This window comes from Ambystoma mexicanum, chromosome 5q (assembly GCF_040938575.1).
Source record: "Ambystoma mexicanum isolate Mex_15411 chromosome 5q, UKY_AmexF1_1, whole genome shotgun sequence".
Lineage (NCBI taxonomy): Eukaryota > Metazoa > Chordata > Amphibia > Caudata > Ambystomatidae > Ambystoma > Ambystoma mexicanum.
The window spans coordinates 1,217,951,855-1,218,023,943 of record NC_090933.1 but is presented as its reverse complement, the minus strand read 5'-3'; positions in this window follow the sequence as shown (position 1 = coordinate 1,218,023,943).

Sequence of the window (72,089 nt, the reverse complement as noted above, 5' to 3'; positions counted from 1 at the left end):
ACCTTGGTAGACTCAGAAGAAGTTGCCAGAGCTACTCTGATGCCCACTAAGTTGGCTGACGGCCCACCTCGCATGTTCCCAGTAATACCTGTAAATCTTACTTTGAATGGTACAGCAGTCAGGATTCCAGTGAGCATTCAGAGAAACGTCCCAGGAAATGTCTTGTTAGGCAATGATCTCAGAGCTTTAGGGCTCGTAGGAGACACTGCCGAAAGACCCTGCACACGGTCTCAAACATGGGCAGGATTGGCAAAGACCAATACGCCGCCCCCGCCGAAGGGGAAACCCAAGGCGAAAGGAGTAAATAAGTCAAGACGAGGGAAAGAGAACATTCCCCCGAGCTCGCCTACCACTGTGGTGCAGGAAGTTGGTTAATCGCCTGGGCCTGACGAGGAGGTGGTGATGCCTGAAGTATTTGACCCCAACGACCATCCGGAACTAAAAGAAATGTTAGTAGAAGGTGGTCCTGACAGGGAAGAATTCAGTAAAGGCCAACGTGAGTGCCCTTCTCTGGAAGGCCTAAGGAGACAGGCCTGTTCCCAGCTTGAGGGTGAACCTCCTGGGACGCACCGGATTTATTGGGAAGGTGGACTCTTGTATAGTGAGCCCACAGAGTCTACAGAAGGAGACCATAGGAGGTTGGTGGTTCCCCTTGCTGTAAGACACTTCCTCCTGCAGCTGGCGCATGAAGTTCCCCTTGCTGGTCACCTTGGTATTAAGAGGACCAAGCAAAGGTTATCCATGCACTTCTACTGGCCCAAGATGGGGGTGCAAGTAGAAAGTCACTGCAGGAGTTGTGCCTCCTGCCAGTTATCTGGTAAGGTTGGCTCGACAATCCAAGCTCCATTGGTACCACTCCCAGTTGTGGAGTACCATTCGAAAGGGTAGGGATTGACATTGTTGGTCCCCTTGACCCGCAAACATCCTCAGGCAATAGGTTTATCCTGGTGCTGGTCGACCATGCAACCAGATATCCTGAGGCCATCCCATTGAAAACTGTAACTGCCAAGTCAGTAGCAAAAGCGTTACTTGGCATATTTACTAGGGTTGGCTTCCCTAAAGAAGTTGTGTCGGATCGTGGCAGCAACTTTATGTCGAAGTATATGCAGGCTATGTGGAAAGAATGTGGGGTCACCTACAAGTTCTCTTCTGCCTACCACCCCCAGACCAATGGTCTGGTGGAACGTTTCAACAGAACGTTAAAAAGCATGATTGGGGCTCTGGAAGAACCTCAGAGAAGGAAATGGGATCTTCTTTTACCATGCTTACTGTTTGCCTACCGAGAGGTACCACAGGAGGGTGTTGGCTTCAGCCCCTTCGAACTTTTGTTCGGTCTTCCTGTACGGGGACCCTTAGTCATAGTCAAAGAGGGATGGGAGATGCCCACTCCCCCTGTTACTACCAACGTAGTAGATTATGTGCTGGGGCTCAGAAAACGGATGGTACTCCTGATGGGCTTGGCTAGTGATAAATTGAAGGCAGGACAAGTGCTGGTGAAACATTGGTACGAAAAGAAAGCTACCCTCATCAACTTTACACCTGGTCAGCAAGTCCTGATCATGAATCCCATAAGGCCTCGAGCTTTACAGGACAAATGGTCAGGCCCTTACACAGCGGTGGAACCCCTGGGTGAGGTTAACTATTTAGTGGACCTTGGATGGCCTGGACAGGTTCCAAAAGTGTTCCACATAAATAGGCTGAAGGCTTTCATCCCAAGAGTCGAAATCGCAGCACTGCTACTGGCTTCAGATGTTGAGGAAGAGGAGTCTGAACCTCTCCCCGACCTGGTCCAAAGCGGTCCTTCAGATAGCTCCTTTGAGGGTGTCCGAGTGGCCCCTCACCTGACTTCTAATCAGCAGGCTGAGGTGAAAAGTTTGCTTAGGCAGTTTTCCCCCCTGTTTTCACAGTCGCCTGGTTTGACACCTTGGTGCAAACATAACATAGACACAGGAGACAGTGTACCTACCAAAAGTAGGGGATACAGGATGTCAGACAAAGTACGGTCTTCCATTAAGACCGAGGTCAACAAGATGTTAGACCTTGGGGTGATTGAACCCTCTAGTAGTCCTTGGTCCAGCCCTGTGGTTCTGGTTCCAAAGGCAGGCACTTCTGAATTGAGGTTCTGCGTGGATTACAGGGCTCTGAATGCTGTCACCAAGACAGATGCACACCCCTTGCCTCGAACAGATGAGCTGGTGGATACTTTGGGTGCCTCCAAGTACCTCAGCACGTTTGACCTCACTTCGGGCTATTGGCAAATAGCTTTAGCAGAACATGACAAGGAGAAGACAGCGTTTTCTACTGCAGACGGCCTTTACCAATTCAGGGTAATGCCGTTCGGGTTGAAACATGCACCTGCCACTTTCCAGAGGCTTGTGAATCATGTGTTGAATGGGCTGGACTTATTCTGTCTTGCATATCTGGACGATATAGCAGTTTTCAGTGCCACCTGGGAAGACCATGTGAAACACCTCAGGATTGTGCTCCAGGCTCTTCAGAAAGCACACTTGACCATAAAGGCTAGTAAATGCCAGATTGGACAAGGCTCAGTGGTTTACCTTGGACGTGAAGTAGGTGGAGGGAGGATACAGCCTCTTCCCAGTAAAGTACAAGCAGTACAAGACTGGCCTACCCCCACTACACAGACCCAAGTGAGAGCCTTCTTAGGACTCACAGGGTATTACCGCAACTTCATGGCAGACTATGGCACCATAGCTACCCCTCTGACTGCCCTCACCACTCCGAAGAAACCCAAGAAGGTAACTTGGACCGACGAGTGTGAGGAGGCCTTCAATGGCTTAAAAGACTCCTTGTGCCAGGCCCCTGTCCTCAGGGCCCCTGATTATCAAAGACCTTTTATTGTGCAGACGGACGCCTCTGACACTGGGATAGGAGCTGTACTATCGCAAGTAGATGAGAAGGGTAAGGAACACCCTATTGGTTTTATTAGTCGCCAGCTTAAGGACAGAGAGCTCAGATGGTCCACAGTGGAAAAAGAATGTTTCTCTGTTGTGTGGGCCCTACGGAAGCTGAGGCCCTACCTCTATGGGACCCACTTCACTGTGCAAACTGACTATAAGCCCTTAAAGTGGCTAATGAACATGAAGGGAGAGAATCCAAAGTTGCTTAGGTGGTCCATAAGTCTACAAGGCTTCGACTTCACTATTGTCACGCTCACCTGATTCCCACGGAGGCGCAGGTCTGGCTTCGAGTGCTGATGCTTCTTCAATGGTGAAGCGCAGGACTCTGAAGATGGACAGGAAGGGCCCCTCTACTCTGGCTTTTCTGGCTCGCAGGAATATTCCCCTGTGCGTGAAAAGGGAGTATTACCTACTGACGGAATAATGCTCAAGCCTCCCACTCCCTTCCAACCCTCCACGATACCCTTCCACGATTCCCCGTGAAGTCTCTCCTTAGGGTCTGGAAGGATGAGTTCTCCATCCTACTTCTGATGCAGGGGCGCGTTGAAACCCAGTTACTTCACTGGATTGAAGTTTGATGGGGGTTTAAAATAAGCTTGACTATTCAGGTGAGGGGCTGTAAGAGTTCTGTTGCAAGTTCAAAGGTTCAAGCTTAATAATAATGTTCATTGTCTTATTGCAGCAAGCGCTAATGCTTATGTCTTTTTCCCCTTAGGGGCCGGGGTTCGGAATGCCGGAGATATGGCGCCGACCCGAAGTGAAACGTGCAGTTCCAGTAAATGACAGGTAAGTTCTGGATGAGCGTTCAGGTCATGTCTTTGCTTTCGCTCATTCAATGTCTTTGTCTTTTTTCCCCATAGGGGCCGGGGTCCGGAATGCCAGGAAGCGGCAGGACCCGAAATGAAATGGGAATGACCCAACAGATAAGTCTTAGAAGGAAACTGAGCTTTTCCTATTTCCCTTCCTTCTCTCACCTTGTTTTCCTGTCTTTCTCTCTAGGCTCTGTGAAGTGGGTGCGGATCCGGATGATCGCTGCTGAAGATGGAGGCGCCCAGGAAAGGTGAGTGAAATGCAGCGCTGCAGCGATCGAAGCAAAATGCTTTTAAAATGATGTCTTCCCTTTCAGGATCGTCGGTGTGATGTCTCCGTGATGCAGCTTTAGCAGGTAAGGTCTTCTTTCTCTCCAATTTTCTCTTATCTCCCTTTGCAGGCGACCCAGGATGCTGACAGGCGTGGCTGAAGTCCAGATGCAGGAGCTGACACGGTGAGCGTCCAGCTGCGAGGAGCAGAACAACGTGAAGCGTGAGTTGCTGATCGGGCGTGGTTTAAATAGCTTTGGTAAAAAGTTCCAGGTATGTATCCTTCCACCGATAAGGTATGTATCCTTACCCGACCACACCCAGGTGGAAAGTAGTCCCACAGGTAAAGTAGTTCCATTCAGGCCTCAAGAGGGCCTGGATGTAGCAGCATGGCCTGCATGAGGTAAGTGCACATTAAAACACTTGAACACATGTCTAGCTTTATGAGCCTGGCGCCTAAGGCGCCAGGACAGGGGTCCAACATGAGCCTGGCGCCTAAGGCGCCAGGACTGTGTCCAAAGGGCCCCAGCTTGGGCCCGCTGGCACTTCCCTGGGGGGAATGATGCCTGCCTCTGGGGTTGCTGGGTCGGACCTGGCTCCTTGGAGGTAGGCATCATGACACTATTGAGCATAGGCCAGGTGTCCAACATAGCAATGCTGATGGGTTGTCCAGAATGTTTAACCGACCTGAACAAGAGACTCATCCAGGGGTGGATTAGTTCCCCCTGTCCATAGTCTGGGAGGGGCGAGTGTTAGGAAAGATTTCTTAATTGTGGGTAATTTTCCTTCCATGTGGCAACCCCTAAACTTTTTGCTGTTGTTTTCACCATGATCTAGACTTTGCCAGAGAAGTGCAGCCTTCTGCCGCACTCCTCTGTGCTTTTGCTCCATTCTTACGGGGAAACTGACATGCCCTTAAGATAGTCAGTACCGGGAAACGTTGTTTTCCGTAGTTTCTTTGTCATGTTGCAGCTTTCGCGCAACATGGCACAAGAGGGCACTGTAAGCTAAGTTACTGCTCTCTTGGGTCTCTAGTCTTCTACAGGCCCTAGATACTCTCTTTGGATTGTAAATGAACGGTGCAAGTGAATCACGGACAGGATTGGTGGCAGCGATCGTTTCTTGTGTTTTTGAGCTCCTTTTGGCGTTTTAAGCGCGTTTCTCACGCTTAGCCCAAAATGGTGGCCTGGCTCCCAAAATGGCCAGACCACGAGGCTCTTTGTCCTGTCCGCTGACCGTCTTGCCCCCTTCACCTCCTCCAGGTCGAGCCGACCCGGGGCCTTCCTTATTTGGGCATGTACTTTCCCGCAAAACACAGATGCTTTCGCGGGCTTCTACAGGCCTGTGTGTGCCTCCAGGATGGGGGCTGGGATGTCTGGTCCCAATAGACATCCTGGGCGCCAGAGAGTCTAGGGTGGTGTGAATGCCTGGGACCCGTGTGGTCCGTGATGAGGTCCACAGATGGTGTGAGTGTTTTATGAGCGGATCTCCCATTGGGTCCCCTCCGTTTTGGCACGAAGGGAACCGTGGATAAGAGGGGGCTGGAAACGCCACTACCAGGTCGATCTCCTGAGTTCTCACGAACAAAGGGATACAGGAGCCAAGTATCCTGCAGCTACGAGGCTGAACCGAGGAATCGCTGGTGACCCGCTGAAGGACTGCTCCTCTGCACTGCTGTCGCTCTGTGAAACTCTTTCTACCTTGGATCGAACGAGAAGGCCTATACTGGTACTTCGGCCTATTGGAATAGTGGGAACAACTATTCTCGGTATCTTCACCATCTCCTGCAAGTAAGCCTTCGGAAGCGTCCCTGGGCCATCCAGTGGACTGACCAGCCTACACAGGAGTCTTGCTCTGTTACCGCCGTCAGGTTGTGTTGTATTCCGAGTCCGCGACACTCTCACCCACTTCGTACACTTGGCGTTCCCAGGTCTGAAGTGAGAGTGTGCACTGGGCTGAAATACACACGGCCGCATCGTTGCCCTGCTGAGGTAACAATCTGTGCGGGTTCACTTCGTTTGGGACATCTTTAACTCAACGTCTGCTGCCGCAGAATCTACATGACGCCGAGAGTCCCCTGCTCGCATCTGAATCTGCCAGCACTGAAACTGACACGGAGTAGCCTGGGTCTGCCTGCATCAGGGACCAGTGAGTAGCATCGCTAGGAACTGGTCACCCTCCTGCAGTACCCTGTAGCTTTCTCCTCGCTGTGTTAAGCAGCACGCCTTGTCCGCACTCGCGCTCTGCTTCTGCCCACAGTGGAGGATGCGCTTGAGTCGCAGATCTTTGTCCTTCTTCATTTGTTCACCGATCTGAACTGCCTGACGTCCTCGCAGAGACTTCCTTTTGCCCATTGGCACCCGCGTGTGCAGGTACTTTTGAGCACAAGGCTCCACTCTTCGTAGGGCTCGGACTTCCTTCTAGTTAGGTGCCTCTGAAGGCGGACTGGGTCTAACTTGTATTCGCACTGCCTGTTTTCCTCCCCATCTAGGTGGTCTGCATATTTTGTGCGTCTCTCTCGTTAGACTCTTTGGTATTGTATATATATTGTATTGAGTGTGATGCATTGGTTTACTTGAGTTTTATCGTGATTATTCGCTATGGTCAATGTTACAAAGGCCTTGTAATAAATGTGTCTATATTTTTAATATAACACCTGTTTGGAGTAATTTGTAAGTGTCCTTTCTTTGTGTGCTCATTGCGGGCTTTCAGTCACCCTCACCCCTCTTGAGACCTAGTCTTGACCGCCGCGATCGCTACCCTGATTGGTTTGGCTTGTCCAGAGGTTACCCTGTTCCAAGAAACTAGGCTGGCCTTCTGAACCTCTGCGCCTCCAGGACAGAGTTCAGAAATCCGTCTTAACACCATCTACGGGGGTACTCGTTGTTAAGATTCTTTTCACTTGTCACACCTGCCGAATTTCATGGGTTTTGTTGCAATAAATCAGTCTATCTTAACTCTGTCTCAACTAAAGTTTTTTCATAAATACTCATGTGTGTGTCTGTGCATGTGCAAGATAGCTCAGTGGGTTTGTACATTAGCCAGGGCGTTAATTTTATCAGTTAGACTACTGCAATATACTACTGCTGGGCACCTCTAACGCCAACCTAGCCAAACTTCAACTAATGTAAAATAAAGCTCCGCGAGCCGCCATGGGACTAAACAAATCAGACCGTATCTCCAATATCAGAAGGGATGCTCATTGGCTACCCATCAAGGCCAGAATTATACTTAAAACACTGTGTGTCACCCATAACTGACTTGCTAAGAAATCAACCATTTACATTAAAAACTCAATAAGAAAAAAAGAATCCAACAGATCTCTCAGATCTAATAATAACTCATCCCTTGAGACCCCACGGTTCAAAAACTCCATAGCAGTGTGAAGCAGCTTCCCAGTCATGGCCCCCAAACATTGGAACTCCCTCCCTCTAAATATCAAAAATGAAGAATCCCTCTAGTGTTTCAAAAAACTTCTAAAAACATGGCTATTCAACCAATACTAGGCATCTCACATTTGTAAATAACGCTAGCAATCTGTGTAAATGTATGCCTTTGTAACGTTGGAATTTTACGTGCCTTTTTTATAGACATGTACTGTTAACTGAATGCTACCAATATACTATTAAGATGACTACTACACCGTGATACCTCAGGGTCGGGGCGTACAACACATGCAAATAAATAAAATAAATAAATAAACAAATATAGCTATGCATAGCTGGAGATAGTGATGCCATGTTGGTGTAAAATCTGCTTTTTCGACAGCATAACTTTGCGTATTCTGCATGCCCCGTATGTTCGTTCATATATTATCTGCGGTGCATAGCATTTGTTCGTGGAACCGCAGTTGTATACAGTCGCTAACTTTCCTATTGTCTCTTTTCCTAATTTGTCAGCGTTTCATTAACTTCAATCACCCACTGCTCTTTGGGAACCGTAATGCTATTTTTCTGGATTGATATGAATGGAGAGCATCAAAAAATGTATGTCTTAATTGTATATGATGCATTAGGATTGCCTTATCTGCTGCTTCAGTTGTCAACCCTGCGATCACATTTCTGTTAATTGTCAAAAAACGAAGTTAGATTTGCAAAACAATTATGTAAAATTACAGTCAAATTGCTTTATTAGTCTTAATGATTTTTTATAAATGGGCCCTGCTGCCACATGACACTTAGAGGCGTTCACCACCGCAGAAGGATGCATTGTGAAATGCGCTGGGGGTATTTCAAGACTGGTACACTGTCTTTTAATGCCTCATGCAAATGGGTGTTCCAGATTTAACAGCGTGGCAACTAACGCTTGATGAAAGTTAAGGCGCTAGAGCCAGGCCTAAGCACTGCTCCCTGGCTCCAAGGTGATATGAGAAAGCAACATGTTTTCAATAGGGAGGAGAGAAACACAGGGCAGGCCGATGTAAGAATTCTATGTCAAGACGGAGGCGAGCATTAAGCTTCTTCTTTTATTTTCTCTCTCCAGCAGTTTCAACAAATACTATACATTTTGTAAACTTTTCTTTTTAAATAACTTTTTTTTTTTTAAAGAAAAACTTCAAGTCCCATCATTTATGTAGTCCTTTAGTCTCTGGCCATGTGACCTAGTCCTTCCTCTTCCTCTGTCCTTCCTCTTCTTTTCCTGCTCTCCACAGATAAGTACCATATTACTTTAGCTGCGTAGAGTTTTCATATAGAATGTGTGTTTTCATAGAGTTGACTAAGCTTTTTCAACATTATACGTATTATATGTATGGAGACAATGATTAGGCCCCCGGGACACGCGACGCAGCAGCGTTAGGAACGTACATTTTATATTAGAGGGAGATGGAGGCCCCGTGTCGCACTATACGGCACCTCAGGGGCCTGCCGAACTCCTCTCAGACAGGCAGCATGGCCTGCAAGCCGCAAATCAGCCCCCACCTTTGGAAGGGTGGAGCGAGCTCGCGAGCGGGATATCAATTCCCTACGCTCAGCTACCGAGGAAAGCAGCCCCCACCGTCGTGGGGGCGGAGCGACTAGTCAGCTGTGCTCGCGCTGCGAGCCAATACTTGCTACAGACGCAGACCCCACCCTCGGATAGGCGGGCCGTCCACGGAGCATGCTCCAATAATGAAGCACAAAGCTCGGAGCAAGGAGCCCCCACCCTAACGGAGGCAGGGCTTCAGGCATAACGCTCCGAGGGAGATTCAATCTCTGATCACACAGTGTTACGGAGGGAAATAAAACACGAATAAACACGGATAAACTCGTGTAATTAGCAGATATAAACAAGAGTGTTTTTCCCAACACTAGAATTGATTACTGTCTCAAGACAATCCTGCACAGATACAGCATACAGTGCAGTGAGGGTGCAGCCTCAAGAGAAAGTGAATCTGTGGACGTGCCACTACACCTGGAAAGGTATTTGATCAGGCACCTGTCAGCACATAAAAAATGTCAAACTTCAAATGGAGCGAAGAGGAGCAAGAGGCAGTCTATCAAGAAGACTTAGCCTATAGCTTCAAAGAAGTGCTGGGAGATTCACTAACGGAGGCAGTGGCTCAAGGGGTCAGACCCTTACAGGAAAGACTACATACAATAGAACTATTTCTGAGCCAGAAGGAAGAACGCACCAAGCAAGAAGAAAGCACGTACACGAGGGCAACTGCAAAAGACCCTAAGGGGTGTAATAAGGCCCGGAAGAGCAAAGACTTTTCTGACCCCCCAGGCCAACTGGAAGGGGCTGGTACAAGAGCCCCAGAGGCTGCAGACGCTTTCAATAGACTAAAAGAAGCGTTCATGAAAGGTTCACAGGTGCCGAGCCTCGAGACCCCCTACCCAGGGGATGACAATATGGGTTATCCAGAGGATGGCTCCCCAGAAGGTTTCCCAGAAGAGGAACCGCCGATATCCCCCACATCCACTCAATAGGATGCAGATAACGAAGGGGACGAGGGAAGCCAACCCCCACCTAAGAAAAGGCAATGAAAACTCCATAACATAGAAGAAGAAGGAACATCAGACATGTTTCAGCCGGAGGAGATCAGAAACCCGAGATCCTCGGAGTGGGTACCTACACCGAGAGTCGCGAAGTATATGACGCAAAGACTGCGGGAAGCACTTGAGAAAGAGGTTAGACAAAGACTGAGGGCCGAATGCTCAAGACCAGACCTACCGAGCAAGGTCACAGAAGCTCCAGAATTAGACCCGAAAATGTTATTGTTTGTCTCCAAATCCAAAAGAGACCCAAGAACAGGTATAGGCCGCTCGTGGAAAAGTTGCCAAGAAAAGGTTCTCGACCTGGCCAGACCTCTGGCTAAAATAATGGACCTAGCCGAGCGAGCCAAGAATACAGGTGAGGAGGTAGACCCTGGAGTTCTAGCGAATTGGGCCCAGCGAGCCGTATGCCTACTAGGCAATGCAAATTGCACAATTTCATCTGAACGCAGGAGAGATCTCCTCAAAATCGACATAAGCTAGGAGATCTGTCATCATAAGAGGCTGGAGAGGCAGCTCAGGGCCTATTGTTTGGGGAGACATTCGGCAAAGAAATGGGGAGGTGCGTAGGGACCTACACCTCCCTATAAAAGGCACAAGCCTCTATGAAGAAAATCTTCCCTGGGAGAGTTTTTGGCGTGACCGGTCACTACAGAGGTCGCTCGACCGGTCGATACCAAGCATTTAGAAGGCCTCAGAACAACAGAAACCAATACTGAGAGACCACGCAACCAGACGGCTTTTTTCCCCCAAGAGGCTGCTTCCTTAGAGGAAGGCGTGGCAGAGGACAGGGAAGAGGACAACACTTCCCCACAGGTGAGAAATTTTACATATCCGCCATTAAGGGGGAGGACAGCTACATTCTGGTAAAATTGGCACTCGCTTTCCAGCGACGCCTGGGTCCTGCAGACAGTGAAAGGCATGCACATAGAATTCACAGAGACCCCTACCAAGATGCAAGCGCCGCGCCCCTTAGCATTGACACAGACAGAGAAAGAGCTGCTAGACGCAGAACTGCAAAGCCTAGCAGAAAAATGTGCAATCGAACCATGCGTAACACCCCCAAGATTTGTGAGCAATATGTTTCTGGTCCACCAGAAAGACAAGGTGAGACCATTGATAAATCTGAAACACATGAACAGCTGGGTGGTCTACAATCATTTCAAAATGGAAGGAACCCATCAGCTCAGAGACACGCTCAGACACAGCGACTGGTTAGTAAGGATAGACTTGAAAGATACTTACCTAACGATTCCAGTGCAGAGAGAGTCCCGTCCGTTCCTAACGTTCGACTGGGATGGGCAATTATGGCAGTTCGCAACGCTGCCATTCAGGGTGTCCTCAGCGCCATGGGCATTCACGAAGATCATGAAACCAGTGGCAGCGTCAATCAGAGAAAAGGGGATTCGGATGATTATATATCTATACGACATCCTACTGATGGCCGACAGCAGAGAGACCCTTGCCTATCAGACCGACTGGGTGGTGAAACTCTTGACCTCACTAGGGTTCCTAGTGAACCGAGAGAAGTCAGAGATGATACCAACGAAGAGGATAGAATTCCTGGGTTTTATTATAAATACCAAGGCGGCAACATTGGATCAGAGACATAAAAATAGAAATAAGAACATGTCTCAGCAAGACGAACATATCACTCTGCACCATGGCGCGAGTAGTAGGTTTACTAGCAGCATTGATACAGGCGATATTCCCAGGGCCATTACACTATCGAGCCCTGCAGAGGCTGAAGATACGACACCTTCAGCAAGGCCTACATTACCATCAACTGGTACTCTTAGATCAAGAGTCCAGAACAGAACTGGAATGGTGGTTAGCAAACATGGAAGCCTGGAACGGGAGAGCCATTTTCGGCGACCGGCCAGACTTGATAATAGAATCAGATGCCAGCAGAGGAGGCTGGGGAGCCCGGTGCGGAGATCGCCAGACAGGAGGGAGCTGGAGCGCAGCGGAACTCTGGTTACACATAAACTGCCTGGAACTATTAGCCGGATCCTTTGCGATCAAGGCATTTACAAAAGGAAAAGTGAATTCTTGCATTCTGCTGAAAATGGACAACATTACAGCAGTCAAGTACATCAATCACTTAGGAGGAACGATATCCAAATTGCTAGCGGAAATAGCCAAGGACTTTTGGCATTCCTGCCTAGAATCGGGGATCTCAGTAGTAGCCGAATACTTACCAGGTTCGTTGAATGTAGTAGCGGACTGGAACTCCAGGCATCTCTCAGACTCCAGCACTGGATGCTGGACCGGGTAATATTTCGGAAGCTGGAAAAGCTTTGGGGCCCAGTACACACGGACCTGTTTGCGTCCTGGCTAAACAGACAGAAAGAGAGGTTCTTCAGCTGGAGATTGGGCCCAGCTGCAGTCGGAGTGGATGCCTTCCTGCAAGACTGGAGAGAGCAGACACTTTACGCCTTTCCCCCATTCATAATGATGAGCCGAGTACCAGCAAAAGTACGCAGAGAGGCAGCAAACTTGATAGTAGTGTGGATAAAAAAATTAGTAAATCCATGCACATGTTGTAGCAAGATGAATCCTGTAGAGCCCCAGAGTAGAAAAGGGAGATTAGGTGCGACTAGGCGGTGTTGCAAAATGTGTTTTCTTGTTAACAGATGTCAAATTCCAAGAAGAAGGGAAGGGCAGAGGGTGGTAAAGGCCTGGCACGACAGATACAAGATAGTCATGAACAGCAGAAGTGGATTCCCTGAAGAGGGCCCCTGAGATGCCGAGAAGGGCGTAATGACTGTGCAGTTTTAGGCTTATCAGCTCACCCCAGGAGTGTGTTTACGAGGAACTCTTCTGCACGAAGGAGGGATGGGGGGAAGGAAGATTACGTGACTAACTGCTATGCTTATGTAAACTCCTTCTTTGTGCACGTGCTAGAGATTGGAACCAATGATATTTGAAAATGTATATAAACCCTGCAGACCTAATGCTTATCAGCTCACTTCCCCGTTCTCTCAAGGACGCTGAAGTCATGCCCTTCCACGGAAGATTGACAAATAAACCTTTGTGACTTGACCAGCCGTCTGAGTCTTTTTGAGTGGGGTCCCCTTTGACGGAAGTGGGGTGAGTGAAAGTGTACCCCCAGTAGTGGTTCCAATCTGGAGATCTCAAGTATGGTTTCCAGCACTCATGGAACTAATAGCAGATTACCCGAGAGTACTGCCTCTAAGAGAGAACCTCCTCACGGACCCAGTTGGGTCATTCACCCTCTGAGAGTGAAGGGGACGCTGCCGTTGATGGTGTGCAGGATAGCAGGAGACGCTGGAATCTCCCAGGAATTTCGGCACAAGCTGCAAGCCTCATCGCCGAGTTATGGGCGCCTTCAACTAGAAGGAGCTACGACGCAGCTTGCAACAGGTGGTCGACATGGTGCAGAAGGATAAATATTCATCCCGTTTCTGCCCCTCTAGTCAACATACTGAATTTCTTAGCAAAACTCCTCCAAGATGGTAAAGCATACAGAACAATAGGAGTATACAGATCCGCGATTTCAGCAGGTCACCTGCCCGTGGAAGGAGTACCAGTAGGAGAAAACGTAGCAGTGATACGACTCCTAAAAGGAATAAGATTCAGGGAGCCACCTCAGCCGAAATACGAGACTTTATGGGACATATCGGTAGTATCGAAACTACTAGCAGAATGGCCCGATAACAGATATTTGTCACTAGGACAGCTTTCAGGGAAACTAGCCATGTTATTATGCATGGTGTCATGCAGGAGAGTAGCAGACGTGAAAAGGTTAGAAGTGAATAGGAAAACGTACGGCCCAGAAGGCGTAACATTTAACCTGGCCAGAAGGACGAAAACAGACTTGTCCACGATCACGTACCCCTACATGCAGGAGCATCCGAAATGGTGCGTAGCAGCATGTATAAAAGAATACAAAAACAAGACAGCCGAGCTAAGACCGGCAGGGACAACCCAATTGCTAATAGCACACAAGAAACCACACAAAGGAGTGGCAACAGCCACTATAGCACGATGGGTCAGAGATATCATGAGTTTAGCGGGCATAGACATGACAAAATTTGGCGCGCACTCAGTTAGAGGAGCAATGGCCTCGAAAGCGTTAAGACAGGGCGCATCTTTACAAGATATTATGAAAGTAGCAGACTGTGCTAGCGATATGGCATTCAGAACGTTTTACTATCGGCCTATTAATACGATAGCAGAAGTAGTAGTGAGAAGCTTTGAACAAGCTTAATGCTTGCCTCCGTCTTGACATAGAATGAAGATTCCCCCTGCTAATAGCGCAGGGAGCTCTTGATTCGATTAAAGACAAGGAGGAGAGCATTACATTTCCAGCCCAAATACACAAAGATATGAGACAAGGATGAAGTGTTAAAGTGATGTACTGCATTTAACGGACATGACATTTCCTTCCAGAATAGGGTGTGTATTACCCGCCCTAACATGTGCAATTGTTTGTTTTGGTAAAAGGAGATGAGCAAAATAACAGCTGAACACTAGAGAAAACAAGTTCCTCAGAGCGAGTCTGCAAGTTAAAATGCGAGAGACCGGCTCAGCATGAGGCAGGAAGTTCAGAGCAGAAGTTGACCCAGTTGGTTGCGCAGTTAAGAAGTGATTGCAGTTTGAAGCAGTCAAAGAAGAGGGAGGACAGAGGAAGAGGAAGGACTAGGTCACATGGCCAGAGACTAAAGGACTACAGATATGATGGGACCTGAAGTTTTTCTTAAAAAAAAAAAGTTATTTAAAAAGAAAAGTTTACAAAATATATAGTATTTGTTGAAACTGCTGGAGAGAGAAAATAAAAGAAGAAGAAGCTTAATGCTCGCCTCCTTGTCTTTAATAGAATCAAGAGCTCCCTGCGCTATTAGCAGGGGGAATCTTCATTATTCTCCCAGTGGCATTGTGGCTTTCCCTGTACGTCGCCTAGAAATCAGGACCACATTTGTTGCTTACATGAGCAATGTGCCCTCCTCCTTCAAGTGGCTCACTGTGCAACTGGCGTGTATTAAGAAATGTGATTGAACCGAGACCAAGTTGTGCTTTACTTGTTATATGGGTGAGTGACTGAGAATCATTTGTAAATTGCAAACTGGGAAGTGAATGATACATGAAAGAACTAGAAAGAATGATGTAAGAAAGTACATTAAGAAAGTTATGAGTTGGAATGTTACCAGATTAAACACAGGGGTAAAAGGAGGAGAATGTTGATGTTTATCAGAAAATGGCACCCGGGGGGTGTCGTCCTCACAGCCAACCAGGAGACTCGGAACGGACTTAAACCACTGCTCTGAGCCTCCTCAGAAGCGGGAGGCCGCCATCTTCATCCCGGGACATCAATTAGGTGTGTGCCGTGCTCGCCTTCCCCTCCTTCCTCCACCCCCAAACCCAATTTCCACATCCCCCACCCAAGCCCCCCCTGCCCCACTTACCTGGAGCTCCCTTGTCCCTCACAGCCACTGGGAACACTCAAGGTTCCCAGCACATCTCTGTCACGTCAATGTCCACAATGGAAAGGGAGAAGGGACTACTTATCCCTAGTCGATGGTGGGCGTCTTGGTTTGCAGATTTCTTTCAAGTTGAGAAACTGCAATTATCCTGTTTCTCTACTTGAAAAAAAAACGATTAGCATCCCGATATAACATGCTGGGATGCTAATAGCAATAACCCCCTCCAAACGGGGGCATTACTGGGTCTGGCAATGCTCCGGGGCTAACATTAAGGCCCTTCGCTCTGGCCTGTAGCACCACCCCGTTAATGCCACGCCAGTAAGGGTTTATTGCTTAAGTACAAAGGGGAGATTCCAATGCTAAAGGAGACTCATCTATTACACATTGAGGTGGGCAAACTGCACAGATAATGGGTAGGAACTGAGTTTTACTGTACACGTAGCTCGCACCCTCATTCACAAAAGCACTGAGTAAAACAAATAATTTCTAAAGCGGATGTTGCAGATCGTTAGATGCTAGCAATGGATGAGAATCTGGGGTTGGATGGGGTGTCTGTCACATTGTGGAGAGTTTATGTAGCGAGGGTGAAGCCTGGAGGCACACTAAAAGCCCTGGAAGAGGAACTAAACTTGTTACAGAGCCAAGGTGTGATGACTTCAATGTCATAAAACTCTAAACTGCAGTAGCCGAGCCATTGGCCACAACGGCAAATCAAACAAATGCATGTCTAAGTTCAAACGATGCTTAGGCCTCTGACACATGGGGGCTTTTGAAGCAACAAGGAGACCACATATTCGTGGGGAAGCTCACCAATCATACTCAAGAACAGACATGCTCTTTATGGACAGGAAAGCCACGGGGGCAGCCATTTCATCAGATATTGTGAGCATACTACTCTCGCATCAGGACCCAGCTGAGATGTGAGTACAACTGAACCATCAAGCTAATCCACTGGGAAGCCAAAATAATAGCAAATTATTGGCGGACTGACATCAACCCTACCTAATGCCGTGCTCCCCAATTTTGCAGAATCCGTTGATGCAACTGTAGGGGTCACAGACACTTTGGGAATGATGGAATGCAAGGGGGATAACTTTGCTTCATTATCTCATGGAAGTTAATAAGATGTTAACCTTCCAAAAGGACAACGCCGAATACAATTGTCTCGGGAGGATAGCTCAGGGGCAATGTGCTCGCCTTGGAAGCAAGACGACATGGAGCAACACAGGTTCGATTCCCCAAGTCCACGCTTAGAAACCTCTGGGCATTAAGCGTGTTCTAAATAACCCATCATATCATACTTGCAATGAAAGAGACGCCTGCATCCGAACATCTTGCAGCCCTTCTTGGATCCATCTTAGCGAGCCCCTTTGCAATCATTTCAATAAAAACCCTTGAGCTGTTCTAGAGAGTTGGGGTCTTCTGGAGGCCATCTGGAACATAAGATAAGATGGATGCTAAGAAGCTTGACTATGCCCTGGTATTTGAGGAAGGGCAGCTGATGTGAGCAGTGCCCAGGTGTGAGCTGCTAAAAGTTGGAGTGAAACGTTGACTTTGCTAATCCCAAGTGGTTTGTGTTGCAGCAGAGGAGCTACTTAGAGTGGGTATAGTTGTATGGTACTTGTAGTAAGTCATAGCTCTGACCTTCATCTAGTGAGTGTGAGTGTCGCTAGTACAAATCAGATACATCTGCTTGAGTTTGCTTTGTGCTTTTTTAGGAAGGGCAGATGGTAGATTCCAGAATGGGCCTGGAAGCGTGTGCATAGACCCGTGTAGGCATGTTACAGCGACCTAAGCTTTTGGAGTATAGTGTGTGTCACCCCATTGTCAAACATTGCATGACCTGGTATTACCAAATTAGCGCGGGTGAGTGAAGAGCCGATGAGGAGGGTACCATTGCAAAAGAGGAAATTAACGTATGCCACCCAGTGGGGGTGCAGAAACAACTCAGGAAATCAACTGGGCTGCATTGATTGCCCCATCCCTAGCAACATTGCAGGGGGTTGCTCCAGTGTGCAGAGCAGGTGGGTGAAAAGTGTGGAATTTACCCCGCACCTGGATATGCTAAGAGACAACAGTCGCTGGATCCAGAAGGTGTTCCAAGACACGTAACTGCGGAATTGCGTAATATTAGAAGAAGAAAAAAACAGGACGCTCAAAACGAGTAGGCTAGAGGTGAGACATAGGGCCTCATTACGACCCAGGCGGTAAGTTGCCGCCTGGGCCGTGACTTTAACACCATGGCGTAAACTACGTTTACGCCATGGTGGTTGGCGGACTTACCGCCCCATTCCGACCTTGGCGGGGCGGTAAGTCCCCAATCCCCATTTACCCTTCCCCATTCCCATTTTTGCCCCATAGGGCATAATGGGAGTGGGGAAGGCGTTAATTACGCCACCGTAAATTACGGTGGCTTAATTAACATCAAGGTCCCTTAGCGCCATGGATTTTAACACCTGCTAAAAGCAGGTGTTAAATCCGCCATGGCGCTAAGGGACCTCGTACTCAGGCGGTAAGGGTCGGCGCTGTTTACGCTGCCGTAAACCCCTTACCGCCTGGGTCGTAATGAGGCCCATAATCAATTACCAATTAGGCAGGCTATTTCAATAACTTGTCGAATCTAAGAAAGGCAAGAGCATGATTTTAAAAGGTTAAAGTCAGATGTAAAGGAAACAGGGCTTGACCAATCAGATACAAAACGTCCACCATCACCGGGCAAGCAAAAGGAGCTTAAAGCAATGCCAACCATTCACTCACAATATGCCACATGGCACTGCCACTATTGCAGCCATGCATCCACACTCTGCTATTTTTCACTCGCTTTGACTACGAAAGCTGGAGGCAATGATGAACAAATCCAGCGCATCTGCTCGCTGACCAATCCCCTCTTACCATCATACTCCTCTATCAGCCCAGGCACATTCTGCCTCTTGCTTCATCATTATAACTTTCTCTAACTTCATCCCACTGAAGTCGTAGTCATTATCATGGGGAAAGGCAAACACCCTAAAATGTCAAAGGCCACAAACTCCAGTGGGGTTCCAAGCTCTGATGCTCTCAATAACCTGCTGACCTGAACCATGCCAAGTGACTTTCCTCTTTGTCTCACTTAATTCTTGTGGCCATCTGTTGACCCATCACCCTCTGATTGTCCCTCCTCCACTCTCCATTGTTCCTCCTTCACAAAATGAAAATTCAAACCTGAACCTATGTCCATGAGAAAGTCAGGTCTTCAATTCAAGGTCTTGCACGCTCCACTGAATTGTCATTTCTGAAGTTCACTGTGACACTGGCATTTACTTTTGAGCCCAATAACCCTATTCGCTCCTTTAATCCTTCGCCCATACCCTCAACCTCCGTCCATCCAAAAATGAAGGACAAACACACTCCTCAACCGGCACCACTGGTATAAGCCCCCCTCGGCACTACTTGTTTTCTTCAAGGAATTGCCCCTTGCTCTTACAGTTGCTCTGGACCTAGCCAAGTACATCCATTACATTACACTTGGCGGAAATTCTCTCTTTGCTTTCATCCACTGAAGTTATCCACGGCTCTCTAGTCTATGCTTTCCCATCATGGACTCCACTCTTTTTTCCCCTCTTTCTAAGCGGGAAATTTTATCAGCTACTTCTCTAAAATCCCTAAAATACCGGACACCTGTTCAGTAAACTGCGTGACATCCTTCCGTCCATCCACAACTTCCCACTCTCACCCTATCCGAACTACCAGAATTAACCCCAAGCACCACTGCTAAGCTGGAACCGTTCCTCTGGCCTGCCAACCATACCAGCGCTCTTTCCGACCCCTTCAATCCACAAGGATTCAAGAAGCTGGCACCTGTAATTTGGTCAATTTGGTCCTACCTCTCACCTCACTTCTACCTTTCACTATTCTCTGGTATCTTCCAAGCGTGCTTTAAAGGCGCCAATGCCATACCCACTTCAACAAAGGCCCCTGCTGACCTCAAACAACCCAGAAAACCAATGCCATACCCACTTCAACAAAGGCCCCTGCTGACCTCAAACAACCCAGAAAACCAATGCCATACCCACTTCAACAAAGACCCCTGCTGACCTCAAACAACCCAGAAAACCAATGCCATACCTACTTCAACAAAGACCCCTGCTGACCTCAAACAACCCAGAAAACAATATCCACTTCAACAAAGACCCCTGCTGACCTCAAACAACCCAGAAAACCAATGCCATGCCCACTTCAACAAAGACTCCTGCTGACCTCAAACAACCCAGAAAACCAATGCCATGCCCACTTCAACAAAGACCCCTGCTGACCTCAAACAACCCAGAAAACAATACCCACTTCAACAAAGACCCCTGCTGACCTCAAACAACCCAGAAAACAATACCCACTTCAACAAAGACCCCTGCTGACCTCAAACAACCCAGAAAACAATACCCACTTCAACAAAGACCCCTGCTGACCTCAAACAACCCAGAAAACCAATGCCATACCCACTCAACAAAGACCCCTGCTGACCTCAAACCACCAATAAAACCAGCCTCTCCCTCTCTCTTTCTATCTATCTCTCTCTATCTCTCTCCCCCTCTCTCTTTCTCTCTCTCTCTCGCATTGAGGCACCTATTTATTTATCTATGTATTTATTTAGTGTGTCTTAGTTTATATAAAAATATCGCTGTGTATCAAGTTAAAATAAACTTATACCATAAATAATCAAATCTTGCATGTATCAATCAAGCTAAACCATGCATACCTGATGACACATCAAGCAATTCTTTATGAAACAAAGTTAGTGCCATCATTAATGATGTTTGTGTTCCATGCATGAGCAGAACACAACAACCCTCTTATCATAAACACAGAGGGATCATGAACAGAACGTTGAATAATGACTACTCCATGGTGCATCTTCTGAACATTTCAATACATCCATATTTTAGCGTCTTAGTTAAAGAGGGATTGTGACACAATCCGCAAAACGACAGTATCTGGGCGTTGCACACCATTGCCCACTTACATCATGTATCTGAAATGGATGAAATCTAAAGCTCATATATTTAACGAGCCGCCTCAGTTGGGAATCTCATGATATATGTTTGTACCACTGCGTAACGCGGTAAAAGCCGAACATACGCTGACATATATTACAAATGTTGTAAGGACAATTATCATACCCATCCCTGGAATAAGCGTATTTTTTTTTTTTTTTTTATTGAAACGTCAGCCTAAAGTACCACATTGCAAGCAATGTGGCATCAGAATTTTATTACAAAATAACAGCATTCATCAAAATTCGTCCAGCCAGAAGCCAATTCACGGTACTGCATCGCATATTTTGAATGGGAAGAAAGATTCAATTTCAGAGAATCATTTGCAGATCTTCAAGATTTAAGGCGTCTATGTAGTCTATTACCGCACAGCTTAATTTTATGCTGTGACCGGCTGCTACGTGGGACCACCAATCTCGGGTGTTACAGTTTACTGGGGTATATTCTCCTAGATGTTGTATCCTCTTTAAGATGGTCTTCGTGCATTTGGTGATAAGATGTTCTAAGGATTCTATTTCGCTATGACAGAAGCGACATAGATTATCCTTTGCTTCTTTAAGCTGACGACCCCACATCATTTCCTTTGTTTTGATTGCGTTTAGTCGAAATCTTAGAAACTGCTCGCGATGGTGACGAGATGGGCAGTTCATTAGGTATCTTCTTGTAACATTTAGTTTGTGTTCTCCGATTCCAGAGTCTAGGGTGGTCTTCAACTGCAAACGTCGCTCGTTGTTCTTAATCCAGCACCATTGCTCAAATTTTGTTTTTGTGGATTGTGGTCTCGTCAGCAGGTCATGCAAGGTCAGATCGGCATTAGATAAGGTTGATATCATTATTTGTTTCCACTCGTCTAGCAGTTTCGAATTTCTTGTAGTTTTTTCCCCAGCAAAGATTTCAAATGCTGGTGCTATAGGGATCAAATTCATTTTGCGTAGTACCGTTAATGATTTCCACATTACATGAGTGTGTAGGGAATTTAAGGAAAGTTCATGTCTTATGTGGATCATCGAGATGTATGAAGGAAACTTCAGGACACGCCGCCAGTAGATCCCTTCTAGCTTTTGCCAAAACAAGGCATCGATGTTCCAACCGGACTCTGAGCCAAAGGTAATTGCAGGAATCACCTTTTGGATGTAGAAGGTCAGGACTGGTGCTAGAGTGAACTTTCCAAAGTTTCTATTCAGCCGCTGGCCTTGAATGCTGTATTGAGTCATTCTGTTGACCATATCGACCTTCCAATGATGTTCATGCACTGAGTTGTTGAATGTTGTTCCCAAGTATCTGATCGAATTAACTACATCAAGTCGATTGTCGTCAATTTTCCACACAAAGGCTTTCTGTTTGTCAGTACGGTGTTGACCGATGATGACAATCTTGGATTTTTCGATGTTCAGCTCCAAGTCATTTTTTTTGAGATAATCATGAAGATTTGTTAACTGGCGTTGCAGACCTATCTGTGTTTGGTCCAACAAAACCACATCATCAGCATAAATTATGCATCCTATTTCATTATTGTTCAATTTCGGTGGAAAACAACGCACATCTTTACGATATGCTGGCAGGTCAGAAATGAACAATTTGAAAAGTTCAGCTGCTAGTGGGCATCCCTGTTTCACACCTGAGTTTGTTGAGATCGGCTTAGATAGTGAACCTTGATTGTTTAATCTTATTTTGATGGTAGTCTCTGTGTGTAGAGCTCTTATTGGTGCAACCAGGTCACTCGGACACTTCCAATTTATTAATTTTTGCCATAGTTTATTGCGGATTACGCTATCAAAGGCACCCCTCAGATCGATGATTGCCAGATATAATCTCGACTTTGCTTTTAGGCTTTCAAGTTTTAATGTGTTTATTAGCAGCAGGTTTACCTCCACACCTACGCCTTTTGTGAAGCCTGTTTGCCGAATGTCAAAGATTTTCTCTTCTATGGACCATGCCGTTCAATAATATTTACATATGCTTCTCAGAGCTAAGCAGCACTCATTACCAGTCCCTTAAGTATAATTCATCTCGGCAGGTAAACTTCCCAAGCAGAAATAAATAAGGCAAGTGGATTGCAACCTCCTAAGTAATCTGCTTCCTTTATTTTGTATAAATAGTCTTCTTCTGCGGTAATAATCTTTTTATTTAAACTTAGCCTTTTCAATAGTGCTATTCTACATATAGAAATAAAGTTCAATTTCAGCCTTATAGCTTAAGAAGATCTAAGAGCAGTCTCTGGACCTTCCCTTTTATTTTATCTTGCTATTCAGAGGAGAAAGAAGGGAATAGTTCAATGCCATAAGGAATCGTAGCAGCAATTGTCTGTTTGTGTACACTAAAGACTAGATCATAAAAGTAGCTCCCATATTAAGTGTGAATGTTAAAGACCAGTTATGAATTAGATTAGAGAAGGTTGATGGATTAATCCAGTCTCCCAAGTTGGACAAGACATTGTCAGCTTTCAGGTAATGTTTGACCACTGATAGTAATAGATCAATGTTATTTTTGTACCATGTTATGTGGTTTGCCCTCAAGTTAACTGATATATCTCCAGAACTTGCATTTGAGTAGAGTTACAAGACACTATCTAACTTTAAGGATAAGTATGAATTATCACCTTCCCATTGGCCTTAACCACCAGTTTTTTAACTCTACTGTAGAGTGTTGCTGGTACAGAAAATAATCTATTGGTGAAGTAACTCTCTCAGTTGGCCAGGTTAACTGACCAGGCATGTCACTCTTCCAATAAGCATTTTTAAGCCCCTGTCATGAAGTAGTTGCGACCAGTCAAATTTACAGATGTCGGCTGCATTTCCATTGGAATATGATAATCCAATAATCCTACCTAGTTGACGCCCTTGGACTCCAGGATATTTGGAAGTAAAACCACCTGCTAGAACAACTTCAATGGCCATGTGACTTCCATATCAAGATTCTAAGATTAAGGTTAGATTCTTCTGGATGTCCATCACCAAATCTGTTCCTGGAGGATTAAAAAAATCCAAGACAAGCCATTCTTCAAACTATGGAGGCTCAAATGGGAATGGGGATGTACCGGGACTTGGTCCCGAGAATTGGAATTACCGGACCCGCCAAAGTCGGCATGGCCCGGTAATTCCCTATTTTCGGGACCCGGTACCCGGTACCCGGTTTGGGGGTAGCCATGCCGCTAAAAATGGCATGGCTACCTCCAAACTCGTAATGAGGTCCATTCTCCTTTACTCACCCCAACATTTGAAAATGTTAACAATACTTCCCTCCTTCAGATTCTCGCACATCTTATCTTTCAACAAGGCATGTTCTCTGTTTGGGTGGCTTCCAACTCTGTTGATCACTCCTTTTTCCATTTCCTGGGAGCCCCCCCTCCACTACCATTCTCCAGGCAAGGGTACATCAAATGTATGTGCTTGGTGGCCTCCTCTCCACATTCTTCACCTCGCCTTCCCGAAACCTCCATTGGGTTCTTATTCCACCTATATTTCCATGATACACAAACCTTATTCTCCTTCCCCTTCTACAAGCCTGAGTTTTCTTCTGGCATCACAAACTGCCTATCTGATATCCGTCCCTTCATGGTGGTGCATTGCTTCATGCTCAATGCCTCTAAAAATGATTTGATTTTTATACACTTTTTTAATGCCACATCTCATACTCATTTATGCTCGCCTCACTCCGACCTTAGCCAATCCCCAAGGCTCACAATTGGCAGGTTCTCTTAAACAGTGGCTTTAAACTTAAGCACTTCATCATGTCCACTGCAACTGGTGCCACGCGTAATAGCACCATGGCTACCTCCAAACTCGGAATGAGACCCAATCTGTCGAAACACGTGTTGGCTGCTACGCCATTGTTGTGAAGAATAGAACAATAAACAATAATCTACATTGCTAAGCGCATTGGGCTAGTACAACTAATTTTGATCTGTTGATTGATGTAATACAGCGGTTGTGCTACTATGCTAGTCTTTGCGGCTGGCATAAGGAAGGACGTAATTCCTGGTTTAGCGCACTGAGCATTTGGTGTACCCACTTCTGTTATTTGCTTCAACAATGTTTAGGCTAATTTGTTTTGTGTAACATAGAGCGCATACCTCAAACTACATTCAAGCTTGATGTTGACGCAGCAACATAACTCCTTTGCTAGAGGTTGCATGTCGAATGCAGACAATAAGAGAGACACAGGGTCCTGAGTTGCCTGGCCACCTTGGGGCAAATTAGAAGGAAGGTTTTTCCTGGTTTGAGGCACACTGGCCGGGTAAAGCATCGGCACAAACTGTTCACAGCAACAGAGAATGGCTGAAGTCCAGGTGAAAGACCCAGACGCATTCCACACAAGCTGCAATGGGCTGTACTAACACACAAAACCTAATCCTGAGCAGGAGGCTAAGCTTTCAGATGGACAAATATTCCTAGCAGGCTTTAGTGAAGCTCCCCTATGGAGATTCACCGGTATCTGTAATCCTGAAATCATTGGTGCGCATTCTGGAAAATGCGCAGGAGGGGAATACTGTGAGCGCCGCTCTACTGAAGAGAAACATTGCTAGACAGAGCTGCGGAGGGGGCAACCCGCAGCTAAAAAGCGGGGGCCAATAACCAGTGGGGCAAGGAGTACAGGAACACTGCACTTTGCAGGATGAGGGGCCATGCAGGAACACGGCAACACAATGGGAGCAACAGGAAGGTACAAAGCACCAAGGGCAGAACAGGAAATACCCAGCCAGGGACAAAAGACACCCAAGGTGCAAAATGCTGTCAACGCCAGCCAGACGGGGGCTGGACAAGCCCCCACGCGGGCAAACAGAGCCAAGAGCTAGTTCCTGCGCAATGTAAGGAGCTGCCCAAGCAGCAAAAAATTACAATCAGTTTGGTACTCCACGCGGAGCACCAAACAAGAAGTCTGCGTACGCAGAATACTTTTTCTTTTCCCAAGAAGCCTCCCACCCAAGAAAAAGGGAAAGGAGAAAAGAAAAGAGATACAGGGCAAAAAACGGGACCCACTTCGTCGTGGGAAGAGGAAGGCAGCACGGGCCAGGGGGCGCAACCCTGGACCTCGTGCCCAAAAGTGTACATTATGTATTATTATAATGATTATGATGATTGTGTATTATCACGTGATGTGCAATAAGAGCCACAGCCTTTTATTGCCAACACTTACACAATGTTTGTTGTGGTGCATAGGGGGGAAAATGGGGGACAGTCTCCAACATCTTGGGTCCACAGGTTATTGCTGTTGGTACTCTTGTTCGGAGAAGAATCGTCTAGCAACAGTGAGCTAAAAAGTGATTGTAGGACATCTGAGCAGGAGCCTTCCCTCAAAACAGGTCAATCCTCAGTAGGGGGGCTCTCACATCTTTGCTACTAAATGTACATACTGGAAACAGTCATTGCTCAAATAAAAACTCTAGAAACCCTATTTACCACCTGTGTGAAAATAATACCATTTGTGTACCCATGTTAGTTTTGGGGCAATTGGCCGTGGAGCCAAAAGCGACCAGCTCTTGTCATGTCACACGAGGAGATCAGCTAGTCTAAGTACGGCACACTGAACCATCCCCCACTCGGTGTATCCTTTGACATTTAAAGTAGTGCATTGCAAAAGGGCACGCACTACAAGGAATGCTGTGGAGTGCATGCTGCAGAATACAGGGGCAACAGACGGTGTCCCATAGTGGTATAAAAGGTAAAGGCGTGGTCTAGGCATGCAGGCATATTTTCACTTCCAATCGCAGCTTTGCATCATTGGCTAATGAGGAGCGTACCAGGGCAGGGCAGTTGAAGGAACTCTGCCCCGGTTAGTCTCTACACGATCACTGAATGGTATTCTCCGCACTGATTTCAGTAATATTGAGCAGCACAGATAATGAAGCAAGCTATGGAGGTCTTAAAAAGTCAAAGATCAACTGTAAGAGGGGCATTAGAGATGCCTCTGGGTTGGGTGCGCTATATAAATTGCAAAAATAAATAAATGAGGATGTCAGCAGCCCATATTAGTACCTGCTTCATCCGCATTGAACTGCCTTGTTGGCATGCCTTTAGGGCGAATATGCAGTCTTGCTTTGGCCATTCTGTGCATGATCAGAGTATAGAGCGTGCAGTGACGGCCCATTAAAACAAACGTTTGGTAAAGCATTCACCAAACCACAAGCACGTGATCCCGGTTCATGCATGCAGTCATTTCCCTAACCTGCGATTGGCCCCACGGTGGTTTCAGTTCTCGTGCTATTTGTCGTGGTCCGTCTTGGCTACCAGGAGGGCTGCAGGACCAATGACAAGGCTTTGCAGAGCTGTAATTAAAAATGACTTGACATGTGCAATGGCTCCAAAAGCATCTCCACTTTGCCAACAAAATAAAACATTGCAATAAATGGGATTACATGTGGCAGGGCTTATTGATCCGCCCTTTAGGAGAAATATCACTTCTCAGCGTTTTTGTTCAAATGAACTTGGCCGAGTCTCCAGGCAGCTGGGCCAGGAAGCAGGAGAGACTGGGAGACTTTGCTCTGCAATTTGCATCTCCAGTGGAGGGTGTGGGGGGGTGAGCTAAATATAAATATTGCATGTCAGCAATCAAGCAGAAATGGAACATTAAAATACTCTCTTCACGACCACTGCTCCAGCATGGTGCTTCCTATTTCTCATGGAGCACAAATACAGCAGGGAGAGAACCTGTACAAACATAGAGCCTCATTACAAGTTTGGTGGTTTTTCCAGCGGTAAATCTGCAGGGATACCACCAAACGAATTTACCGCTATCACCACTTGCTCCAGTGGAATCAACACCGGATTGCGCGTGGTGGTAAGTAGAGTTACGCCCCATTCACTGGAGTTCATAGGACTCCATGGGGATTTCAGTGGAAATTACCACCAGCGGTAATTCCGCCAGATGGTAATTCACCAATTTGGCCTTTTTTTGGCTGTAAAGCAGAGGAATTACCGCCAGCATTCTGCTGGAGATTTTTCCTCTGCCTTACCATCAAACCCATAGTTCGGCGTTGTGGTCATGCAGAGGTAATGCAGTGGTAACTCCATTACCACTGCATTACCACTGTTTATGGGCACACCACCGAACTCATAATGAGGCCCAATTCTCTTAAAAACTAAAAGGATTTACTATTGATGAAGTACCACAGAGTTAATTGAGGATAACAATAGCTGACCAATCAAGGCTTTGATTGAATACAATAAATGGCAATGGATAAATGGGGTATAGCGGTATCCAGTCAATATTTCGAAAACATATTTTCAAAATCATTGGAAAAAAAAAATTGAATGCATTTTTGTAATGTAAATGTTTTTTTGTTAGTTTCGTATAGTGTAATTTGTGTTTTTTTTTTAAACGGGGGTTTGGAGGAGGACCCCCTCAAAAAAAAAAAAAACGCTTTTGAATTTTTTATTTTCGACAATTTTGTGTCGAAACCTTTGTATTTTGACAATATGACTGTCGAAAAAGTGACTAGGAACCGGTCTAGTCATCAGCTAAATTGCTGATGTAGGAACCCGGAGACCTGGATTCGTTCTTTCCTTCAAATGTTTATTGAAAGAACGCAAGAGCAAATATTAAACTTATATATTGTTTCAAAGTAACAAATGTAAGAATTGTTAGTATATAGATTCCAAATTAGCACCCAAGAGGTGCTGTAACGGCACCTCCCAGCCAATCAGGAAGCACAGAAGGTGGGCTTTAGCTCATGGTTTTGCCTGCATTCTGAGCAGCGTGACCCTGACATTTCTTTTCCGGGTAAAAGCCTTTGTTCCCACCATGCCCGCTTTTTCCTCTCACCACCTCCCAATGTCCCCCTCCTGACCCCATACAACCCCAGCCCAAATCCAACTCACCTGCAGCCACCTCCCATTGTCCTGCCTCTTTCCCCACGTATAATGGCCATCATGGACAGGGAGAAAGGACTTCACCCTTTGTCTGTGGGTGCCTATTTGTAATGTAGCCACCCTGCCATGTCTGAACTTTTAAAAAAAACAATCTGTTAGCACCCCCTGAAATCATGCCAGGGTGGTAATGGCTATAAACCTCTTGGTGGGTGGGCATTACCGGTCAGGCAATGGCATTAGGGTCAACATTAAGACCCTCATTTCGCTCAGGCCTGTAACTCGGGCCCTTGGTGATTACCTGACCTGTAATGCCTACTCGCCTCTTGGTTGATTGACATCAACTCAGCCAATTGGAATGCTCAGAATTCAGTCTATAATCTCTGGTGCACACCTCATTGCAAACCTTCTGATTGAGCAATAGCCTGACAAGGTGCACAAAAACAAGGGTCCTGAGCTCTGTAAAGGCAGAGAGGAGCATGTGCAGATCAAGTTGAGCACTCCGTTCCTCTACCTCTATCTCTAACTCCCTCAGGGTCAGTCGTTTCTCAAAGAAACGAGTTGGGGGTAGATCGCTGTCTTCGGCTGGTTCCTCCCTCTGGAACAGCCTCCCTGCCACTCTAAAACTTGAGGAGAACCATCTCCGGTTCCGGAAGCACCTCAAAACCTTCCTTTTTGCTTCTGCCTTCTCCTCCTTCTCCCCTGTTGATTCTGCTCTCCCTCGGCACCATGCACCTGGCCACCCTCTGTCCTCTGGGCCCAGGTACCTGCTCATCTTGCCACCCTCACACACTGCCTCTGGGCCACCCCCTGCACTGGGGTCTGTATCTGTACCATACAGCCCTCCCCCTTTCTTCCTGCACTTTCAGACCTACACGGCCTGCTGCCATAAACCCAGCACTGGCCACTTGCTGGCTGCACTCCCATTGTTTGTTGCCTTTTATTTATTATGTTATTATTATTTTTGTTTTTTTTTCCTTCTCGCTCCGCACTCTCCTTTTCTTCCCCCTTCCATGCACTTCTCCCCCCTCTTTTTCTACCCTGCACTTGCACGTTCTCAATGTCACTGGGCCTAGTAAGATCGATGTTTTTGTTCTCCCCTGTTCCCTTTCCCTGCCTGGTCGTGCTCTGAAACACTTGTTTATGAGCGCGATAGAAATAAAATATCAATCAATCAATCAATCAAGTCACCAAACTAAATAAAAGCAATGAAGCACAAGATGTGTAAAGTACATTGTTATTTTTTCCACGTTTATTAAAATTAAGGTTACAAGTTTCTTATCTGTGATATCGTTCCCCCCACTTCCTTTTTAGTTGCACATTTCCTTGTGCTAATAGCCTTATTATCCTCAGAATGGGGCATTATTATTTGGAATAGTGACCCTTCACCTTGATAAAACCCATGGCTTCATCTTGGGCACTTGAGGGTGTGTAATAGTCCTGGGATAATGACCCCTCCATCAAACTAGGAGCCTTCATTTTTGACCTCGTTCAATGAGTCTATGATATGATTTGATAGGTTATTTATAATACGCTTAATACCCAGAGGTTTCTAAGCGCGGACCCAGGGATCGAAACTGTGGTGCTCCGTCTCGTCTTGCTTCCAAGGGGAGCACATTGCCGCTGAGCTATCCTCCCGAGACCCGAGAGAAAGAGATTGACACTAGCAGAATGAAAGTGAAGGTGGACACTGTGGAGGGGGGTGGGAGCTCATCTGGCGCCTTATATGCCCTGTCAAGCCTTTCATGATTATGCCACCCCTCGCCAATGCCCTGGTTCACCTTGTGATGCCTGATGAGCTATATTATGCAGTGTGTGTCATACTTTGTCTGGTCCTGCTATGCTAGGACACAAGCTTACCATTTTTAGTTAATGGCTCGGTCCTGCCTTCTGAGTGTCCACTGGCACCCTCATGGATATTTTAAACTCGGCCATCGTTGGGGTGATCACCCAATGCGGACAGTCACACACCATGCACTTGCAAGTGGCATAGCTGTTACCACACCGCATTGCAACCACACACATCACAACTGCGGCCTTACCATGCTGACACCAGTAATGGATAGTCTACTCCAGCCTGCTGATTTGTTATGCCTTTCTGCATGAAATAGCAAAAACGAAAAGGTGATGGTTGGAAGGTTTCGAATGAATCTTAACCACTGGCATTGCTCTGGGCAACTCTCCAGACAATCGTTCTTCGCCTGCCAAGCCATTACAGAAGGGGAAAGACCATAAGCAAATCAGGCTTGGTCCCAACCCTAAAGGGGCATCCAGCCTTAACTGCTAGGTCACATTTCTGCAGGAGACCACAAGCATCCCCAAACATGTTTCGGCCTTTTTGGGCCTCATCAGTGAGGAGTAGCTTGGGTCTGTAGGCCAAGCAGGCTTGTGACCCACGTCTGGGCTTACCCATCCCACTTGGGGTGACAAAGCAAAAACAAAGAGGTGATGGCTGGAAGGTTTAGAATTAATCTTAAACACTGGCATTGCTCTGGGCAACCCTCCAGACCATCATTCTTTGCCTACCAAGCCATTACGATTGGGCAAAAACCATATGCAAATCAGGCTTGGTCCCACCCCAAAAGGGGCTGTCCAGCCCGAACTGCTAGGTCACATCCCTTCTGCACGAGACCACAAGCATCCTCAAACAAGTTTCAGCCTTTGCAAGCCCAGCACCACTTACTTCGGTAGCAAAGACCAGTCTACTGAGGTACTTGACGAGGCAACCAGTCATTCACTTAGTGCAGAGAGTTCCAAGAGACGTCCAGTCATACATGTAGATGCGCCTCCTGTGCTTTCTCTTCAGTCTTTAGGTATCCCACTTATAAAATGGTTACAACTGATCATCAATATTCATTGATGTTTACGAGGGTGAAGATTTTACTCCTACACCCAAGAACATATTGCTCTACAATGCCCTCAGCATGCAAGGGCAGAGCCATTTTCTGTGACACAAGGGCAGTCATTTGATTTCCCCTCAGGTGGCTCCCCCACAACCGCTCACTTGTGACACCCTCCAAAGGCAGCCCCCTCCAGACTGGACACCACCCACAGGCAGCCCCCTCCAGATGGGACACCACCCTCCATCCCCCCTCACCTATGACACCCCCCACAGGCAGCCCCCTCCATACTGGACACCACCAACAGGCAGCCCCCTCCAGATGGAACACCACCCCCAGTCCCTCCCACCTGTGACCCCCCCAACAGGCAGCACCCTCCAGACAGGACACCACCCACAGGCAGCCCTCTCCAGACAGGACACCACCCCACCGTCCCCCTCACATGTAACACCCTACCACAGGCAGCCCCCTCCAGACTGGACACCACCCACAGGCAGCCCCCTCCAGATGTGACACCACCCTCCAGCCCCACTCACCTATGACACACCCCACTGGCAGCCCCCTCCAGATGAGACACCTGCCCCCAACCACCCTCATCTGTGACACCCCCCCCACAGGCAGCACCCTGAGAGTCTGACACATGACCAGTGCGATACATATCTGCTTCTCACCTGAACTTCTGTTGTCCGAAAGCACCATGAATTGCAATACAAACATGTAGTCTGCAAATCTGAACAACTGGAATCACCAGAGGTCCATCCATGAGTGGATCATCTGCTCACACACCCTTTCAGGCCTTAATCATCCCCCACCATACATATGTGACAAGTGAGTGCAAAAAAATTTGCATGCTGCCCATGGCACATTGAAAATGCATCAAAGCACAGGTGACAGAATGTGTGCCGCGACAGAAACAAAGCTGTTGCAAGATCCACAAACAATGTCCAGGTGTGTCATAGCATGAGTGTGTTGTGTGGCAAAATAGCTGTGAGGGAACAATCACATGACAGGGCCAAGCATGGGTGATGGAAGGGCAGTAATAGAGAGCATGACTCACAGAGACTGGTGATTTGTGCAGCCACTCAGGAAGATCCAATATGGGCAACTACTGCACTCCAGTGGTAGAGGTTGAGCAACACATGAGAGAAGGCACTGTGTGACTGCACATGCTGGTGAAGGTGTCTGCATGGCATGTCTTTTACAAAGTAATGACTAAGTAATGTGCTATGAAATTGACCATGGAGCACTCCCACAGTGAGCCCATCTCCCTCCACCCCAACCACACTGATGCCAAACACACAGTGATGCAGCACTGGTAAATACTAATAAATAAATACAGTGCAGACCTAGTCGTCTGATGAACCCACCACCACATGTCAGGCACATGTGCATCCTGCCATCTGCAAACATACCTGCAACAACAATGAACAAGCATGCATGCAACAAGACACATAACTTGCAATGGAGAGATGCACTGGCTGAAAATAGAACTAGCAAACAGGCCGACACACAAATTAACTGCACGTAGCGTTGAATGTAACAAACAGAACTATGTATATTCAAGAAGTATTTACAAAAATAAACTTTGAATGAAGGTAAAAGTAATCCATGTTAAATATGTACACAAATATTTTCCTTATACCTAAACAACTATATACAATAAAAAGGGGGAAGGAATGTCTGAGAAGTCTGGGGAAAATAATAAATAAAGAAAGGAAACCTACACCTAAATAACTATGTACACAGGCAGCAGGCTAGTCTAACTCCTCCTCACCAATCTCACTTAGGCTTTCTACGAGTCCAGTGTCATGCCCTCACTCCTCATGCAGGCCTCCATTCTTGCCTGGAGGGCTTGCAGGGTCTCCAGCATCTGTGGCCTCCAGGATGGCAACCCGACTCCTCACCCGATGCAACGCAATCCCAGCCCTGGCCAACACAATCCTCGCTTCCAGAGCCCGCTGCCTCTTTGCTCCGATCTGCTGCCATATCTCTGGAACCCGGAAGACATCCTGTCCCTCAGCTCCACCTGTGCCTCCAGCCTCACACCATGCACCTACCCCTTTGGATGTTCTGCCTTGAGAAATGTAGCCTCCTCGTGGTTGCCACCTGCTGCCACAGTGACCGGAGCCTGCTATGTGTGTATGCCCTCCGAACTTATGATGCTAACCGGGGGCGTACAGCCCATGCCCTGCTTTTGGGTGCCTACTGTCCCTCCATTGCCAGTGACCCTGTCAGTGCATGGGTAGGTACAGTGACCACCTCAGCAAATTGACCTTGGACTCCCAACTCATGCAGGAATGTTGGCTCCACCAGACTGGGCAATGTGGGTGGGACTGGTGCACAGGGGGTCCTGGTGGTATCTGGCTGGAAGGCACCTCAGAGGATGACTGGCGCACAGAGGAGGAAGACAAGGAGGGGGTTGCATCAGTGAACAGCCCATGGAGCACAACACAGATCAGGCATGTTGCAAGCCAGGTTGAAGAGGCGGCATGCCTCACTGTGATGTTGCGCAAGCAGACTATGTGTAGCCTGCAGGGGTATCACATAGTCCCAGATGGCAACACCAGATGGTAAGGGGGTGTTGGTGTGGATGGACAGCATGCAGCATGCAAAAGCAACAAACACATACACATGTCATGCACACACATCAACTGAGAGGCCCCAAGCAGTGTGATAGGCAATCACATCAGAGAAACCGTAAACTGTAATCCCTCTACATGGTTACGTCAGACATCCAAAGGCACGTGTTGTATCCAGGCGTGAGTGATGGCCAGTCACACATTCACATCTTTGGCACATACACAATAACATCGTGCATGCACATGATGCGGGCAACACAACCTCAACTGTCACACTGGCACATGTCAGACACAGGTAACAAAATATGTGCAGTCTGAAAGGCAGCACTACAACATACAATGCAAGTGATATCTCATTCAAAATACATATCATCTGAATGCACACATCGAGAGCAATGTCTGGGGTATGCACTCAGACATCCGTCTCAGAGCCATACTTGCTCCAAGTCTAAGGGGCTCACTGCCAACATGCACCAACATGCACATGTACCATAGAGCATTGCACCACATGGATACTCACCAGTCAACTCCAGAGGTTCACGTAACTTGCAGACCTCGGTGTGCAGCGGTGGGTAAAACTTCTCCATGACCCGCATTTTGGTATTGTACATGCAGCACTTGTGTGTGTCTTGGATTTCAGGTCCTCCCAGCGCTTGTGCACGGTCTTGAAGGTACAGGATGCCATCCCCTCCACATTGAAGGCATCCGTTATCCCGTCCCAGATCCGCTGACGTCCTTCCTTGCCGTGTTGCATCACTGGTTTGAAGAGGGCATCATAATTCTCCAGGACCTTCTCCACTAGGTTGTCAACTTCCCTGGCTGTGAAGTTGACAGCCCTCTGCCTCGCTGGGGTTGCCACTCTCGTCTGAAGATGATCGTGCAGACATGGCAACCCCCAAGGCAGGTGTGGGTGGGCAAGGTGGTCCTGGAGCTGGACTCTGGAGTGGTGGTCGTGGTATGGCACTGTGGGAGTCCAACGAAGCAGCTGAGGTGGTCACAGGGCCAAGGACAGGAGCACTGGCAATGGCTGGACAGCAGGCACTCCAAACGCAGTGCAGGTGGGAAGAAGGCACACACAATGGACAGGCAGCAGCAGATGGCTAGGTAGGAGGCAGCACAGGGCAGTAGGAGGAAGGTAAAAAAGGCATGGAGGCAGGAGCATGGGTCTTCTGTGTATTATTCGGGTGGCAGGCAGAAACAGAGTGACGGATTTTGCACGAAAATAATTAGCGTGGACATGTGAAATCTGAGGAAAGGCCCTTAGTGCATAACTTATTTGACATGCGCTGCATGCTGGCATTGAGCACGCCAAAATCGCGGATACATAAGTACACGTTTAAGCAACTATGACCGTACATGCGAAGGGACCAGTGGAGTATTCTGGGGTGCCACACAATCCGTTCACTTCAAGGACTGTACAAACTTCTTATTTTGGTGGGTGACTTGCTTCCGCACACACACGTGTCTACTTTTGCCTTTTCAGAGGCTGTCCGTGAGTCGTGTGTGCATTTTTCATACTCTGGGTGCCCCTGTGTATCGCGTACCTCTATTTTAAAATTTTCTGTGTTGCTGGGTGCCAATCCGTATTGCGTAATGCTTTTTCTTTTTACGGAAGCTATGCTTGTCTCGCGTACACACTTTTTAAATTTTCTGGCATACCTTTGCGTTACGCATTACATATTTTTGTCACCTGGGGTACTTTTAAGCCTTGCTGGACCACAGAAGCACGTCTTCCATCACGTACACTGCCCCCTCACTCTAATTGCCCAGGACAACTGCTTAGTGTGCCTTCCATTGTTCACTTACACATGAAAGGCCCCAAGAGGGAAAGGGGGCAGAGGTGGCCGGGGTCAGAGACCTCCTGCAGAAGCACCTGTTCCAGCCCAAAAGGGTAAGGGACGTGCAGCTGAAGCAGCTGTCCCAGCCCAGAAGGGTAAGGGACATGCAGCTGAAGCAGCTGTCCCAGCCAAGAAGGGTAAGGGACATGCAGCTGAAGCAGCTGTCCCAGCCCAGAAGGTTAAGGGACGTGCAGCTGAAGCAGCTGTCCCAGCCCAGGGGGTAATGCCAAGCACCAGGACACTAGTGTTCTGGCATGCAGAGTCCAGAGTGGTCCCAGCCACACAGGGTCTACACCAACACCATGTGGCAAGAAGGAAAAGCCTGCACAGCAGGAACAGACTCAACCCCTTGGCACGGCACAGGACACTGGCATGTTGAGGAAGAGAAATTTCCATGATGATGAACTCCAGATGCTCATTGGCTATGTGACCAAGCACCACCATGACATGTGCCTGCAACCGGGGAGCACACATCCACTTGCTCATCGTATGGTGCATTGGCAGCAAGTCACGGATCAGATCAACACCTTAGGGTTTGAGAAGTGCACTGCTGCTCAGGTAGTGAAGCGCTGGAATGACCTCGCCCATCGCACCAAGTCCAAGTTGGGTGCCAACCTAGCCTCTGCTATGGCAACTGGAGGGGGGTCACCAGAGGAGGAGGAGATGACCCAGCATGAAGAGGCTATGAGCCAATTCATTCTAATGGAGCAGGTGCAAGGCGTGGGAGGCTTGCCAAATTTTGAGGGCACGTCCGGTGAGTAACCAAGACTGTACATCCTGAGTAAGTGTAGTGAAGCATCACCAAGATCAATGATTGTGGTGCGCATCTGGCTGCATTTGAATGACTGCCCTGGGTGAACCATGTTGGGGTGTACTGATTCCTGTCTAGTGTACTCAAGAGTGGATACAACACAGGTGTTGTACATCAGCTGAAAATGGCTGTGTGGCAGTATTCATCCCCCACTAGCATACCCACCCAACATCTGCAACATGATACCACAATGTGCCCTCTTGTTAGTTGCATCCTTGATATCAGTGACTCTTCTCTGCTAGACATGTGCTTGTGTCTGAAAAAAAAAAGTTACACTTCATGCACTGCAGGGTATAGATTCTCCATTCACACATTTACGTAGGTGCTTCCATGCTACATAGAACATCCAAAATTGCAACCAACACTCCTGACGGCGTGCCATAAGTGAGTGTGCATATGTCTAGATCGTGCACATCCCTGCTGCTGCTATGACAAGGGCTCCTGAGTCAAATCGTTGTGAGGCCTGATCCCTGTTACCCTCCTACACTCAGCACACACTCCATGGGTCCATGCCCCTGTCCCTCGTGTGGGTCACTGTACCTTGCTCCTATCTCCAACTCCATTTACTTACTCTCTCCACTTCACAGACCTTGGCTAGGTGTTACTCTTACAGTCATACTACAACCGGGACTGTTTCCTTTTTTCCAAACTTACAGCAAGTTCCCATTGTGTGCAGTCCCTGTGCTAGGTCAACATAGGTGTGGCATGTGATAGATGCAGACTTGGATGTGAATATGTGTGTCTGCCTGTTGGCATGTCATGCAATTGCACGTTACTGAGACACATGACCATGCCCATTTCACTGGTATTAGTCAACGGTTCGCTGTGCCATGTGCCATAATGTGCTTGCTAATGACCATGTGTGTGGATGCTGTTTGGCTCATGGTGACATGCCCTGCATTTTGCTTCATGACAGCAATGTGATACACATGTTTACTGTAAACACGTTGCATATGTCTTTTTCTGTCCATGTGCAGGTGAGGAGGCACCAGATGCAGAGGAGGAGGAGGAAGAGGAGGAAGAAGAGTCTATGGCGGTTCAGACCACCAGTGGAAGATGTGGCGTGGCAGGCAATGAGAATCCATTGGTGCTACAGACCATCCAGGGCCTTGCTGCATACGATTCTGACTCATTAAACTCCAGTAGCTCTGATGCTGAACCGGATGTGCAGTCCTTAATGCTGGAGGAGGTGAGTGCACCAATTGTTGGAGCAGTTGGGGCCCATGAGTCTGCAGGGGGTGAGGTCCCTTCACAAGTCCAGTCAGTGGTGTAAGGGCCGTCTGTGTTGGTTACGGATGCAAGGCCATGCTTCCATGTATTGGTTTCTGGTCCTGGGGAAGATGTCCAAGGGAGGGTTGGAGTCCTGCAGCCAGAGAAAGTGGCATCACAGCAAGGCCCATGCTCCCTTGGGTCAGGCAGGCGTGGACCCAGCACACGTGGGTGATGTGTGCAGCTTGGGCAGAACAAGTGGGAGCAGCAGATGTTGCGTTCTGCACACCGACAGGGTGCTGCCCATGACTGTTTGGCTGAGGGCATGGCCAGGGTGGCCAGTTCCATGATCCCACTGGCAAAACAGGTTGAGCATCAGCTGCAGGTAATGCGGTCCACATGCCGCTCCCACAGGCTGCGCATGGAGGCCAACATCAGGAGCCGACAGGCAGATCTGAGGTCTCTGCAGACATCCCTGCTTGCAGAGGGTCCGGCCCACGGGCAAGTCCTGAGGCAAAATTTGTTGGCCCAGAGAGCTGCAATCCATGAGGAAGAGGCAGCCACCAGGAGACTGTTGCAATAGGAGATGCTAACATTGAGGCAGGAAATCTGTGCATACCGTGAGGTTGTGTATGGTGACCTCCAAGCCCTCAGTGTTCTGGTGCACATGGCCGCTGCCACTAAGGACCAGGCCAGGGCACTGCGTGGTGAGCCTCAAGCACCACTACCACCTGCTGATTCAACCCAGGATGGTGCTGCCAGCAGAGCCATGCCACCCTGTCCACCATAGCCGTGCAGTCTGTGAACCCATGGAGGTTTTTTCTTTTTTAACATCCACCCATGTGGAAGTTGACATGCACCCTGCCCCTCTCCCCTCCCCGGCTTCGGTCCATGATGGACATTTCTGATTTTTGTTATACATTTTTTGATACTTTTGCTCACCCTAGGCCCGGATGATGGCATTTTATTTTTGAGTTGCTCTTACCTGGTTTATTTTTGATTATTTTACTTATTTTTGCTTGAAATGTGCTCTTCACATCTCAAGGCCATGAAGTTTGCAGTGGAGGACATGCAGGCATGCATAGTGAGGTAAAATTCCATGTTTGCATGGTGGTGCACAGGATGGCATGTGCAGCTAACTATGGTTCCTGTGTTCCCTTGCAAATGTGTGCTGTGTGAATGGTACTTCACTATGCCTGTTGTAATGTCTTCTCCTATGTTGTTTCAGTAATCTGTGATCTGGTGGGGACTGCTATCCAGAGGGAGACACCCTGCACCATTTGACATCCATGCTCCCCATGCCCTCCACCAGGCACTGTCGCTCCTGTACCTAATTTGGAGACAGAGTTCCGGGTGAAGGTGATGCAGGAGTCACACCATGCCAACGCATTCAGAGGGTAAGCATTAGCACTGTCTTGCATGTTGAGCATGCGTGATTGGTCACCATGTTTGCTGTCTGTATTACTGAACTTAGATCTGCTTTGCATGCTAACATGCCGGTATTGTTATTTAAGCGGTACTCATGTGTTACCTACCTTGGTCAATTCATCTATGACGCACCTACTGTGGTGTAGAGCATGTCATTGTCCATATCTAATCCGTGATGTGGCATTTCCTTGGGCGTCCCTCTCAGTGTCACTCTCTCACTATCTCTCTATTGTGGTACGCTGCACTCTTGGGCAGATCACAATCTATGTCCTGTGACCCTCTTGCACCCTGTAGTGTGCCTGCAGTGGGTGTTCTATGCATATTTTCTGTATCAAAACATGTGTTCTAATGGATGTGCATGTTGTTTCTGTTGTTACAATGCTTGTGATTACATTTAGGGAAGCGTCCCCCGATGGTGTGCATCGTATGCAAGGCAGGTGGGTACCCTGTACAGGTAAGTGAAGGTCATTAGCAGACACTTGTGTGGTGCTTGTATGGGAGTCTTGCACTGTGTGTGATCACTTGGGAGTGACTTGTCGTGTGGGGCACCAGTACTTCTTCATGGGTGCATGTTTCACAGGTTGTGCTTCTGGTGATGGGTCTGAGCGTGGTGTTGTTTCGATGGATTGGTGGGGCCACAGGTTTCATATTCTAAATTGTGGGCATTCAAACTGTGTGGCCCTTTCATGGGTATTTGGGAGTGGGTTGCATGCCCGGCTGTTTGTGGCCTGTGACAGATGTTGATGGTCATGCTGGTGTGTTTCTCATGGCACTTTTAGCATGTGTTTGTGGGGCTATGTCTCGACGGCATATATGGGCTGTCTTGATTATGGATCGGCCATAACGGTGTGCAGCACCAGTTAAAACCCACAACAATGTGTGGGTTTATGCACTTTTTTGGGATGCTATGTTGTGTACCAGCACATAAGGGTTAATAGTGTTGGTGCTTTCTCATGCATGTACCATGCATGCTGTACCATGCAGTTTGCAGCTTCAAGTTGACTGCAGCAGGGTGCATGGTGCTGCTGCATTCTATTGAATGCAGTATTTGCATGCTGTGGCTATGAATTCGGCATTGCCCATGCACTTTTTGTTTGCATCCTACCTTTAGCATGCATTCATCCTTGCTTGCTGTATCACATTTCTTTGTGTTGTCTGCTTATATCTTATGCCTTACATGGCAGTTGCCTCGGTGGCCAGCCTTCCATTGTGACATTGGGCTCTGTGAATTTATGCATCAAACATGATCCTGCCGGGAGTGCAAGAGGTCAGTATTTGTGTACTTACTTTCTTGTGGTTTGCATCAAGGCTGCACTGTACAAAATGTGCAGCCAACTTGCCAAACCTACCGCAGTATCTTCGGCCACTACTCCTTAACAGTCCCTTTGTAATACACTCGCATCTCACTTATTTGCAAAAATCTGGGACATAATGAACATCCTTGTGACTATCTCCCCAGAAGAAATCACCAGAGTTGTCAACTCCATGAAGGTCTCTTGCAAACAGGTTGGACCATGCTCATCCAGAACCATCGAGGGAAACATCTCTTCTCTGGATCCTGCATTTGCTGATGTCTGCAGCCACTCCTTTGCTGCTGCTGGTTCTTTTCAATCCTCCCTCAAGCACACCATTGTGCGCACCATCCTTACAACTGAATCTGCAGGCCCTACCGCCCCATTTCAATCACCCCCTTCCTGGGGAAACTGCTAGAGAAGTTTGCCCTACCCCAAATCAACACCCATAATGTACTTGTTGGCGGTCGACATGTACACCAGTGTGGATTCCTAGCTTCCTGAGCCACGGACACTGTTCTCTTGAACACCCGTGAAGACCTACTTGCATATCTCAATTCATAATCCCCTGCTGTCCTCATCCTCCTTGATATCTCATCTGCATTTAACACAGTGAACCATTGCATCCTCATTAAAATGATCCATGACTAACTACCGCCCAATCTCCATCACTCCTTTCCTGGCCAAACTCCTGGATTAGCTGGCCATCTCCCAGCTTAATCTTCACACTAAATCTGTTGGTTGCCTCCATGACCATCAGTCTGGCTTCAGAGCTGCCAGAAGCACAGAAACTCTTCTCCTGAACATCCGTGAAGACCTGCTCTCCAACCTTGATTCCATACCCCCTGCATCCTCATCTTACTTCATCTCTCTTCTGCCTTTGATGTGGTCAACCATGCCATCCTGCTAAACCATCTCTGTGATAACCTGGGTATCAGTGATCAGGCTCTAGCCTGGCTAACCTCTTTCCTCTCCGATCGACCCTCCCAGGTCCAACTTGCCTCCTTCCTTTCCTCTATCTCTATCTCTACCTGTGGTGTTCCCCAGGGGTCTAACCTCTCTCCCTGGCTGTTCTCCCTAGCACTCCTTGCCCACCGCATTGCCACTCTCTTCCCCAACTTTCAGTGCTATGCGCGTGACACTCAGCTCATTTTCAGGCTCCCTTTCGCCACCTCATCTCCTTCTCTCATCTCTAACTGTCTGTCTGCTATCCAGGAGTGGTGTGCCACCAATGATCTCTGCCTTAATGGCAGTAAAACTGAGATTCTCCTCATCGGCACACCTGCTCCCTCCTTTCCTGCTGCTTTCTGGCCGGCCTCTCTTAGCCCTCTTCATGCTCCCACCTGTGAGGCTAAAAACCTTGGGGTCATCTTCGACTCCACACTCTCCTTCTCTCCTCACATCTCTGACATCTCTAATAAAGTCACACTATCAGCTGCACCTCCTCAGAGGTTCTCTTCTTTTCCTCTCCTTCCCCCAGAAGCTCACTGTCTCCAGAGCTCTGGTTCTCTCTAGGTTGGACTACTGCAATAGCCTCTTTCTAAATCTGCCTTCTTCTACTCTCCGCCCTCTGCAACTCATCCAGAACAGGACTGCAAGACTTTTCCTTGGCCTCAAGTCCAGGGATCGTATCTCTCTAAGACTGAAATATCTGCACTGGCTCCCAGTGGCTGTGATGATTAAGTTCAAACCCCTCTGCATTGTCCACAAGGCCTCTGGAGCCTGGAGCCTCAATACCTTCAACTCTCTCGTACTAAATATCTTCCTTCTCGAGCTCTTCGCTCATCCGCCTCCAACTCCCTCACGGTCAGTCGGTTCTCGAAGCAACAAGTTGCTGGTATATCTCTTTCTTCAGCTGGGGCCTCCCTCTGGAACAGCCTCCCTGAAACTTGAGGAGAACCATCTCCGTTTCCGAAAGCACCTGAAGACCTCCATCTTTGCTTCTGCTTTCTCTCCTCCTCTCCCCTGCTGAACTTCTAACTGAAACTGCACTCGTCACCTGGCTATCCTCTGATCTCGAGCCCAGGTCCCCCTCCCCCGCCAGTTGCATACCTGCACTGCCTCCCGGGCAACCCCTGCACTAGGGAGCTGTTTCTGTATCCCTATCATCTCCTACCAGCTCTTGACACTTGATGTCTGCACTTACACCTGCACTTGCCTCAAATTGGCCTGACTTTTTACCTCTTTTTTTAATTATTTTATTTATATTTTTTACTGTCGATGTATTGCACTGCCGCTCACTCTTCCCCCTGCACTTTTCCCTTTTGCCCCTCCCCTGCACTTGTGCAATCTCAATGTCACCTGGCCCAGTAAGATCGTTGTCTTTGTCCTCCCTCTGTTCCCCCTCCCTTGCCTCGTTGCGCCTTGAAACACTTGTGTATAGACACGTTAAAAATGCCATATCCTATCATATCATGATACACTTGTTATAGTAGAGCAGGCAGTGCACTGGCTTAGCTCATTCGTAAACCAACAATTCATCCAAAAACATTCTGGGCCCTTTCTCCTCGCCTTCTTCCTCCTCCACCGGTGGCGTCCCCCAGGTATTCATTGCTTAATCCTGCATCTTTATACATTTCCCTGCTGCAACGCTTCATTGCCTCATTCTCCCCTAAATTCCAATGCTATGCTGATGACGCACAACTCTTCAGATAAGTTCCTACTGACACACTTGAACCTTCATTCATCCCTGACTGACTCTCTGCCATCCTGGCATGGTTCACTGCAAATGACCGTTGCTTGTACGCCATCAAAAACGAGTCCCCCTATTGGATCCCGTGCAGCTTACTTCTTCCATTCACTCTGGCCTTCCTCCATGGGCTCACCCCCTGGCCCCTCCTCCGAAGCCAGGAATCTTGGATTCATCTTGGACTCCACGCTTTCCTTCATCCCTCATATTCAGGACATTGTCAAGAAGTCCCACTTTCAGCTCTTCCTTCTCAAAGTAACTCTACCCTTCAACACCTTCCCCCAGAGACTCAATGTTGCACGTGCTCTGGTTATCTCCAGGCTATACTGCTGCAACAGCCTCCTCCTTAAGCTTCCTTGGTCCACCCTGCAACCCCTCCAGCTTACACAGAATAGGGCATGAAGACTTATCCGTGGCCTTAGGCGCAGAGACCGCTTCTCTCCTGCCCTACTGAGCCTTCACTGACTCACGGTCTCAGCACGGATTACATTGTAATCCCTCCGTATCATCCACAGGGCTATCTGGGGATGGGTACCACTCTATCTTCAACGCTTTCTGATCAAATACTCCCCTTCTAGACTCCTGCGTTCCTCTGGCAACAACTCCCTGCATGTGAAGCACTTTGCTATAGAAAGGGCTATTGGTCGATTTGTTTACTCAGCGGCCAGCATTATGTGCAATAGCCTCGATCTCCCTATGCGTCTTCAGCAGGACCTCCTTAAATTGCCAATAAGCCTCAAGTCCTTTCTCTTCTCTTCCATCTCCTCCTCTCTTCCCTGCTTATCATACAATAGCGTGACTAATGTGCAGGGCCCTTATGTATCTTTGGGCCCTGACCCCACACATCTATCATCCAAGCCATTTTGTCTATACTGCACTTGCTCACGCTCAGCCTCACCATGGGAGGTTGCACTTACGTTTTTTTCTTTTTCTTAGCACTTAACTCCGAGCAGTTCTCCTTGAACAACTCAGAACCTTTTCCCTTAACACCCTCCCCTGTACACTTGCGCGTTGGGAACACTCACAAGGCATAGTATGTTTGTCTCCCCTCACAGTTATTGACATGATTTCTTTGTAATATTGATTGTATTTATCTCTGTTGAAATTCATTGTCTACCTTCCCCTGTCCCCACCCTGTTGCTCTGTGTGCACTTTGAAACATTTTGGGTAATTTTATAAGTGCCTAACTAGTGACCTACACATAGGTTTATAAAAATGTGCTCCCATGACTGTGTTCAGTGCACTGTTCCAATACTACGCAGGTGATGGCATGCCTTATCATGGTAGTCTTGCAGTGCTGTCCCTGCTTTTTTGTGTGAACAATTATCTGCATATGTTATGTCTTCTCATTTTCATGCAGCATGTTCACTGATGTGTACATTGTGTATGTGCCATCGTCTAGTGAAAGGGGATATGTGGCATGCACCTTTGCTGCATGCCATTGAGGGGGATAGGCAGTGTGTGGGATGTTGTTGTTTGTCAGTGTGTGTGTTTTGTGTGCTTGATTCGCGTGCAGTGTGCAGGTGTTTCTGCATGTGTGCTGGGACACATGTTCATGGTTGTCTTGTGAGTTGTGTTTTGCATGTGTTGTATGTCACTGAGGGGTGCCCGTGGGTTTTGCATTTTTTGGTGCATGGATGTGTTAGCTGTTTCATTTTGTTCATTGTCTGCAGATTCTTCCATCAGGAAATGATGGCTATTTCATGGGATGAAATGTGACTGGCAACTGCATGCCAAGGGGACAGGTAAGATGTTTATTTACATTGATCATTATGGAATGTTGAGGAACTTCTGGGTCAATACTGCACTGCTTTTCTACACCCCACAATAGGGACATGTTTGTGTGCATCATGCACAATCGAGGACATCTGTGCAGATATTTGCTATTGTGCTTGTTGAATTTTGTGTCCATGCAAATGGTTGAGGACATGTATGGGTTGCAGCTCAGACATGATGTTTCAGGATGTATTGATGCTTACATATTTGACTGGTATGTTACTTACTCAGATCCACCAGAGCAGAGGGGGACCACTACAGTGGGTATGGTGCGCAGTATAAATATCCTTTTACATTACATATGTGATGGTTTTGGTGACACAGAAGTGATGTAATTGAATGATTGGCATGGTGGTACCAGTGTACTCCCTCTTCAATGTGTTTCTTTTGGAAACACAAGATGACATTTCTTTGAGTTCTAAGGGAGGCACAATTTAGCACTTCCAAGGGCACTTTCTCAGGGTGTTATTTGGGCACAGTGGATTGGCCCATTGTCATCATTGAATGGCACCTGGGATGTAGCGGGATCGTGCGCACTCCACAGGGGCAAAATTTTAGGTGAAAAACAATTGCACAAGCTGGGTACGTGCAGCCTCTGCGCGTGCCCTTTGCCCAGCCATATGCAAGCAGTGGGCTTGCGAGTAAAGATGGGGTGCCACCACCATGTCCACAGGGACGCCTCGCCATGTTGCAACATTGTGCAGGACGGACACATGCTGCCACATTGATCCTGCAGACTACTGGTGGTGCAAATAGCAACACACCACCAGTGTGGTCAAGGAAATGGAAAAGTAACTTGAGCACTCGGAATGTGCGCTCCACTATGCGCTGAGTTGCAATATGGGCAGTGTTGCATCTTACCTCGGCAGGTGTGTTGGGGTTGCGTATGGGCATCATCATGTATGTGCTCAGAGGGTAGGCACTGTCCCCTGTAGAGGTGAAAATGGGTGTCATTGTCATTTGTTGGCAGTGTCTATTGGTCTGTTCGCAACATGCATTCATGTGCATGGCCATTCATACTCACCAATAAGCCATGTGTTGCCATGATTCCAAGCTTCCAGGACCCAGAGTAGAGTGGGCATACTGAAGATGTAACTATCATGGGTGCTGCCAGGATAGTTGGCATAATACTTCAGTAATGATGCCCTTGGCATCACACACAACCTGAACATTGATGGAGTACCCGTGTTTCCGGTTGCGGTAGATGTGCTCTGTTGCTTGAGGTGGACGTAGAGCAACATGTGTGCAATCAATGGCACCTAGCACTTTTGGGAAGTGTGACACCCCATAAAAATCCTGGGCCACTGCTTGCCTTTCTGCAGGTGCTCAGGGCATATAGATTTGCTAGTGGACAGAAGGACATGCAGTTATTATTGCTAACACCTGGTGCAGGCAGCGTGACTGCATGGCCTGTGAGATGCCACCGACTATGGCGGTGGTCTGCTGGAATGAGCCAGTGGCCAATAAATGCAGTACAGTGAGCATCTTTTGCAAGAGGATCAGTGCTTGGGAGCACATGGTGGGTGATGTGAGGTCATCTTTCCACTCCGTGACCAGCTCTAGGATGATATGTGGGGGGGCCTGTACCTGGCATAGACCTGCTCGTCAGGCATCCTAAAAAGGCTGGTCCTTGGGTGGAAGAACCGGGCCCTGGCCATCCTCCTCCTCCTGCGGTGTCCCAGGATGACTGCTGCAACAAATGGTGAAGTCATTGTGGCTGTATACGTGCGCTTGTTGATCGTGCATGCTTTTATGCATGTGTTTGTGTGCGTGTTCATTTTTATGCCTGCTATCGCGAGGCATAGGTGTTTCGGGGATTTGTGCGTGGTTTTTCGCGTCCCCTGTTCAATTCCATGAATACGGTTGTTTTGCGTGCGTATGGGGGGTGCGATTGTTTGACGGTGGAACGTCCCTTGTAACGCCCTCATTTTCAGTGGTTCTTCCTCATTCCAAATGTCCCCCCCCCCTTTTTAGGTGGCTGCGCTTGTCGGCCGGCACTTTCCGTTGGAGTCTCGTGGGGTCACAGTGATGTGTTGGACCGGCATGGATTCCTCGCAAGTCCCGGGTAAACCCAGCGCATTGTGTTCCATGAATCAACGAACAATGACTTGCACGCGATTTCGCGTGCAAATCCTGTTTCTGTAGCGCAGAGTATTCCATGAATGGGGCCCAATGTGTATATGGCATTTTATGGGAGAAGATGGACATCTGCAGCAGCTGACAAGAATGCCCCAGTAAAGCTGTGTTCTAAAGCGCCTGTAAAACGCTGTGCTGCTCATTGGAGCTAGGTCCATGCATCCTCAAAGAGTAAAAGGACAGTCATTCAATTGCATATTTTTTAAAATGTATATGTTCCCTTTTTCATTCATTTTACTTTAGAAAAGAGCAAATACAAAAATGTGTTCCGGATTTTGTCTGGCTTGGTACCCATTCGCTAAAATGCACCTGTTAAAATGTAACCAATGTGCCACAGGACTCACGCGACTCAATATCACGATGGAACAAATTGAAAAAAACACGCTTAATGTGGCTGCACGAATAGTGTACTTAACGGTGCATTTCAATTCAGTCAACAATGGGGATGCAGCCGCAGCCCGCAATGTGCATGTAGCATGCACTTCCAGGGCCATTATTACATCTCCTCTAATGAATAGTTCTGCCTCCATTGTTGTAAACAGAGGACTGTAATTGCGATGATAACATTTTAATTCTCCCGACTTGCAATGGCGGCAGCTATAAGCAACAAATGCATTAATTTAAAAAGTGACTGCGCAAGTCGCGGCATCTGTAGGTGATAAAATGGAAATTAACCCTCGCCAAACGCGACTACATAAATCAAAGGGAATTTAATTTGCAGACCTTGCTCATTAATTTTCCAGCAACTCATTTATTACTTGTACACAGTTTTTTTTCCAATCAGAAATGAAGGCGGTAGGTTCCATTTAGTGGGCTGCCACAGTAACTGTCGGGTGGTTGCACTCCGCAGACCAGACCACCAGTGCCAGTGTCTTAGGCAGTCTACTGACGTATTCACTTGCTTGTTTTGGAGAAATGAGTGAAGAAATCAGACAACCCAGGACTAACCCTGCTAAAACTCTCTAACGCTCCGCATAACCACCACCCAACCCAGGACGAACCCTGCTAAAACTCTCTAACGCTCTGCACACCCACCACGCAACCCAGGACGAACCCTGCTAAAACTCTCTAATGCTCTGCATACCCACAACCCAACCCAGGACTAACCCTGCTAAAACTCTCTAACGCTCTGCACACACACCACCCAACCCAGGCCTAACCCTGCTAAAACTCTCTAACGCTCTGCACACACACCACCCAACCCAGGAGTAACCCTGCTAAAACTCTATAATGCTCTGCACACACGACACAACCCAAGAATAATCCTGCTAAAACTCTCTAATGCTCCGCATACACACCACCCAACCCAGGACTAACCCTGCGAAAACTCACTAACGCTCTGCATACCCACCATCCAACCCCGGACTAACCCGGCTAAAACTCTCTAACACTCTGCATACCCACAACCCAACCCGGGACTAACACTGCTAAAACTCTCTAATGCTCTGCACAGACACCACCCAACCCAGGACTAACCATGCTAAAACTCTGTAACGCTCCACATACCCACCACCCATCCCAGGAATAACCCTGCTAAAACTCTCTAACGCGCCGCATAACCACCACCCAACCCAGGACTAACCCTGCTAAAACTCACTAATGCTCTGCATACCCACCACCCAACCCAGAACTAACCATGCTAAAACTCTGTAAAGCTCCGCATACCCACCACCCAACCCAGGACTAACCCTGCTAAAACTCTCTAACGCTCTGCATACCCACCACCCAACCCAGGACTAACCCTGCTAAAACTCTCTAATGCTCCACATACCAACCACCCAACACAGGACTAACCCAGCTAAAACTCTCTAACGCTCTGCATACCCACCACCCAACCCAGGACTAACCCAGCTAAAACTCTCTAACGCTCTGCATACCCACCACTAAACCCAGGACGAACTCTGCTAAAACTCTCTAACGCTCTGCACACACACCACCCAACCCAGGACTAACCCTGCAAAAACTCTCTAACGCTCTGCATACCCACCACGCAACCCAGGACTAACACTGCTAAAACTCTCTTACGCCCTGCATACCCACCACCCAACCCAGGACTAACCCGGCTAAAACTCTCTAACGCTCTGCATACCCACCACCCAACCCGGGACTAACTCTGCTAAAACTCTGTAACGCTCTGCATACCCACCACACAACCCAGGACTAACCCTGCTAAAACTCTCTAACGCTCTGCACACACACCACCCAACCCAGGACTAACCCTGCTAAAACTCTCTAATGCTCCGCATACCCATCAACCAACCCAGGACTAATCCTGCTAAAACTCTTTAACGCTCTGCACACACACCACCCAACCCAGGACTAACCCTGCTAAAACTCTCTAACGCTCTGCACACACACCACCCAACCCAGGACTAACCCTGCTGAAACTCTCTAACACTCTGCACACACACCACCCAACCCAAGACTAACCCTGCTAAAACTCTCTAATGCTCTGCATACCCACCACCCAACCTGGGACTCACCCTGCTAAAACTCGTTAACGCTCTGCATAGCCACAACCCAACCCAGGGCTAAAGCTGCTAAAACTCTCTAACGCTCTGCACACCCACTACCCAACCCCGGATTAAACCTGCTAAATGTCTTCAATGCTCTGCATACCCACCACCCAACCCAGGACTAACATTACTAAAACTCTCGAACACTCTGCATAACCACCACCTTACCCAGGTCTAACCCTGCTAAAACTCTCTAATGCTTTGCATAGCCACCACCCAATCTGGGACTAACCCTGCTAAAACTGTCTAACGCTCTGCATACCCAACACCCAATCCAGGACTAACCCTGCTAAAACTCTCTAACGCTCTGCACACACACCACCCAAACCAGGACTAACCCTGCTAAACCTCTCTAATGCTCTGCATACCCACCACCCAACACGGGACTAACCCTGCTAAAACTTCCTAATGCTCTGCACAAACACCACCCAACCCAGGACTAACCCTTCTAAAACTATCTAACGCTCTGCACACACACCACTCAACCCAGGACTAACCCTGCTAAAACTCTCTAATGCTCTGCACACACACCACCCAACCCAGGATTAACCCTGCAAAAACTCTCTAATGCTCCGCATACCCACCACCCATCTCGGACTAACCCTCCTAAAACTCTCTAACGCCCTGCATACCCACCACCCAACCCAGGACTAACCCTTCTAAAACTCTCTAACGCTCTGCACACACACCACCCAACCCAGGACTAACCCTGCTAAAACTCTCTAACGCTCCTCATACCCATCAACCAACCCAGGACTAATCCTGCTAAAACTCTCTAACGCTCTGCACACACACCACCCAACCCAGGACTAACCCTGCTAAAACTCTCTAACGCTCTGCACACACACCACCCAACCCAGGACTAACCCTGCTAAAACTCTCTAACACTCTGCACACACACCACCCAACCCAAGACTAACCCTGCTAAAACTCTCTAATGCCCTGCATACCCACCACCCAACCCGGGACTAACCCTGCTAAAACTTTTTAACACTCTGCATACCCATCATCCAACCCAGGACTAACCCTGCTAAAACTCTTTAACGCTCTGCAAACACACCACCCAATCCAGGACTAACCCTGCTAAAACTCTCTAACGCTCCGCATACCCATCACCCAACCCAGGACTAACCCTGCTAAAACTCTCTAACGCTCTGCACACACACCACCCAACCCAGGACTAACCCTGCTAAACCTCTCTAACGCTCTGCACACACACCACCCAACCCAGGACTAACCCTGCTAAAACTCTCTAATGCTCCGCATACCCACCACCCCACCCAGGACTAACCCTGCTAAAACTCTCTAACGCCCTGCACACACACCACCCAAGCCGGCACAAACCCTGCTAAAACTCTTTAACACTCTGCATACCCACCACCAAACCCAGGACTAACCCTGCTAAAACTCTTTAACACTCTGCATACCCACCACCAAACCCAGGACTAACCCTGCTAAAACTCTTTAACTCTCTGCATAGCCACAACCCAACCCTGGGCTAACCCTGCTAAAACTCTCTAACGTTCTGCACACCCATTACCCAACCCCGGACTAACCCTGCTAAAAGTCTTCAACGCTCTGCATAACCACCACCCAACCCAGGACTAACCCTGCTAAACCTCTCTAACGCTCTGCATACCCACCACCCAACCCAGGACTAACCCTGCTAAAACTCTCTAATGCTCTGCATACCCACCACCCAACCCAGGACTAACCCTGCTAAAACTTTCTAATGCTCTGCATACCCACCAGCCAAACCAGGACTAGCCCTGCTAAAACTCTCTAATGCTCTGTACACACAACACCCAACCCAGGACTAACCCTGCTAAAACTCTCTAATGCTGCGCATACCCATCAACCAACCCAGGACGAACCCTGCTAAAACTCTCTAAGCTCTACATACCCACCACCCAACCCAGGACGAACCCTGCTAACACTCTGCACACACACCACACAACCCAGGACTAACCCTGTTAAAACTCTCTAATGCTCTGCTCACACACCACCCAACCCAGGCCTAACCCTGCTAAAACTCTCTAACGCTCCACATACTCATCAACCAACCCAGGACTAACCCTGCTAACACTCTGCACACACACCACACAACCCAGGACTAACCCTGTTAAAACTCTCTAATGCTCTGCACACACACCACCCAACCCAGGCCTAACCCTACTAAAACTCTCTAACGCTCTGCACACACACCACCGAACCCTAGACTAACTCTGCTAAAACTCTCAAATGCTATGCATACCCACCACCCAACCCGGGACTAACCCTCCTAAAACTCTCCAACGCCCTGCATACCCACAACCCAACCCAGGACTAACCCTGCTAAAACTCTCTAACGCTCTGCACACACACCACCCAACCCAGGCCTAACCCTGCTAAAACTCTCTAACGCTCTGCACACACACCACCCAACCCAGGACTAACCCTGCTAAAACTCTATAATGCTCTGCACACACGACACAACCCAAGAATAATCCTGCTAAAACTCTCTAATGCTCCGCATACCCACCACCCAACCCAGGACTAACCCTGCGAAAACTCACTAACGCTCTGCATACCCACCATCCAACCCCGGACTAACCCGGCTAAAACTCTCTAACACTCTGCATACCCACAACCCAACCCGGGACTAACACTGCTAAAACTCTCTAATGCTCTGCACAGACACCACCCAACCCAGGACTAACCATGCTAAAACTCTGTAACGCTCCACATACCCACCACCCATCCCAGGAATAACCCTGCTAAAACTCTCTAACGCGCCGCATACCCACCACCCAACCCAGGACTAACCCTGCTAAAACTCACTAATGCTCTGCATACCCACCACCCAACCCAGAACTAACCATGCTAAAACTCTGTAAAGCTCCGCATACCCACCACCCAACCCAGGACTAACCCTGCTAAAACTCTCTAACACTCTGCATACCCACCACCCAACCCAGGACTAACCCTGCTAAAATTCTCTAATGCTCCACATACCCACCACCCAACCCAGGACTAACCCAGCTAAAACTCTCTAACGCTCTGCATACCCACCACCCAACCCAGGACTAACCCAGCTAAAACTCTCTAACGCTCTGCATACCCACCACTCAACCCAGGACGAACTCTGCTAAAACTCTCTAACGCTCTGCACACACACCACCCAACCCAGGACTAACCCTGCAAAAACTCTCTAACGCTCTGCATACCCACCACGCAACCCAGGACTAACACTGCTAAAACTCTCTTATGCCCTGCATACCCACCACCCAACCCAGGACTAACCCGGCTAAAACTCTCTAACGCTCTGCATACCCACCACCCAACCCGGGACTAACTCTGCTAAAACTCTGTAACGCTCTGCATACCCACCACCCAACCCAGGACTAACCCTGCTAAAACTCTCTAACGCTCTGCACACACACCACCCAACCCAGGACTAACCCTGCTAAAACTCTCTAATGCTCCGCATACCCATCAACCAACCCAGGACTAATCCTGCTAAAACTCTTTAACGCTCTGCACACACACCACCCAACCCAGGACTAACCCTGCTAAAACTCTCTAACGCTCTGCACACACACCACCCAACCCAGGACTAACCCTGCTGAAACTCTCTAACACTCTGCACACACACCACCCAACCCAAGACTAACCCTGCTAAAACTCTCTAATGCTCTGCATACCCACCACCCAACCCGGGACTAACCCTGCTAAAACTCTTTAACACTCTGCATACCCACCACCCAACCTGGGACTCACCCTGCTAAAACTCGTTAACACTCTGCATAGCCACAACCCAACCCAGGGCTAAAGCTGCTAAAACTCTCTAACGCTCTGCACACCCACTACCCAACCCCGGATTAAACCTGCTAAATGTCTTCAACGCTCTGCATACCCACCACCCAACCCAGGACTAACATTACTAAAACTCTCTAACACTCTGCATAACCACCACCTTACCCAGGTCTAACCCTGCTAAAACTCTCTAATGCTTTGCATACCCACCACCCAATCTGGGACTAACCCTGCTAAAACTGTCTAACGCTCTGCGTACCCAACACCCAATCCAGGACTAACCCTGCTAAAACTCCCTAACGCTCTGCACACACACCACCCAACCCAGGACTAACCCTGCTAAACCTCTCTAATGCTCTGCATACCCACCACCCAACACAGGACTAACCCTGCTAAAACTTCCTAATGCTCTGCACAAACACCACCCAACCCAGGACTAACCCTTCTAAAACTATCTAACGCTCTGCACACACACCACCCAACCCAGGACTAACCCTGCTAAAACTCTCTAATGCTCTGCACACACACCACCCAACCCAGGATTAACCCTGCAAAAACTCTCTAATGCTCTGCATACCCACCACCCATCTCGGACTAACCCTCCTAAAACTCTCTAACGCCCTGCATACCCACCACCCAACCCAGGACTAACCCTTCTAAAACTCTCTAACGCTCTGCACACACACACCACCCAACCCAGGACTAACCCTGCTAAAACTCTCTAATGCTCCGCATACCCACCACCCCACTCAGGACTAACCCTGCTAAAACTCTCTAACGCTCTGCACACACACCACCCAAGCCGGCACAAACCCTGCTAAAACTCTTTAACACTCTGCATACCCACCACCAAACCCAGGACTAACCCTGCTAAAACTCTTTAACTCTCTGCATAGCCACAACCCAACCCTGGGCTAACCCTGCTAAAACTCTCTAACGCTCTGCACACCCACTACCCAACCCCGGACTAACCCTGCTAAAAGTCTTCAACGCTCTGCATAACCACCACCCAACCCAGGACTAACCCTGCTAAACCTCTCTAACGCTCTGCATACCCACCACACAACCCAGGACTAACCCTGCTAAAACTCTCTAATGCTCTGCATACCCACCACCCAACCCAGGACTAACCCTGCTAAAACTTTCTAATGCTCTGCATACCCACCAGCCAAACCAGGACTAGCCCTGCTAAAACTCTCTAATGCTCTGTACACACAACACCCAACCCAGGACTAACCCTGCTAAAACTCTCTAATGCTGCGCATACCCATCAACCAACCCAGGACGAACCCTGCTAAAACTCTCTAAGCTCTACATACCCACCACCCAACCCAGGACGAACCCTGCTAAAACTCTCTAATGCTCTGCACACACACCACCCAACCCAGGACTAACCCTGCTAAAACTCTCTAATGCTCTGCATACCCACCACCCCACCCGGCACTAACCCTACTAAAACTCTCTAACGCCCTCCATACCCACCACCCAACCCAGCACTAACCCTGCTAAAACTATCTAACACTCTGCACACACAACACCCAACCCAGGACTAACCCTGCTAAAACTCTCTAACGCTCCACATACTCATCAACCAACCCAGGACTAACCCTGCTAACACTCTGCACACACACCACACAACCCAGGACTAACCCTGTTAAAACTCTCTAATGCTCTGCACACACACCACCCAACCCAGGCCTAACCCTACTAAAACTCTCTAACGCTCTGCACACACACCACCGAACCCTAGACTAACTCTGCTAAAACTCTCAAATGCTCTGCATACCCACCACCCAACCCAGGACTAACCCTGCTAAAACTCACTAATGCTCTGCATACCCACCATCCAACCCGGGACTAACCCGGCTGAAACTCTCTAACACTCTGCATACCCAACACCAAACCTTGGAGTAACCCTGCTAAAACTCCCTAATGCTCTGCACAAACACCACCCAACCCAGGACTAACCCTTCTAAAACTATCTAACGCTCTGCACACACACCACCCAACCCAGGACTAACCCTGCAAAAACTCTCTAATGCTCCGCATACCCACCACCCATCTCGGGACTAACCCTGCTAAAGCGCTCTAACGCTCTGCATACCCACCACCCAACCCAGGACTAACCCTGCTAAAGCTCTCTAACGCTCTGCATATCCACCACCCAACCTGGGATTAACCCTGCTAAAACTCTTTAATACTCTGCATTGCCACAACCCAACCCAGGACTAAACCTGCTAAAACGCTCTAACGCTCTGCACACCCACCAACCAACCCAGGACTAATCCTGCTAAAACTCTTCAATGCTCTGCATACCCACAACCCAAACCAGGACTAACCCTGCTAAAACTCTCTAACGCTCTGCATACCCACCACCCAACCCAGGACTAACCCTGCTAAAACTCTCTAACACTCTGCATATCCACCACACAACCCAGGACTAACCCTGCTAAAACTCTCTAATGCTCTTCATACCCACCACCCAATCCGGGACTAACCCTGCTAAAACTATCTAATGCCCTGCATACCCACCACCCAACCCAGGACTAACCCTACTAAAACTCTCTAATGCTCTGCATACCCACCACCCAACCCGGGACTAACCCTTCTAAAACTCTCTAACGCTCTGCATACCCACTACCCAACCCCGGATTAAACCTGCTAAATGTCTTCAACGCTCTTCATACCCACCACCCAACCCAGGACTAACATTACTAAAACTCTCTAACACTCTGCATAATCACCACCTTACCCAGGTCTAACCCTTCTAAAACTCTCTAACGCTCTGCACACACACCACCCAACCCAGGACTAACCCTGCTAAACCTCTCTAATGCTCTGCATACCCACCACCCAACACGCGACTAACCCTGCTAAAACTTCCTAATGCTCTGCACAAACACCACCCAACCCAGGACTAACCCTTCTAAAACTATCTAACGCTCTGCACACACACCACCCAATCCAGGACTAACCCTGCTAAAACTCTCTAACGCTCCTCATACCCATCAACCAACCCAGGACTAATCCTGCTAAAACTCTCTAACGCTCTGCACACACACCACCCAACCCAGGACTAACCCTGCTAAAACTCTCTAACGCTCTGCACACACACCACCCAACCCAGGACTAACCCTGCTAAAACTCTCTAACACTCTGCACACACACCACCCAACCCAAGACTAACCCTGCTAAAACTCTCTAATGCCCTGCATGCCCACCACCCAACCCTGGACTAACCCTGCTAAAACTTTTTAACACTCTGCATACCCATCATCCAACCCAGGACTAACCCTGCTAAAACTCTTTAACGCTCTGCAAACACACCACCCAATCCAGGACTAACCCTGCTAAAACTCTCTAACGCTCCGCATACCCATCACCCAACCCAGGACTAACCCTGCTAAAACTCTCTAACGCTCTGCACACACACCACCCAACCCAGGACTAACCCTGCTAAACCTCTCTAACGCTCTGCACACACACCACCCAACCCAGGACTAACCCTGCTAAAACTCTCTGATGCTCCGCATACCCACCACCCCACCCAGGACTAACCCTGCTAAAACTCTCTAACGCTCTGCACACACACCACCCAAGCCGGCACAAACCCTGCTAAAACTCTTTAACACTCTGCATACCCACCACCAAACCCAGGACTAACCCTGCTAAAACTCTTTAACTCTCTGCATAGCCACAACCCAACCCTGGGCTAACCCTTCTAAAACTCTCTAACGCTCTGCACACCCACTACCCAACCCCGGACTAACCCTGCTAAAACTCTTTAACACTCTGCATACCCACCACCAAACCCAGGACTAACCCTGCTAAAACTCTTTAACTCTCTGCATAGCCACAACCCAACCCTGGGCTAACCCTGCTAAAACTCTCTAACGCTCTGCACACCCACTACCCAACCCCGGACTAACCCTGCTAAAAGTCTTCAACGCTCTGCATAACCACCACCCAACCCAGGACTAACCCTGCTAAACCTCTCTAACCCTCTGCATACCCACCACCCAACCCAGGACTAACCCTGCTAAAACTCTCTAATGCTCTGCATACCCACCACCCAACCCAGGACTAACCCTGCTAAAACTTTCTAATGCTCTGCATACCCACCAGCCAAACCAGGACTAGCCCTGCTAAAACTCTCTAATGCTCTGTACACACAACACCCAACCCAGGACTAACCCTGCTAAAACTCTCTAATGCTGCGCATACCCATCAACCAACCCAGGACGAACCCTGCTAAAACTCTCTAAGCTCTACATACCCACCACCCAACCCAGGACGAACCCTGCTAAAACTCTCTAATGCTCTGCACACACACCACCCAATCCAGGACTAACCCTGCTAAAACTCTCTAATGCTCTGCATACCCACCACCCCACCCGGTACTAACCCTCCTAAAACTCTCTAACGCCCTCCATACCCACCACCCAACCCAGCACTAACCCTGCTAAAACTATCTAACACTCTGCACACACAACAGCCAACCCAGGTCTAACCCTGCTAAAACTCTCTAATGCTTTGCATAGCCACCACCCAATCTGGGACTAACCCTGCTAAAACTGTCTAACACTCTGCATACCCAACACCCAATCCAGGACTAACCCTGCTAAAACTCTCTAACGCTCTACACACACACCACCCAACCCAGGACTAACCCTGCTAAACCTCTCTAATGCTCTGCATACCCACCACCCAACATGGGACTAACCCTGCTAAAACTTCCTAATGCTCTGCACAAACACCACCCAACCCAGGACTAACCCTTCTAAAATTCTAAAACTATCTAACGCTCTGCACACACACCACCCAACCCAGGACTAACCCTGCTAAAACTCTCTAATGCTCTGCACACACACCACCCAACCCAGGATTAACCCTGCAAAAACTCTCTAATGCTCCACATACCCACCACCCATCTCGGACTAACCCTCCTAAAACTCTCTAACGCCCTGCATACCCACCACCCAACCCAGGACTAACCCTTCTAAAACTCTCTAACCCTCTGCACACACACCACCCAACCCAGGACTAAACCTGCTAAAACTCTCTAACGCTCCTCATACCCATCAACCAACCCAGGACTAATCCTGCTAAAACTCTCTAACGCTCTGCACACACACCACCCAACCCAGGACTAACCCTGCTAAAACTCTCTAACGCTCTGCACACACACCACCCAACCCAGGACTAACCCTGCTAAAACTCTCTAACACTCTGCACACACACCACCCAACCCAAGACTAACCCTGCTAAAACTCTCTAATGCCCTGCATACCCACCACCCAACCCGGGACTAACCCTGCTAAAACTTTTTAACACTCTGCATACCCATCATCCAACCCAGGACTAACCCTGCTAAAACTCTTTAACGCTCTGCAAACACACCACCCAATCCAGGACTAACCCTGCTAAAACTCTCTAACACTCTGCATACCCATCACCCAACCCAGGACTAACCCTGCTAAAACTCTCTAACGCTCTGCACACACACCACCCAACCCAGGACTAACCCTGCTAAACCTCTCTAACGCTCTGCACACACACCACCCAACCCAGGACTAACCCTGCTAAAACTCTCTAATGCTCCGCATACCCACCACCCCACCCAGGACTAACCCTCCTAAAACTCTCTAACGCTCTGCACACACACCACCCAAGCCGGCACAAACCCTGCTAAAACTCTTTAACACTCTGCATACCCACCACCAAACCCAGGACTAACCCTGCTAAAACTGGTTAACGCTCTGCATAGCCACAACCCAACCCAGGGCTAAAGCTGCTAAAACTCTCTAACGCTCTGCACACCCACTACCCAACCCCGGATTAAACCTGCTAAATGTCTTCAACGCTCTGCATACCCACCACCCAACCCAGGACTAACATTACTAAAACTCTCTAACACTCTGCATAACCACCACCTTACCCAGGTCTAACCCTGCTAAAACTCTCTAATGCTTTGCATACCCACCACCCAATCTGGGACTAACCCTGCTAAAACTGTCTAACGCTCTGCGTACCCAACACCCAATCCAGGACTAACCCTGCTAAAACTCCCTAACGCTCTGCACACACACCACCCAACCCAGGACTAACCCTGCTAAACCTCTCTAATGCTCTGCATACCCACCACCCAACACAGGACTAACCCTGCTAAAACTTCCTAATGCTCTGCACAAACACCACCCAACCCAGGACTAACCCTTCTAAAACTATCTAACGCTCTGCACACACACCACCCAACCCAGGACTAACCCTGCTAAAACTCTCTAATGCTCTGCACACACACCACCCAACCCAGGATTAACCCTGCAAAAACTCTCTAATGCTCTGCATACCCACCACCCATCTCGGACTAACCCTCCTAAAACTCTCTAACGCCCTGCATACCCACCACCCAACCCAGGACTAACCCTTCTAAAACTCTCTAACGCTCTGCACACACACCACCCAACCCAGGACTAACCCTGCTAAAACTCTCTAATGCTCCGCATACCCACCACCCCACTCAGGACTAACCCTGCTAAAACTCTCTAACGCTCTGCACACACACCACCCAAGCCGGCACAAACCCTGCTAAAACTCTTTAACACTCTGCATACCCACCACCAAACCCAGGACTAACCCTGCTAAAACTCTTTAACTCTCTGCATAGCCACAACCCAACCCTGGGCTAACCCTGCTAAAACTCTCTAATGCTCTGCACACCCACTACCCAACCCCGGACTAACCCTGCTAAAAGTCTTCAACGCTCTGCATAACCACCACCCAACCCAGGACTAACCCTGCTAAACCTCTCTAACGCTCTGCATACCCACCACACAACCCAGGACTAACTCTGCTAAAACTCTCTAATGCTCTGCATACCCACCACCCAACCCAGGACTAACCCTGCTAAAACTTTCTAATGCTCTGCATACCCACCAGCCAAACCAGGACTAGCCCTGCTAAAACTCTCTAATGCTCTGTACACACAACACCCAACCCAGGACTAACCCTGCTAAAACTCTCTAATGCTGCGCATACCCATCAACCAACCCAGGACGAACCCTGCTAAAACTCTCTAAGCTCTACATACCCACCACCCAACCCAGGACGAACCCTGCTAAAACTCTCTAATGCTCTGCACACACACCACCCAACCCAGGACTAACCCTGCTAAAACTCTCTAATGCTCTGCATACCCACCACCCCACCCGGCACTAACCCTTCTAAAACTCTCTAACGCTCTGCATACCCACTACCCAACCCCGGATTAAACCTGCTAAATGTCTTCAACGCTCTTCATACCCACCACCCAACCCAGGACTAACATTACTAAAACTCTCTAACACTCTGCATAATCACCACCTTACCCAGGTCTAACCCTTCTAAAACTCTCTAACGCTCTGCACACACACCACCCAACCCAGGACTAACCCTGCTAAACCTCTCTAATGCTCTGCATACCCACCACCCAACACGCGACTAACCCTGCTAAAACTTCCTAATGCTCTGCACAAACACCACCCAACCCAGGACTAACCCTTCTAAAACTATCTAACGCTCTGCACACACACCACCCAATCCAGGACAAACCCTGCTAAAACTCTCTAACGCTCCTCATACCCATCAACCAACCCAGGACTAATCCTGCTAAAACTCTCTAACGCTCTGCACACACACCACCCAACCCAGGACTAACCCTGCTAAAACTCTCTAACGCTCTGCACACACACCACCCAACCCAGGACTAACCCTGCTAAAACTCTCTAACACTCTGCACACACACCACCCAACCCAAGACTAACCCTGCTAAAACTCTCTAATGCCCTGCATACCCACCACCCAACCCTGGACTAACCCTGCTAAAACTTTTTAACACTCTGCATACCCATCATCCAACCCAGGACTAACCCTGCTAAAACTCTTTAACGCTCTGCAAACACACCACCCAATCCAGGACTAACCCTGCTAAAACTCTCTAACGCTCCGCATACCCATCACCCAACCCAGGACTAACCCTGCTAAAACTCTCTAACGCTCTACACACACACCACCCAACCCAGGACTAACCCTGCTAAACCTCTTTAACGCTCTGCACACACACCACCCAACCCAGGACTAACCCTGCTAAAACTCTCTGATGCTCTGCATACCCACCACCCCACCCGGCACTAACCCTACTAAAACTCTCTAACGCCCTCCATACCCACCACCCAACCCAGCACTAACCCTGCTAAAACTATCTAACACTCTGCACACACAACACCCAACCCAGGACTAACCCTGCTAAAACTCTCTAACGCTCCACATACTCATCAACCAACCCAGGACTAACCCTGCTAACACTCTGCACACACACCACACAACCCAGGACTAACCCTGTTAAAACTCTCTAATGCTCTGCACACACACCACCCAACCCAGGCCTAACCCTACTAAAACTCTCTAACGCTCTGCACACACACCACCGAACCCTAGACTAACTCTGCTAAAACTCTCAAATGCTCTGCATACCCACCACCCAACCCAGGACTAACCCTGCTAAAACTCACTAATGCTCTGCATACCCACCATCCAACCCGGGACTAACCCGGCTGAAACTCTCTAACACTCTGCATACCCAACACCAAACCTTGGACTAACCCTGCTAAAACTCCCTAATGCTCTGCACAAACACCACCCAACCCAGGACTAACCCTTCTAAAACTATCTAACGCTCTGCACACACACCACCCAACCCAGGACTAACCCTGCAAAAACTCTCTAATGCTCCGCATACCCACCACCCATCTCGGGACTAACCCTCCTAAAACTCTCAACGCCCTGCATACCCACCACCCAACCCAGGACTAACCCTGCTAAACCTCTCTAACGCTATGCATACCCACCACCCAACCCAGGACTAACCCTGCTAAAACTCTCTAATGCTCTGCATACCCACCACCCAACCCAGGACTAACCCTGCTAAAACTTTCTAATGCTCTGCATACCCACCAGCCAAACCAGGACTAGCCCTGCTAAAACTCTCTAATGCTCTGCATACCCACCACTCAACCCGGGCTAACCCTGCTAAAACTATCTAATGTTCTGCATACCCACCACCCAACCCAGGACTAACCCTGCTAAAGCGCTCTAACGCTCTGCATACCCACCACCCAACCCAGGACTAACCCTGCTAAAGCTCTCTAACGCTCTGCATATCCACCACCCAACCTGGGATTAACCCTGCTAAAACTCTTTAATACTCTGCATTGCCACAACCCAACCCAGGACTAAACCTGCTAAAACGCTCTAACGCTCTGCACACCCACCAACCAACCCAGGACTAATCCTGCTAAAACTCTTCAATGCTCTGCATACCCACAACCCAAACCAGGACTAACCCTGCTAAAACTCTCTAACGCTCTGCATACCCACCACCCAACCCAGGACTAACCCTGCTAAAACTCTCTAACACTCTGCATATCCACCACACAACCCAGGACTAACCCTGCTAAAACTCTCTAATGCTCTTCATACCCACCACCCAATCCGGGACTAACCCTGCTAAAACTATCTAATGCCCTGCATACCCACCACCCAACCCAGGACTAACCCTACTAAAACTCTCTAATGCTCTGCATACCCACAACCCAAACCAGGACTAACCCTGCTAAAACTCTCTAACGCTCTGCATACCCACCACCCAACCCAGGACTAACCCTGCTAAAACTCTCTAACACTCTGCATATCCACCACCCAATCCAGGACAAACCCTGCTAAAACTCTCTAACGCTCCTCATACCCATCAACCAACCCAGGACTAATCCTGCTAAAACTCTCTAACGCTCTGCACACACACCACCCAACCCAGGACTAACCCTGCTAAAACTCTCTAACGCTCTGCACACACACCACCCAACCCAGGACTAACCCTGCTAAAACTCTCTAACACTCTGCACACACACCACCCAACCCAAGACTAACCCTGCTAAAACTCTCTAATGCCCTGCATACCCACCACCCAACCCTGGACTAACCCTGCTAAAACTTTTTAACACTCTGCATACCCATCATCCAACCCAGGACTAACCCTGCTAAAACTCTTTAACGCTCTGCAAACACACCACCCAATCCAGGACTAACCCTGCTAAAACTCTCTAACGCTCCGCATACCCATCACCCAACCCAGGACTAACCCTGCTAAAACTCTCTAAGGCTCTGCACACACACCACCCAACCCAGGACTAACCCTGCTAAACCTCTTTAACGCTCTGCACACACACCACCCAACCCAGGACTAACCCTGCTAAAACTCTCTGATGCTCCGCATACCCACCACCCCACCCAGGACTAACCCTGCTAAAACTCTCTAACGCTCTGCACACACACCACCCAAGCCGGCACAAACCCTGCTAAAACTCTTTAACACTCTGCATACCCACCACCAAACCCAGGACTAACCCTGCTAAAACTCTTTAACTCTCTGCATAGCCACAACCCAACCCTGGGCTAACCCTTCTAAAACTCTCTAACGCTCTGCACACCCACTACCCAACCCCGGACTAACCCTGCTAAAACTCTTTAACACTCTGCATACCCACCACCAAACCCAGGACTAACCCTGCTAAAACTCTTTAACTCTCTGCATAGCCACAACCCAACCCTGGGCTAACCCTGCTAAAACTCTCTAACGCTCTGCACACCCACTACCCAACCCCGGACTAACCCTGCTAAAAGTCTTCAACGCTCTGCATAACCACCACCCAACCCAGGACTAACCCTGCTAAACCTCTCTAACGCTCTGCATACCCACCACCCAACCCAGGACTAACCCTGCTAAAACTCTCTAATGCTCTGCATACCCACCACCCAACCCAGGACTAACCCTGCTAAAACTTTCTAATGCTCTGCATACCCACCAGCCAAACCAGGACTAGCCCTGCTAAAACTCTCTAATGCTCTGCATACCCACCACTCAACCCGGGCTAACCCTGCTAAAACTATCTAATGTTCTGCATACCCACCACCCAACCCAGGACTAACCCTGCTAAAGCGCTCTAACGCTCTGCATACCCACCACCCAACCCAGGACTAACCCTGCTAAAACTTTTTAACACTCTGCATACCCATCATCCAACCCAGGACTAACCCTGCTAAAACTCTTTAACGCTCTGCAAACACACCACCCAATCCAGGACTAACCCTGCTAAAACTCTCTAACGCTCCGCATACCCATCACCCAACCCAGGACTAACCCTGCTAAAACTCTCTAACGCTCTACACACACACCACCCAACCCAGGACTAACCCTGCTAAACCTCTTTAACGCTCTGCACACACACCACCCAACCCAGGACTAACCCTGCTAAAACTCTCTGATGCTCTGCATACCCACCACCCCACCCGGCACTAACCCTACTAAAACTCTCTAACGCCCTCCATACCCACCACCCAACCCAGCACTAACCCTGCTAAAACTATCTAACACTCTGCACACACAACACCCAACCCAGGACTAACCCTGCTAAAACTCTCTAACGCTCCACATACTCATCAACCAACCCAGGACTAACCCTGCTAACACTCTGCACACACACCACACAACCCAGGACTAACCCTGTTAAAACTCTCTAATGCTCTGCACACACACCACCCAACCCAGGCCTAACCCTACTAAAACTCTCTAACGCTCTGCACACACACCACCGAACCCTAGACTAACTCTGCTAAAACTCTCAAATGCTCTGCATACCCACCACCCAACCCAGGACTAACCCTGCTAAAACTCACTAATGCTCTGCATACCCACCATCCAACCCGGGACTAACCCGGCTGAAACTCTCTAACACTCTGCATACCCAACACCAAACCTTGGACTAACCCTGCTAAAACTCCCTAATGCTCTGCACAAACACCACCCAACCCAGGACTAACCCTTCTAAAACTATCTAACGCTCTGCACACACACCACCCAACCCAGGACTAACCCTGCAAAAACTCTCTAATGCTCCGCATACCCACCACCCATCTCGGGACTAACCCTCCTAAAACTCTCAACGCCCTGCATACCCACCACCCAACCCAGGACTAACCCTGCTAAACCTCTCTAACGCTATGCATACCCACCACCCAACCCAGGACTAACCCTGCTAAAACTCTCTAATGCTCTGCATACCCACCACCCAACCCAGGACTAACCCTGCTAAAACTTTCTAATGCTCTGCATACCCACCAGCCAAACCAGGACTAGCCCTGCTAAAACTCTCTAATGCTCTGCATACCCACCACTCAACCCGGGCTAACCCTGCTAAAACTATCTAATGTTCTGCATACCCACCACCCAACCCAGGACTAACCCTGCTAAAGCGCTCTAACGCTCTGCATACCCACCACCCAACCCAGGACTAACCCTGCTAAAGCTCTCTAACGCTCTGCATATCCACCACCCAACCTGGGATTAACCCTGCTAAAACTCTTTAATACTCTGCATTGCCACAACCCAACCCAGGACTAAACCTGCTAAAACGCTCTAACGCTCTGCACACCCACCAACCAACCCAGGACTAATCCTGCTAAAACTCTTCAATGCTCTGCATACCCACAACCCAAACCAGGACTAACCCTGCTAAAACTCTCTAACGCTCTGCATACCCACCACCCAACCCAGGACTAACCCTGCTAAAACTCTCTAACACTCTGCATATCCACCACACAACCCAGGACTAACCCTGCTAAAACTCTCTAATGCTCTTCATACCCACCACCCAATCCGGGACTAACCCTGCTAAAACTATCTAATGCCCTGCATACCCACCACCCAACCCAGGACTAACCCTACTAAAACTCTCTAATGCTCTGCATACCCACAACCCAAACCAGGACTAACCCTGCTAAAACTCTCTAACGCTCTGCATACCCACCACCCAACCCAGGACTAACCCTGCTAAAACTCTCTAACACTCTGCATATCCACCACCCAATCCAGGACAAACCCTGCTAAAACTCTCTAACGCTCCTCATACCCATCAACCAACCCAGGACTAATCCTGCTAAAACTCTCTAACGCTCTGCACACACACCACCCAACCCAGGACTAACCCTGCTAAAACTCTCTAACGCTCTGCACACACACCACCCAACCCAGGACTAACCCTGCTAAAACTCTCTAACACTCTGCACACACACCACCCAACCCAAGACTAACCCTGCTAAAACTCTCTAATGCCCTGCATACCCACCACCCAACCCTGGACTAACCCTGCTAAAACTTTTTAACACTCTGCATACCCATCATCCAACCCAGGACTAACCCTGCTAAAACTCTTTAACGCTCTGCAAACACACCACCCAATCCAGGACTAACCCTGCTAAAACTCTCTAACGCTCCGCATACCCATCACCCAACCCAGGACTAACCCTGCTAAAACTCTCTAAGGCTCTGCACACACACCACCCAACCCAGGACTAACCCTGCTAAACCTCTTTAACGCTCTGCACACACACCACCCAACCCAGGACTAACCCTGCTAAAACTCTCTGATGCTCCGCATACCCACCACCCCACCCAGGACTAACCCTGCTAAAACTCTCTAACGCTCTGCACACACACCACCCAAGCCGGCACAAACCCTGCTAAAACTCTTTAACACTCTGCATACCCACCACCAAACCCAGGACTAACCCTGCTAAAACTCTTTAACTCTCTGCATAGCCACAACCCAACCCTGGGCTAACCCTTCTAAAACTCTCTAACGCTCTGCACACCCACTACCCAACCCCGGACTAACCCTGCTAAAACTCTTTAACACTCTGCATACCCACCACCAAACCCAGGACTAACCCTGCTAAAACTCTTTAACTCTCTGCATAGCCACAACCCAACCCTGGGCTAACCCTGCTAAAACTCTCTAACGCTCTGCACACCCACTACCCAACCCCGGACTAACCCTGCTAAAAGTCTTCAACGCTCTGCATAACCACCACCCAACCCAGGACTAACCCTGCTAAACCTCTCTAACGCTCTGCATACCCACCACCCAACCCAGGACTAACCCTGCTAAAACTCTCTAATGCTCTGCATACCCACCACCCAACCCAGGACTAACCCTGCTAAAACTTTCTAATGCTCTGCATACCCACCAGCCAAACCAGGACTAGCCCTGCTAAAACTCTCTAATGCTCTGTACACACAACACCCAACCCAGGACTAACCCTGCTAAAACTCTCTAATGCTGCGCATACCCATCAACCAACCCAGGACGAACCCTGCTAAAACTCTCTAAGCTCTACATACCCACCACCCAACCCAGGATGAACCCTGCTAAAACTCTCTAATGCTCTGCACACACACCACCCAATCCAGGACTAACCCTGCTAAAACTCTCTAATGCTCTGCATACCCACCACCCCACCCGGTACTAACCCTCCTAAAACTATCTAACACTCTGCACACACAACAGCCAACCCAGGTCTAACCCTGCTAAAACTCTCTAATGCTTTGCATAGCCACCACCCAATCTGGGACTAACCCTGCTAAAACTGTCTAACACTCTGCATACCCAACACCCAATCCAGGACTAACCCTGCTAAAACTCTCTAACGCTCTACACACACACCACCCAACCCAGGACTAACCCTGCTAAACCTCTCTAATGCTCTGCATACCCACCACCCAACATGGGACTAACCCTGCTAAAACTTCCTAATGCTCTGCACAAACACCACCCAACCCAGGACTAACCCTTCTAAAACTATCTAACGCTCTGCACACACACCACCCAACCCACGACTAACCCTGCTAAAACTCTCTAATGCTCTGCACACACACCACCCAACCCAGGATTAATCCTGCAAAAACTCTCTAATGCTCCACATACCCACCACCCATCTCGGACTAACCCTCCTAAAACTCTCTAACGCCCTGCATACCCACCACCCAACCCAGGACTAACCCTTCTAAAACTCTCTAACCCTCTGCACACACACCACCCAACCCAGGACTAACCCTGCTAAAACTCTCTAACGCTCCTCATACCCATCAACCAACCCAGGACTAATCCTGCTAAAACTCTCTAACGCTCTGCACACACACCACCCAACCCAGGACTAACCCTGCTAAAACTCTCTAACGCTCTGCACACACACCACCCGACCCAGGAATAACCCTGCTAAAACTCTCTAATACTCTGCACACACACCACCCAACCCAAGACTAACCCTGCTAAAACTCTCTAATGCCCTGCATACCCACCACCCAACCCGGGACTAACCCTGCTAAAACTTTTTAACACTCTGCATACCCATCATCCAACCCAGGACTAACCCTGCTAAAACTCTTTAACGCTCTGCAAACACACCACCCAATCCAGGACTAACCCTGCTAAAACTCTCTAACACTCTGCATACCCATCACCCAACCCAGGACTAACCCTGCTAAAACTCTCTAACGCTCTGCACACACACCACCCAACCCAGGACTAACCCTGCTAAACCTCTCTAACGCTCTGCACACACACCACCCAACCCAGGACTAACCCTGCTAAAACTCTCTAATGCTCCGCATACCCACCACCCCACCCAGGACTAACCCTCCTAAAACTCTCTAACGCTCTGCACACACACCACCCAAGCCGGCACAAACCCTGCTAAAACTCTTTAACACTCTGCATACCCACCACCAAACCCAGGACTAACCCTGCTAAAACTCTTTAACTCTCTGCATAGCCACAACCCAACCCTGGGCTAACCCTTCTAAAACTCTCTAACGCTCTGCACACCCACTACCCAACCCCGGACTAACCCTGCTAAAACTCTTTAACACTCTGCATACCCACCACCAAACCCAGGACTAACCCTGCTAAAACTCTTTAACTCTCTGCATAGCCACAACCCAACCCTGGGCTAACCCTGCTAAAACTCTCTAACGCTCTGCACACCCACTACCCAACCCCGGACTAACCCTGCTAAAAGTCTTCAACGCTCTGCATAACCACCACCCAACCCAGGACTAACCCAGCTAAACCTCTCTAACGCTCTGCATACCCACCACCCAACCCAGGACTAACCCTGCTAAAACTCTCTAATGCTCTGCATACCCACCAGCCAAACCAGGACTAGCCCTGCTAAAACTCTCTAATGCTCTGTACACACAACACCCAACCCAGGACTAACCCTGCTAAAACTCTCTAATGCTGCGCATACCCATCAACCAACCCAGGACGAACCCTGCTAAAACTCTCTAAGCTCTACATACCCACCACCCAACCCAGGACGAACCCTGCTAAAACTCTCTAATGCTCTGCACACACACCACCCAACCCAGGACTAACCCTGCTAAAACTCTCTAATGCTCTGCATACCCACCACCCCACCCGGCACTAACCCTCCTAAAACTCTCTAAACCCCTCCATACCCACCACCCAACCCAGCACTAACCCTGCTAAAACTATCTAACACTCTGCACACACAACACCCAACCCAGGACTAACCCTGCTAAAACTCTCTAACTCTCCACATACTCATCAACCAACCCAGGACTAACCCTGCTAACACTCTGCACACACACCACACAACCCAGGACTAACCCTGTTAAAACTCTCTAATGCTCTGCACACACACAACACAACCCAGGCCTAACCCTACTAAAACTCTCTAACGCTCTGCACACACACCACCGAACCCTAGACTAACTCTGCTAAAACTCTCAAATGCTCTGCATACCCACCACCCAACCCGGGACTAACCCTCCTAAAACTCTCCAACGCCCTGCATACCCATAACCCAACCCAGGACTAACTCTGCTAAAACTCTCTAACGCTCTGCACACACACCACCCAACCCAGGCCTAACCCTGCTAAAACTCTCTAACGCTCTGCACACACACCACCCAACCCAGGACTAACCCTGCTAAAACTCTATAATGCTCTGCACACACGACACAACCCAAGAATAATCCTGCTAAAACTCTCTAATGCTCCGCATACCCACCACCCAACCCAGGACTAACCCTGCGAAAACTCACTAATGCTCTGCATACCCACCACCCAACCCAGAACTAACCATGCTAAAACTCTGTAAAGCTCTGCATACCCACCACCCAACCCAGGACTAACCCTGCTAAAACTCTCTAACGCTCTGCATACCCACCACCCAACCCAGGACTAACCCTGCTAAAACTCTCTAATGCTCCACATACCCACCACCCAACCCAGGACTAACCCAGCTAAAACTCTCTAACGCTCTGCATACCCACGACCCAACCCAGGACTAACCCAGCTAAAACTCTCTAACGCTCTGCATACCCACCACTCAACCCAGGACGAACTCTGCTAAAACTCTCTAACGCTCTGCACACACACCACCCAACCCAGGACTAACCCTGCAAAAACTCTCTAACGCTCTGCATACCCACCACGCAACCCAGGACTAACACTGCTAAAACTCTCTTACGCCCTGCATACCCACCACCCAACCCAGGACTAACCCGGCTAAAACTCTCTAACGCTCTGCATACCCACCACCCAACCCGGGACTAACTCTGCTAAAACTCTGTAACGCTCTGCATACCCACCACCCAACCCAGGACTAACCCTGCTAAAACTCTCTAACGCTCTGCACACACACCACCCAACCCAGGACTAACCCTGCTAAAACTCTCTAATGCTCCGCATACCCATCAACCAACCCAGGACTAATCCTGCTAAAACTCTTTAACGCTCTGCACACACACCACCCAACCCAGGACTAACCCTGCTAAAACTCTCTAACGCTCTGCACACACACCACCCAACCCAGGACTAACCCTGCTAAACCTCTCTAACGCTCTGCACACACACCACCCAACCCAGGACTAACCCTGCTAAAACTCTCTAATGCTCCGCATACCCACCACCCCACCCAGGACTAACCCTGCTAAAACTCTCTAACGCTCTGCACACACACCACCCAAGCCGGCACAAACCCTGCTAAAACTCTTTAACACTCTGCATACCCACCACCAAACCCAGGACTAACCCTGCTAAAACTCTTTAACTCTCTGCATAGCCACAACCCAACCCTGGGCTAACCCTTCTAAAACTCTCTAACGCTCTGCACACCCACTACCCAACCCCGGACTAACCCTGCTAAAACTCTTTAACACTCTGCATACCCACCACCAAACCCAGGACTAACCCTGCTAAAACTCTTTAACTCTCTGCATAGCCACAACCCAACCCTGGGCTAACCCTGCTAAAACTCTCTAACGCTCTGCACACCCACTACCCAACCCCGGACTAACCCTGCTAAAAGTCTTCAACGCTCTGCATAACCACCACCCAACCCAGGACTAACCCTGCTAAACCTCTCTAACGCTCTGCATACCCACCACCCAACCCAGGACTAACCCTGCTAAAACTCTCTAATGCTCTGCATACCCACCACCCAACCCAGGACTAACCCTGCTAGAACTTTCTAATGCTCTGCATACCCACCAGCCAAACCAGGACTAGCCCTGCTAAAACTCTCTAATGCTCTGTACACACAACACCGAACCCAGGACTAACCCTGCTAAAACTCTCTAATGCTGCGCATACCCATCAACCAACCCAGGACGAACCCTGCTAAAACTCTCTAAGCTCTACATACCCACCACCCAACCCAGGACGAACCCTGCTAAAACTCTCTAATGCTCTGCACACACACCACCCAACCCAGGACTAACCCTGCTAAAACTCTCTAACGCTCCACATACTCATCAACCAACCCAGGACTAACCCTGCTAACACTCTGCACACACACCACACAACCCAGGACTAACCCTGTTAAAACTCTCTAATGCTCTGCACACACACCACCCAACCCAGGCCTAACCCTACTAAAACTCTCTAACGCTCTGCACACACACCACCGAACCCTAGACTAACTCTGCTAAAACTCTCAAATGATCTGCATACCCACCACCCAACCCG